This window comes from Vigna umbellata, chromosome 5, assembly GCF_029865625.1.
Source record: "Vigna umbellata cultivar VRB3 chromosome 5, Vumbellata_1.0, whole genome shotgun sequence".
NCBI lineage: Eukaryota > Viridiplantae > Streptophyta > Magnoliopsida > Fabales > Fabaceae > Vigna > Vigna umbellata.
Window position 1 is genome coordinate 63604294 of NC_142169.1, and position 60948 is coordinate 63665241.

The 60948-nt window shown below is 32.9% G+C and overlaps 5 protein-coding genes across 7 annotated transcripts; 2 read left to right on the forward strand and 3 right to left on the reverse strand.

Annotated features, from left to right (window-relative positions):
- Positions 1-14654: 14654 nt before the first annotated feature.
- LOC124848622 (vesicle-associated membrane protein 722-like) lies at positions 14655-26401 on the reverse strand. The gene is made up of 5 exons (XM_047326346.2): positions 25950-26401; positions 23362-23503; positions 23154-23274; positions 15342-15404; positions 14655-14988 (listed from the first exon to the last, which is right to left on the reverse strand). Exons 1-5 carry the CDS (start codon positions 26137-26139, stop codon positions 14839-14841), a joined length of 666 nt encoding a protein of 221 aa, XP_047182302.1. The 5' UTR covers positions 26140-26401; the 3' UTR covers positions 14655-14838.
- Positions 26402-29516: 3115 nt separating this feature from the next.
- Positions 29517-36131, forward strand: LOC124848620 (uncharacterized). Of its 3 annotated transcripts, XM_088116587.1 has the most exons (11): positions 29517-29892; positions 30125-30168; positions 30483-30609; positions 30734-30857; positions 31493-31626; positions 31708-32037; positions 32169-32445; positions 32532-32811; positions 34089-34250; positions 34812-35273; positions 35570-36131. In XM_088116587.1, exons 1-11 carry the CDS (start codon positions 29697-29699, stop codon positions 35873-35875), a joined length of 2442 nt encoding a protein of 813 aa, XP_087972713.1. In that variant the 5' UTR covers positions 29517-29696; the 3' UTR covers positions 35876-36131. The 3 variants fall into 3 exon arrangements, with proteins under 3 accessions (XP_087972713.1, XP_047182299.1, XP_047182300.1); XM_047326343.2 differs by having other exon boundaries at positions 31493-32037; XM_047326344.2 differs by having other exon boundaries at positions 31493-32037; positions 34092-34250.
- A 1332-nt stretch (positions 36132-37463) lies between these two features.
- Positions 37464-44395, forward strand: LOC124848638 (uncharacterized). The gene is made up of 8 exons (XM_047326364.2): positions 37464-37829; positions 38142-39006; positions 39884-40072; positions 40155-40246; positions 42304-42363; positions 42457-42526; positions 43265-43468; positions 43596-44395. The coding sequence occupies exons 2-8, from the start codon at positions 38308-38310 to the stop codon at positions 43980-43982; spliced, it is 1701 nt and encodes a 566-aa protein (XP_047182320.1). The 5' UTR covers positions 37464-37829; positions 38142-38307; the 3' UTR covers positions 43983-44395.
- Positions 44396-45041: 646 nt separating this feature from the next.
- Positions 45042-47623, reverse strand: LOC124848654 (coatomer subunit zeta-2-like). Its single transcript, XM_047326397.2, has 6 exons — positions 47535-47623; positions 46858-47017; positions 46620-46767; positions 46422-46499; positions 45382-45466; positions 45042-45291 (listed from the first exon to the last, which is right to left on the reverse strand). Exons 1-6 carry the CDS (start codon positions 47541-47543, stop codon positions 45232-45234), a joined length of 540 nt encoding a protein of 179 aa, XP_047182353.1. The 5' UTR covers positions 47544-47623; the 3' UTR covers positions 45042-45231.
- A 795-nt stretch (positions 47624-48418) lies between these two features.
- LOC124848632 (uncharacterized) lies at positions 48419-57802 on the reverse strand. Its single transcript, XM_088115918.1, has 7 exons — positions 57619-57802; positions 55254-57270; positions 54131-54416; positions 53456-53818; positions 52227-52330; positions 51573-51663; positions 48419-50523 (listed from the first exon to the last, which is right to left on the reverse strand). Exons 2-7 carry the CDS (start codon positions 57254-57256, stop codon positions 48469-48471), a joined length of 4902 nt encoding a protein of 1633 aa, XP_087972044.1. The 5' UTR covers positions 57257-57270; positions 57619-57802; the 3' UTR covers positions 48419-48468.
- Between the last annotated feature and the right edge of the window lie 3146 nt (positions 57803-60948).

A 60948-nucleotide genomic window follows, 5' to 3' on the forward strand; every position in this document is an offset into this window, starting at 1 on the left:
TAATTTTATTTAATTATTTAGTTGGACAAATAGTTGTCTATAAACTAGACATGCAAGATTTTGGAAAAATAAAAATACTGACACAGCCAAAAATTGTATGCTGGCAAAGAGATGAAGATAGAGATGGATCCAAACTTCAAAATCCCAGACTGAATCTTATCCCGAAATACCAATTAAAATTCCAAACAAAACTATATTCTATTATTATTTTTTAATTATGAGCTATATTCAATCAAAAGTACATTTTTTAGATCCTATCTTTTTATAACTCTGAGAAAAACTGTTTAAACAACATTATTTACCAAACCTGGATGAAAAAAATAAAATAAAAAGATGTTTTCTGACTTAGGATATTTGATCACGATCACTTCCCATATGTATGTATAATTGATTTTTGGTAACAATATGCATTTTCATGTCTCCACCTGTAATTTTTATATTAAATTTATTTATAATATTTTAAAATGTAAGACTATTAAAATATACAATATGAGAAGAAAAAATATAACAGATAGACTAGGCAATACAATTAAAACAGTTATCTTTAAATTAAATTTAAAATTAATTAAATCTCCAAATTACAAATATGGTCTGAACGCCTATTTTTTCATAAATATATAGAAAAATTAAAGTGTTTAGTATATAAGTTGATGGATAATGTGGTCAAAGGTGAATGATAGAGTGTGAGGAAGGTGCAGGACATGTAGGTGAGGGTTCAGGTACGGTCAATAATCAATACTGACTGCTGAATACCTCAATGAAACCGTTTCTGACTTTCTCTGTTTTCCTCCACCTAAGCTCAGTCAATAGTCAATGTTTCATCTTCAATAGACAATTTTTATTTTTCATTTCATTTATTTTTTTCAAATATTCTGCAAAATGATTATTTGAGTTGTTGTATAGATACGTTACAAAATTAAAAACATAAAAAATTGCAATAATATAAAATGTAACGCTTTTAATTGGAGTTACACATTATCAGATATCTTTTTTGCTTGCTGATTCTCTATCTTTATATATATATTTTAAATAAATTTTTGTTATAACGTTTAAAACATATGTCTCTTCTTCCTCACCTTATACCCATGTAAACAAGTCTTATTATGGTTAAATTTTTGTACTTGTTATATTTTCTATTTTTGTGTAATATATAATTATTACAATTGAAAATCAGACAAAATAAATATGATAAGCTAGCAAAATACAATATAAAGTTACAAGCTTGAACTTTGGAACATTTTATTTTTGCACCATCTTTTGCTTACCTACAAACTTATCTACTTAATTTAATTGTTACTCATTAAATAAACTTGGTTAAATAAAATAATGTGTTCAAATATAAAAAACATAGGATATACATACAACTTTAAAATGTAAATTTATGGAATAATATATGTTTATTTAATTTATATTTACCAATTAATTCAGTTATCAAATACATACACTAACATAAGAGCTCAAAATACAACCTGAAATATTTTTATGTTTTAAAAAGCATCATTGTTTTGTTCCTAAATTAAATATATAATATTTACGTAACCAAAATAAAAACAAGATAATATTTACTAATTAAAAAAGAAAAAAGTTATTTCTAAAATAAGTAAATTAGGCAGATGCATATAGAGGAGTGTATATATTACTACGTAAGCGCCTTGGTTTCCTTCACTGTCAATGTGGGACTATCATTGTGATTTTTGAGCAATGCCATACCATCCAGCAAGTCCTAATGCTCTTTTCTCCATTATTCCATTGCTTCATTCTCTCTTCAACCATCGAATCATTGTTCCCATTCTTTTCTTCACCTCAACCATGGCACATAATCAGAAGCAGAAAATGCATAAGCGCGTTTAAGCAATGTGAAAATGGCGTTCACATGTTCTACTTCCTCGGACCGAGATCCTCCATCCAACCTACCCTTTCCGAAATACCTCGCTTTGAAAATCATATTCCTCGTCACATTGCAACTATAATGTTGTGAAACATCTCTAACATTCACAAGGCCTCCACAGTTCACGTTGCTGCATTTGTTGTAGACATAAAACATAATGTTATCAGCTTCTTTGTTCTTTTTGTGTTGAAAATGGTGTCTGAGAGGGGAGAACAAGTCGTTGACAAATATTCTCCTCCCAAAGGTACAATAGCTATGATCACATAACCACTAGGTATGATGTCAATCACCATTGTTAGTACCTAAACTCTTGGTTAATCACGTGCTTATTTAAACATTGTTAAAACATTATAACACATTTTATCACATTGTTTTTTTTATATAGTTAGTTGCATATTTGTTTGTTATATATGTTATAATAGCCAATAGCATGTGATGTTGTTTTGAGGATAAATATGGTGACACAATTTAGGTATGTAACCTATTCTAAATAAAAGTATATTGTCCTCACAGAATTAATAAACTATGGTTTCTTTGTCTTCTTCGTCTTCGTTTATATTTACATATATTCGATAGATATAATTGTACCAAGTGAAAAATCACATCAAAGAAACGTGTGAAAACAAGAAAAAATCGATAAATAGTTATTATCAAAGAATAAATTTTCACAATATTCTCTTTTAAATAAAAAGAAAATTAAATATTGGAAGAAATATTTCCAATCTATTTTCGTAATTTTAGGGAATAATTTAACCAATTCTTACAAGTCTAAAGAACTAAGTTAGTTATTTACTATTTTAATTTAGATTTCAAGCATAGTAATTCTAAACAACAATTTAGAAACTCTTCAATTTTCCTTTTATGAGGTTAGCACAAGGGTTTAATGATGGGTTACAATTTGCCAATTAATAATAGATGCTCATGTTTGGCTTTACCTAGAAATGTGGTAGCATAACACAACCACTCAACTATGAATCAGAATCACTTAAGATGTTATAAAAAGAAAGCATAGAATAATTTCACTTTATATAAAGCTCAATTTTTTTTAATCAAAAGCACATAGTCTTACACATGTTTATTCTCTACCCCCACTTATATTTCTGTGTCATATGCTATTATATAGGTTAGGCCAGTTACCTCTAAAAACAGCCAATTAAGGAGGAAGTTAACTTCATCACTCATGGGTTTTCATATTTAAAGTAACTTAACCTAAAACGTACGTTCGAGATAAGGGACCACTATGAAAGTGACACAAATATTGCTATAGTGCAAACAAAAACCAACAAATTCATATTTCAACGTATACATTAAGGTTGAAAAACATAGAATTTAACCAACTTGTATGTGATAACTTTGGTCTACGATCTTCATTTCAACATGGTTGATGTTGAAAATTCTACTTGTATGTCCGGAATAAAAAAGACAACAACAATTTCTTGTCCTATGTAATTTAAAAAATATATATATTTATTTGCAATTTAGAATTAAAATTAATTTTCTCTTACTATTTCCTTACCCGCAAAAATGAAAACAATACTAAATAAAAAAAATTAATTTAATTAAAACCAGTGCGAAACTAATCTGAATTTATATGATTAGACACTTTGAAAATAATATTTTAGAGTCGTTGTAAGGTTGTATCCTTGGGGAATTTAGAAATTTTGGATTGATTGAAGGTGGCATTTTCAAACAACTAACATGCATTTATCCGAATATCGCATCGTCGTGTCTAACTAATCAATGTTTGAATTGTACATAGAGATTTCAAAGTATTCGTCTAAATGTATACGAGGAAATTTTCTAAAATATGCAAAACTACGTGATTGCACATGTCTTTGCATAATCTATTTTTTCTGCCAAGATGTGATTGTCTAATATAATTGTCAAAAGCAAGTAACCTTCATTTGCTCAATTGGTCAAAGAGAAATATATATCATAATGGCAAAGTTTTAGGCCACAAATTCTGATGAACTTACTTATCACCATCAAAGCAGCTTCATGGTTCCTGTTCGTCTTTGACAAAATTTCATTTTTCATCATTGCAAATATTGCGTTACATTTCAAAGATGGTGTAAAGGAAACTTGATTCATATCCAAGAGGGATAGTTGTTTGTTTTTAAATGCAAATTTTAAAGGGTATCATGTCATTTTTATATTGATGTTTTATAAATATCTTGATGGAAATATATTTAATCATTAATTAGATTTAGAAAATTAAGATTGAAATATCGTAAATATTTAATATATTTTTATTTTATATATAGAGAGAGAGATTACACGCATAAAATAAAATAACAAGTTCTTTTTTATATAATATATTTTTAATATCATTCATGTCTCTAGTATCTTGAAAAGCTCTAAAAATCTCAACACATATCCACCTTCTCTGTCTTTCCATTTTTTCAATTTTATTATTAGTTTTATATATCATTAAAAGGTTTTGAATTAAGAACCTAAAATATTAGTGGTTGGAATTTAACATTAGGTATTAAAATTTGAAAAATCTAAAAAATAATTGAAGCTAAAAGCATGAAATTAATAGTCATTTTTAACTATTATAATCCAATTAAAATTTTTGTATATATAATTAATGGTAAGATAGAGATGGGGTTAGGGTTAGGGTTAGATTTTGAAGCAAGATATTTGATTGGAAGGAGACCCTATTAGTGTTGTCCTTTTCATGGAAACAGAAACAAGGAACACCTCTCCCATCCCATGAATGGACTGACATCATCATACTTTCAAGTTTCAACTAACATGGAACCTACATATCATGTTCTGCCTGCAAAATTCATTGCTTTTGTAAGGCATCGCGATTTAATAATCTCCGATATCAAATATATAATATGGGTTGAATAAAAAGGAACACTCACCCACCTTGTCCGAACCCATCTAACATTTCCAATTCTTAAATTCCCCACAAGCACGCACAATGAATGAAAAGGTGTGTGGAGGATTAAAAAAAATTAAAAAAAAATAAATAAAGTTCCCAACAGCAAAAGGAAGAAGAAGAAGATAGAACATAAATGTAGACAGATGGATTCCCATGTCCTCTTTTATTGCTTTCGTCCATCATCAAACATAATGTATCATAGATCCTTTCAAAACTACTTACATTAACCTATTACCACCTTGGAAATAAACAAATACTACGTGGTAGTGTGTATATATTACACTATGCCCTATATGCTATACACTACCCACTGTATTTGATGAACAATGAAAGAATCTTGAAGGGTTATTTAATAGAAAAAGAAAGCGTAAAAGTTCATGTACTTGAGAAAAAGAGCACACAAATACATAAAGTATGTTTACAATACAACATATATATATATATAAATGATCCTTCTGAGAGCACCGATGTTTTTTTATTTTGGTATCTGGTTTATGCTACATACTTTGCTGAATTGATTCCCCCAAGGCATGCTTGCATCGTTCTCGTGGAGTTATTAAATTGCAGTAGAAAAATTGAATTTTGGTATGTGGGATATTGAAAATTGAAATAATATTGTAGATGGGGTGAGACGCTTTAATTTTGGTAGCTGAAGTAATCTTGTCCTTTGTTAATGACAGCTCCAAGACCTAATTGCAGGGACAAAGTTTGGTTGCAGTTGCTTCTTATGTGTGGGCTTGGAAACATAAATGTAGATGTGACATCAAATGTCAAGTGTGTCCAAACTAATATAATATTTTTTTATATTATGTTTTTTTCTGTGTCGATTTCATGGTGAGAAAAGAACATTTGTAACTTTTTCCCTGAAGTTTCCAGCAACACGAATTTCTAGAAACAATGTGAATTTTGGTTTGAATCTGTGATTTGATTTGGTGTGTTGTTACTGTTTGGCTGTTTCGTGAAACTGAGGTTGCATTTACATGGCAACCAACTTTGAAGATGGTGGAAGAGTTTTCAAAGATGTGAAGCGCGTATGAGAAAAGATGTGTCACTGTGATAGGTTGAAAAGATTATGAATGGAATTTTCATGTGTTTGAATATTGGTGTGGAGTTAGCTTTTGTACTCACTTCTTTGACTCTCTTTTTTGTTATAACCTTTTTTTTTTCCTTTTTATCTAATCAAGAAGTGAACTAAAAGAGAGAAATTATTTATTAAGTTTTACAAATTTATTTCAATAGAATAAAATGTCATACAAAATTTAGTCATTCGAGTACATTTACTATAGCCTACGTCCTTTAGGAGTTAAAATTGATGATAATTTAATTATACATTCATCTATGTTTTTCAAAAAAAAAATCACAGCTAAATTCCAGGTTAAAAAGATAATATTTAAAATATAATATGATTAATTCTAACAACATAACTGAAGTTTGAACATTAACGTTATTTATGAAAACAAAAACAAAATTATAAATACAAACTATCATTTTAAATTCAAAACAAATAATATTTGATACTATTCCTAAAAATTCTATATCAACATTTTCTTTCGAAGATTTTAAAAATATGCAATAAACTGTAGCATTACTTAATTTAAAAGATTGAAGTTAAAAATAGTTTATAAACTTATAATAAAACTATAATGTAATCATTAAACATCAAAATAAATCATATTTCAAATACGAAACTCTAATAATACTAGTTAATGAATTTGATGTTGGAGTTCATTTAAATATTAGTTGAAAAGTTAAAATAAAAGAAGCGAATGCACTTTTAATGATTTTTTTTATCTGGTATTCTCAGTACATTGATTAGTATTTGTCTTTTTAATACACTTAACCCTAATTAAATATTTGGTGAGCATGTGATCCTGACAGATTTGGGTGAACAGTATTAAAATTTTGAAGTGGGAAAAAGCAAACCCCATTAGAAAATAAAATGACATAAAACATTTACTATAGCAATTAATCAACAGCCTGCTATTGCAGGGATCTACATTGGATCTTGTGATCTAGCATGGACTGAACAAAATAGAAAAGAGGGTAGCTTGGACCACTTTATTTGTTGCAAAATTGAAGTAGATTTGAAGTTGGTATAGCTAAATCATAAATTAAACAGAATTAATTGATAAAGTTTCTATGCTTTTTTGTTGCACAAAAGTAAAAGGAGAGCATAGGGTCCCATAATAACCCTTTAGATTTTGGACTTTTTGATTAATTAATTGAATGATTATCAACCTAATAGAAAAATTGAAGTGATCAATTAACTGACTTGACCCTATTGTGTCTTATTTATTATTGATGCAACCTTAACCAACATGGTTGTTACTTTAATCAAAAGTTAAGACTATTATTTATCATTGCAAATCTTTGCTGTTTTATGTCCCTTTTGCTTTCAATTCTTATGACCGAACTTGCCTAAGTTAACTTCATCACATTTAATAATTATATCGTTCACGATAGGCTGTTGTTTTCAAACAAAATAACAAAACAAGTTAATGAATAAGAAAATCAAGAAACGCATCTCATTGAAAAAAGAAAAAAGGACACAATACATAATTAATGATTTGTTAGGTATTTTATTCTGTTGCCTCGGAAATAAGATCAGATCCCATTAATTAATTGTTCTCATATCATGCTTGGCCTTTTTCGATAGGTGTTAATAAAGGAACATGTGATCTAATTATTATTCATATAAAACACCCAAGTGTACTTGTGTTACGAATCTTTAAGATGTAGTAAAGAAGACTTTTCAATTCCAGATAATATTAATATAATTCTTAGGATTACCACTACAATTATCTGTCATCGGATGAGATTCATAGGTTAATTAAACATGATAAAACATGAATTCAACTAACATAACATTACTTTTAATATGTTTTTTTTTATAAGTTTAATGTCTAATTTTATATAGAATAAATATTATTGCATAGTTAATTGAGTGTATCCTTACTATATGCAGGAAAGAGGAAGACTTATTTAATAAGGACAGATTGTACAGGAAAAAGAAAATAGAGGACAATTGAATCTTGTGGCTTTTATTGTTGTGGACACTATCCATGAGTCATTATTAATAGTGAAGGACAAAGCAAAAGTCCAAAAAAGAAAAGCAAAAGAACAAAATGCCTAGTTTCTTGATATCAATAACTTATATATATATATATATATATATATATATATATATATATATATATATATATATATATATATATGCTGAGTCTCTTTGAACATGTTGATGAATTGCTTTAATGTGTCCACAACCCCATGTGATGAGTCCTTTCTTCTCCTAAAATCAACAAGAGATGGCAGCTAGCAACAATGGTGTGGGGTGCACAAATTAATTTCAGTTGCATTATACAATTATATATAGAGTTAAGATGTGAGAATTGTAGTTTTCTATGAATCAATTATTTGGAATCCATGATTGTTGTCCTTGTTTTAAAACATGATTTATAAATTTCTTAGGATTATGGTGTAGAGTTGTGATGATGAAAACCTCTTTTTCCTAGAAACTTCTTGGACATACCAACAAATCAATTCCCACTCAGTAGCACTACATATCAACAACAATCATTGCACCTTTGACAATCATCATACATAGACACATTCCTTTCACTGTTTCATATAACATTGCTCCTCCAAAGATAAACATGAAAAATACCAAGTTTTTTCTGAAGTACCAAGATTTTGTTTTACTTTCTAGTATATAATACTAAGTTTATAGATAATTTCATGTACAATTATGTCTAATCTAAAGGACTTTGACAAACATGTGTTGGTTCTATCAAGGAGGAGGTGCGACAGAGAGATACAGTCACTAATAAGATTTGGGTCTAATTACATAAAAGATTGACATCATTTTCTGTTTGCAATAAGTTAATGAGTTTTTCATCTTTATATAGTGTTCTGCTTTTTCATTTTTATTTAACTTCTACTCATACTTGGATTCCTAACAATATAAAGGTGACCGATGAATTGTGACAGATGAGTTTTGATGAGAAGAAAAATCAGTAACCATATACAAAAAGTATTGTGCATATTTAATAAAGCAGTGAATGTAAAAGAAGTATAAAAGAAGGGAAAATTCTGTACTTGTAAACATGAAATGTCTTGAAGAATAATGATGGATGGTGAAAAAGATAATTATGCAGTTAGCATGAGGGTTGGACCACATGTGCAGACCCAAAAAAACGTCCAGAATGTCTCCTGGTGTTTTCTATAAAAAAGAAAATTACTGATAGTGAAACATTGTATGTTATTATAACATATTTGATTGAACATTTTGTGAAATAAGTCAAATGATGAAAAATTCACAGGAAGAAGAGTGGTAAGTTTATCTGATATGTGTATGTGAATCTGATACGTAACTTCTGGACACCAATAAATATGGCAATGTCCATTGACAGAAGAGCAGATTGAAAAAGAAGCATTATTAGGTTTGGCAAGACAGACACTATCAGAAAAAGTTATAGCAAAAAATGAGAAACAAAGAGAGAGAGAGAGAGAGAGATAGGTTTGCATCACTTTCTCCAATTTCTCTTTTGGAGGCTGCTGCTTCACCACGACAGCCATCCATTTGTACGTATTATAAAGAAACAAAACATTATATTATATATAATTGATAGATAGTGTTGTCACGAGTCACGTACTTTAATCAAAGTTATGAATAGAATTAATATATAAAAAATGAAAGATAGAAGGCCTTAAGGGATAGGGTGTGGACCAGTATGAGCATGAAGCTCTTGTGGTGACATAGATGGATGATGGTTTTTTTGTTTCCTTTCAGAGTTTTAAATCAATTTATCAACTCATGTAAGAGTACTTGTTTGGCTTTATTCACCATGTTCATGATGTGATTCAATACAATATTTTTATATCTCTTTTCTTTTCAAGCACAAGTGGAAACCCATGAAAAATGCACCACCATGATTTTTGTAAGAACTGACGTAATTTCAACTATTGTAGGTAGGTCTCTTTCGTAGACCAAGCACAAGGGCTAATCAAGCCATTCAAACAAAAAAGGAAAAACAAAACATCATCCGTTTTTTATATTATTCTTCCTTTCAGTAATTCATTGTATATATAATCAGTTATACTGTCAGCATATGTGTTTAGGGCAACAACCCAAATGGCACGCAAGCATGCTTTAGAAGTTTATTACAACAATATGTAAAGAAATCAAATGGTAATGGAAGAAAATTTCTTTTATACTTTTTTTTTTTGTTTTGTTTTGCCAAAATGAAATTTTGATTTCGATTCAAAAGACTAGAAAAATGTTTAAAATTTTCTGGAAAGTTGACCTGAAGGTAACCTACATCATCACATGTCATGCCTTCCATAATTGTCTCATGTTAGTTATATATTAATTTACAAGAGGTGGCAATTCAAAGGAATGCAAATGTTAATCTAAGACTAAAAGGGTATATAAAAAATCAAAACTTTCCTTGTTTTGTAAGGCAAAAAATAATGATTTTAAATTCTAAAAACTGTAAGAAAAAAAAGTAATATACTAATCGAATCAAAATTTATCGTTTAAAATTTTATTTTTATTTGTCTTTAATTTAAGATTAAAAGGGTATATAAAAAATCAAAACTTTCTTTGTTTTGTAAGGCAAAAAAATAATGATTTTGAATTCTAAAAAATGTAAGAAAAAAAAAGTAATACACTAATCAAATCAAATTTATCATTTAAAAAAGAGTATATTTAAAATTTTATTTTTATTTGTCTCATAAAGACTGCCAAACAATGCTATAAAAATTAACCATTAGCCAAGAATGGTGGTTACGTGAAGTATTTTGTTTGAGGAGTAAGTATGTGTGAGTAAGACACATGAATGGCATCTTTTGATTTGAAAAAAAAAAGGATATTAATAATGAAGTGTGGGAAGTAAATAATTTTATTTATTTGTTGTGATGGCAAAAAACATGATCTCATGGTATCATATGGTTGTAACGAAGCAGAAGAAAGCTAATTATCCAGTTTCCTTAATTGCTTTTATTTGAAGACTCTTAAGATAATGATGGGTAACATAGTTATTAAAAGAAAAAGACAGTGTTGTATTGATGAGAAATGAGGTTGAAATGAAAGCAAAGAATTTGATGAGCAGAAAAGGACAGAGTAATTTGATATTTTGCAATATGTTGAATTCATGGCAATAAGATTTGGTCCTACAAAAAGCTTTAGCCACCCCAAATCCTTACTTTTCATCCATAATTAAAGACTATTTTAGTTTTGGCTTGTTTGTGTGTAACCTCCAAAATGAACCATATGTGCAAGGAAAGAAACACACTAATGGACCTGTCTTTTCATGAAAACGATGAAAAAGATGAAAACGGTTTTGGGGAAAGACATTTATGATATGCTGTGCAACCTTGCAATCATGTCATTTTCAATAACTACACCCATTTATTTAAAGCTGATTTAGACCATTTCATGTGCTTGACCCTTCTCACAAGTTGTGTTTTTTATGCTTTTATTTATTTATTGTGGTTCTCATCCACATCTGGGTCAGTCTAACTTAGAAGCAAGGAATCAAAAACCATTGTTAGGTGAAACGTTGAATGGGGGAGATAGTGACAATTAATATACTCTTTTTTCTAATGCACCTCCTCATATATAAAATTCCACCTAGTGTATTGGATAAATGTTCCTTCTTTTTAATTCTTATGTGTAATAACATGTTTGTTATCATAGGTTGTTGAAAATCTTATATTCACTATAGCTCAAGATGAGCCACAACATGAATTATAATATATTAATAAATATAAATATAATATTTTTGTAAGATAAAATTGGATTTAAAGTCTATATCTTATATTAAAATCATTTAAATTTATCCTAATACAATTAGTAGTTTATTACATCTATCACATTATTTTTATATGATTATTATTAGACCACTCATTAATATTTAATGTAGGAGAAGTGTGTATGAGATTCCACATCAACAAAATGTATGATAAATTTATAATGTAAATAGATGTAAATCTCATTTTTTATGCTTAAAATACACTTTTTAATATATATAAATTTAGTCCATTATATCATGCTAACTTCTCTAAAACGTCTAACTATTTTCTGATTTTTTTTCTTCTCCACCTGACCCTGTGAACCAGCCTCCATGATGAAACAAGATCTTGACTTTCTCAAAATAGTTCTATAGGAGATTTCTATTAAAGTACATAGATAATAGTATATACATGTTTTTGAAAAAAGGTTATATTTGATAAGCGAGAATTGAATTTATTATTTAAAATGAAAGTTAAGCATTTCAAGGCTTCTTCCTATTTTGAAAAACTGGTCTAATGGATTGCAAGAACGTGTTAAAAGTGAAGCTTCGTAAGTGACAATGTCAAATTCACAACGGTTTTGTGGCTAATTTTTCTTCTTGTAATGTGTGTTGTTGTAGATAAATAACAATGGTCATAGTTGTTGGATGAAGAATTGTCGTTGATTGAAAGGGGTGATTTTCTTGCGTCATTTGATTATAAATTTGGGAGAGTGGTATAAGAAATTTTTGACTGACGTATATAGTTTGACTTCTTGGGTGAACTATTTAATAACAGAGAGAAGAGATATTAAAATCATCCATGCATGTTTTCTGATCAAATTTCTACTGGAATATAGCATTTGGTGTCTTTTGTGTTAACATGTGTGAACTATTAACGAAGCACACATGTTTGTAAGAAGTTCTAACAAAGAAAAGTTTGAATGGTTTGGGCCATGTTGACTAAGATAAAAGAATTGGGCCATTTAACATAAGAATTTTTGTTGATTGTAAAGAAAGGGAACTTTTCAACACACAATGCACGAGTTTGAAAGTTTGCCTATTTGACCCCTCAGGCAACATGCAACAATAATATGCTTGTAAAGTGTATTTTACTTTTCCAATTTTCTTCTGGAGACTATTGAATCATAAAACTTTGCCCAAATTTGTGTATTTTTAGGAAGGCGATGGATGATAATTTTGTTTAGTTTGTTCTTTCTTATTTTTAAACTTATGGGTTTACCAATATTAAGTATGTTTTAATAAGAGAGAAAAAATAAATTATTTATTATGCATGAAATGTGAGTGCTTTTACTAATGAACATGTGATGTTTTTACAACTATAGGAGAGAGATTTGAAGCTAACACTTCATGTAAATTATGCAAACTTTTCTATCACTGGTCAATCTTAGTGGATATCAAGCATGTGGTTATGAAATTAAATGCATTTTCTAATTTGAGTAGGTGATGCAGAACACGTGTCTTTTGATAACAAAATTAGTTAAATGTTAATGTAAAAAGTAGAGAATATTAAACAAGTTAATTGTGATTTGGATGTTAATCTTCATTAGCTGTTACTTAAAAAACTGCTAATAAAGAACAAAATAATTTGAAAAACACCTTTGGAACATTTTATTAATTGGTTAGTAAAAGCTGCAAATTAAAATGTTTAAATATAATTTTACTTGTATATGAGAGAGTTGAATGATTTATTTTTACAATTAAAAGCCAAAACCACTTATTTGGATTTTCAAAATTGAGGTAAAAATTTAGAAAGTAAATTAAAATTTTATTCAAGTTCGTTTTAATCGAATACGTTCTGTTGAAATGAAATTTTTTTCAAAGTGATTTTTTGTAATGAAATGCAATGTTTGTAATTATGAGAAAATAAATTGTCAGATCACACGGCAGAAAAAAAATGAAGATGCTTTGATGGTGAGAAGTTTCATAAGATTTCCCCCCTAAAACTTTGCTTTTATGACAGACTATTCTTTTTGACCAATTGCGCAAATGAAGGTGACTTGTTTTTTACATTTACATTATAGTATGACATTTGCAGTCTGTATTGAATGCTTAAGACTTTTTTTGTCTTCCAACAGTTTAAATATGTTTCCATTAAAATAGTATAAACATTACTAAAATACATAATACTTCTTATATATAATCAAGTTATACAGATAAATACATGAAAACTTCTTCGGCATTTACCTAAGAACTACATTTATTATTTTATTATTAGATATATATTTAAAGATTTTAAGTTATTGAAATTTATATCATCCATTTTCTACACTGAAACTGATAAATGGGTTTTTTTATTAATAGTTCTTCAACAAAACTGCTTATAAAGGATTTTTAAATCTAAAGATTACAGAAAATATAATAGTTTACTCTCTTTTCCTCACCTTATAATAATAAAAATTATTAGCAAGTATGATGAGAAAGTAAAAAGAGTAAAAAAATTAATGTATCGTAATAAAAAAAACTGAAACGCGATTTTAATTGGAAGCTGCCAGTAAGGCGTTTTCGAGAAATGCCCTGTGAGAAACCCAGCCCCCTCCCACGGCATCTGAACCACCAACCAAGTTGAATGAACAGAAAAAAACAATAGTGTTTAAAAAAATGTTATTAACGTGCTAAATGTTAGCGTAAAGAAGATTTCCAGCACCAAAAAGATGACACGACTAGCAGTATTCCAAACATGTATGACTCATGGTAACTACCATGTGATAAAAAAACTCAGACTAACACCAAAACAAAAATAATCTACCATGACTCAAAGTAAAACATACATTTGAAGAAGTGAAAACTAATATGTAAGTTTTCAATGAAATAAAACAAGGTGAGAGACTTAAATATTAACCTAAAACTCTCGCTATTATATACTGAAATAGAATCATATATTTCTGCTGTCAGCAATTTTCTTTGGTGCTACCAACCGACACTCTCACTGAAAAGTTTACTTCCAAGGAAATAGTAACCTTGGAAGGCCACAGATTCACTAGATATAAAGGTTGATAATGCAAAATGGCGTAAATGGAATCATTAGAAAGAATAAGATCAAATAACACATTTACATGATTGATGACAATAAAATGGAAACTGAACTTCAAATCGACAACCCAATTTATAAGTAGAATAAAGCATTTATAAGTAAAACAAAGCGACCAACATAAGACCTTTATCTATATCTATAACTATATTACATACAAACTCATGCGATACATAATTAGGATCTTTCCTCATATAATCTCAAGCTCGAAATAACATGATAAAGAGAATGGTGCCTATTTCCCACAGTTGAACCCACGACACACGGATAGGACTATTACAAGGATCAGTGCTATCAAAATTCCCAGGACAATGAGCTTCATCTTCATGTTTTGTAGCCACATTTTTCGACGGATTCTGGTTCCAGAAGTCCTGAAATCTTGTGCCTGAAAAATGTATTTTTCTTCAAAATGGTAAAATATAAATTTGCACTACCACATCCGTATCAAAGCCAAAAAAAATGAAAGCATACGGAAATCAGGATCCGAGACTTTTCTTAGATTTTTTGGCATGTGGAGAGAGAAGAGAGCGGAAAGTGGAATATATACAAATCATTTTTTAAATATAAAAGAGGATGTAACTAGATAGTCTGAAACAATGAAGACACCAAAACTGAGGAATCTCCTCTCAATATTTAGAAATATGCTATAGTTAGCATTCGCTTAAGAAATTATTAGTCCCACCAAAAGAAATAAATCTCCTTTCACATACATACTTCATAAACACAGTACATACTAACCTGGTTATGAAGGTTCTCTGTCTTATCCACCAGAAGCTCTATTTTTTCACCCCTGTCCAGAACCTACATTAAATTATAAATGTCAGTATAATTTGATCAAATGCCCTTATCTTATACATCAGACTTGTTGATCCAATTATAGTCAAAGGCCTGCAATAATGTTGTCTTGACTTGTCTTGGCATACGTTGATAAAAACGAACATTGTAAACACAGGTTGATAAGGTGCAGTAGTTCTAGGAAAGATATAATTTTGAAAATCACAGTGCACAAGCATATCAAACAAAAATGAGATAGGCCGGCATCAAAACTTGCCAGTTAAACAACAAAAACAGAGAGAAAACTAAAATAGTTAATATATAAACATCAGAAATAAAGTGGTTTCTAGTATTACAATAAATAAATAAAATGACCACTGATGCATGTCAAACCCATTTTTATCTGTACATTTCTGCAGAAAGCTTCTGCTAAGGTTCAAAGAGAAGATACAACAAGGAACATGAAATGAACAAGCAACTACGACCAGTGAATTTATGATGATAAAGTCAGAGAATACAAGGGGAAAGTTGCGTACAATGACACCTCCCCCCAAACATTTGGGAAGGAGACTGGTGTACGTTAGCTTTAGCGTACATAAGGTAAATTTATCTTGGCTTTCTTTGAAATTTCGAACGCTTTTATTGCATATTCGTTGTGATAATCTTACTTCTGCAGTTGCAATAGTTATAATTAGTTTGAATTTCTGCATCGCATAGTATGAGTACCCAAAACTATTTTGCTAGTACTTCATACCCCCCGTATTTTTAGGTTTTCAATAAACCCCCAATCGGCAGTATCTCTTTTCTAATCACCAGGATCAGACCTTAAAGTTTCTTTCATCACAATATAATAGCAAAATGTAATATTGGGGTATGAGAAAAAAAAAATTAAAATTAATCCAACTGCCCAAGGAATAGAAGGAAATAACGCTTCCAATTGTCAAAGAATTCAAATATTGCGATCGGCCTGATCCCAAAATGAAATAAGCTAACGATTGCAATTAATACAAGGCAAATAATTGGAACTACACATGCACAATAATGCTCAAAACTCATTAGAAAAAAAAAACTTCAAAAACTAGATTATGGCTGCAGTAAACAGGGTGGAAATATACACAAAAGGTGCTGAATGCAATGCATATAATTTATATTATAATCAGAAAACAAATAAATTAAGACACCAATAAATGCAACAGGGAGCTGGACTAGACAACATTGTCGAAGCCTAGAAATAGTTAGAAATGAAATTAAAAGGTGTTATATGAAAATGCTGCATTTAGGCCAAGGCTAACGGTGAGCAATAGCTGCCGGACAAGTAATAGAGTAACATAGAACAAAGAAATCAGACAACTAGAGCTACTTTTGTCAAATAGGTGAAGAATTGAGTCAAGTAATAATACAATGAACAGAGCAGAGACACATACCACAAGGAACTGAACAGAAAAGTACTGGGCAGCTAGAATTGACTGAAAAAATGAGAGAAAGGCCCAGATTTGGCTGCCTGACAATTGCAAGGTTTCTGCCAGAATTTAAAAAACAGGTAGAATAGAAAGCAGAATTTTCTTTGAATGAACCAGGATTTCTAACTTCAAAATCATTAAATGGAAAAAAGATTGACAATGGAGCCAGAATAACCATATGTGTGCACAAAACAGGCTTTTCAGTCCAGCTTAGTGGGATGACCATGAAGGACACGATCCCTGCCACTACACACACTGCAAAAACATAATACGATGCAACTAATGCTGCAGCTAGGTGCCATTACATGCCGCTACAGTATTAACTATGAATTATTAGAGAAACAGGTATCACTATAACACCTATTATTAAGTAATTTAGCCTGCTAATGCAAAAGGTACTCTATGTATCTAGTTCACAGCTCAGTACTTCTGTTAGCAAATTCTGGCTTATTTACGAAAATGGAGCAGTTTTGGTTTGTTAACAAATTCTGTTAACAAACATAGACGTTATGATTTTTGCATGAAGTTGTGCCCGTGGGGCGATTTCTCTCTTCTTTTTTAAATATCTGATTACGTTTTAAAATATATTTAATGTGTATTTATGATTTGTATTAGAGATGATTTAATTTTTTAAATTTAATTGTGAATAAATTTAGTAAATAGTTTATTTTAATATTGTAATTATTATTTAAGATTTTAATTATTAATATTTTAAATTTTTGTCAACAGAAAGCAATTTTGGGAGATTAAAAATAATAATGATAACATAAAATGTATAATGTCATAGTAATAGAATATTTGAAATGAAAATACATTATAGATTAATAACCACAATATAAATATTTATACGTGTGAATCAATGACACAAGGTGGCCTTCTAAGTTGTCTACTAGGCCTTTTGTGTGCTCTATATTCAGTGAATGGGTCATATGGCAGTGCAACTGGCATGCGAAATTGTTGTTTAATATTATCGTCATTGTCACCATCTTGCTCTTCATCCTGTCCACTTTCATTATCAATCAATGTGAAGACATCGAAAATAATCTATAGGTGGTATTGGATTGTATGCAAGAAGTGTAGTTGTAGAGGTTGGGAAGATATTATGAGACGGACTTGAAAAAAAGTTGGGTTCAAATGGAAAGATATTGTATGTGGAAAGGGAACTTATTGAGATGAACATGGTGTGAAGATTACCCATGTATCTGAACATTGGTGGTGTTTGAAAATTAAATTGAGCAGCATATTACTACTGAAATTGTTGGGCAACAAAGGAATATCCAATATGTTCATATTGTGGAGGGGTTTATAGAGGCTCCCATGGCATGTCATATTGTTGAAAATGTAACGACTAGTTTAGTTTTATAAAGACTGCATTATAAAATGTATTAGAAAATGAACTTATATTGTCATCTCATATTTGATGTTTGTTGAGGTGTTATGTGAAAGATAGTTTGTAGAATGTAGCATTGCATATACTATGAAGTATCACACAAATGGCTATTTCTACTAAAATTATTTTCTTCAATTAGACCGTTATGCTAGTCATTCCACATTACTATCCATTTTTATGATATTGTGACCAATATCTATTTGTTCTTCCTCTCATGTCTTCTTTAGGAAGCTTATATGAGTTTAATGGGTTAGTAGGAATAGATTGGCCAAGCTCAAATTGTCACATGACTCGTCAACTTAATGAAACTCCACTATGACAACATGAGAAGAACAATTTTGCAGCTGACAAAGGGGATGTGAATAGTAATCAAAGTCCTGACGTTATTTCTACTATAAGGAATCCCCAAATCTTAAAACAAAAATGGTGTAAACATGATGAGTCTCGAAAAGGAAATAAAAAACTAAGTGGAGAAATATGTAGTTATTGTTTATTAATAACCTCTTTTGGTTTTATGTGATCAAATGTGTTACTAAGAGCTCAAGGGAATGAGTAAGTGTGTTTATCTTTTGTGATGGATGAGACCACCTATCACAGTAATAATTAGTTAGAAAAATAATAAAATTACGATACAAATTAAAACTTAAAACAATAGTGTATGACAAGAAACATAACCTTTCTGCCAAAGGAAAACGAATACTTGCAACAATTTCCTGAGCAGTTAAAGGTTCAAAGCTAGAGATATACATTTGGATTGTTACTATTGCAAATTAACACTAGGCTCAACCGTCCGCATGTATATTTCCAACTATTGAACCTTTAACTACTAAAGAAATTACTACCAATCTTGGTTTCCTTTTAGCTAATGGGTTATTTTTCATAGCATATACTATTGCTTTAAATTTTAACCAGCATCATAACTTTTTGATTTTTTATAGGATTAAATATGTTTTTTTATCCCAAAACTGTTTACTAAAATGGTATGTTGTTCCTGCTTCAAAGAATGTGTCAATTTCATCCTTAACTTTATAAAAATATATAAAATGTCCTCAACAGAAACTAATAGTTAGAGTCTCCCTCTCCTCCTTGCAACTCTATTGGGGTTCTTAGGTTTTGTGTTCAAGGGTGAGGGTGGAGGTCGTGTGGGCCCTATATGCAAGTTATGCATGGCGGTGAGCGAGGGTCTATTCGTGGAGACCATGATGGAGTTTGTGGAAAGGGTATGGAGTTGGACAGAGTGGGACAAGGTGTGATTCAGCTCAACGACGCTGCAAAGGGTGGGAAAGTGGTTGGGAGAAGACTTTTAATCTGACAGATCACTCTAACTGCAAATTCCTTTCATTTCAATGGCTTTTTGCACTTATAAAACAAACCCCTACCACTACCCTTCAAATTCATCATTCCATTTTTGCGACTCCGAAACCATATTCTTATTGTCCCTTCAAAATGTCACCCTCAACCCTCTCCCACAAATCCCACAGGGCAATAATATACTCCCCAATTTCCCTTTTCTGGTTTACCCAAAACCCATTTCAGAAAGTAGGTTTCGCTCCCTTGATGATGGGGTGGAAGAAGTTTCTAGAACCATGTGGGAACAGCATGAAGAAGAAGCAGAAGCAAAATATGAGAAGGATGGATGCACGGTAACAGACACCTCAAGAGCCTTGTGTAACTAGAGGTGAAAGGCGAGGTCGAATTCCATGGCCTCCACAATGCCAAGGAGAGAGAGGGAGTTGGAGTGAGGAGAAAGAGAAAGAGAGAGAGAGATAGTTGTGGGGAGGAGAGGGAGACTTTAATGTCGTTAGCTATTGTTTGCTATTGAGGACATTTTACATTCATTTATGAAATATAGGAACGAAATTGGTACATACTTTGAAGCAAAGACAAAATACATTTTAGTCAATACGAAAAACATATTTATCCCATTTTTATAACTAAGTATTATTGCTTATAGGTGGTCTTGTCCCAAACAGCAGACAAGCACACCTACTTATTCCCTTCAACTCTTACGTAGCACATTTGACCACATATAACCAAGAGGTTAATAATAAACAATAATCACATTTTTCTCCACTTTGATTTTTTTTAGACTAATGCATATATCATTTTTTTCAGTTTTTATGGACTTCTTATCGTAAAAATAACGTCAAGCCTTTGATAACTATTTATGTCCCTCTGTGAGCCACGCAGTTGTTCTTCTCATATGCTTTGCCAAAGTGAAGTTTTACCAGTTGACCGAGTCAAGCTAATTTGGGTTTTGCCAATATATTCCTATTGACCTATTAAACTTAGATAAGCTTCATAAAGAAGACATGAGAGGAAGAAAAAACAGATATTGACCACTACATTATAGTCGGAATGGTCATTTGCGTAATACTTCACAATATATGTAATGGCATATTCAACACACTATCTCATACATAACACCTCAACAAACATCAATATTAGGCGATGTTAATTCATTTTCTAATGCATTCCATAATACATTATTTATTCAAACTATATTAACCATTGTGTTTCCAACAATATGACACTTCAACAACCACAACCCCACCACGATATGAACATATTGGATCTTCTTCTAATTTCAACCGCCATATGGTGCTAATTTAATTTCCAAATACCACCAATGTTTAGATACCTAGGTAATCTTCACACCATAACTAGTTCATCTTCATCTCAACAAGTTCCTTCCACATACAACATCTTTTACTATGACAATATATATTTTAAGTTATCATTATTATTTTTAATTTTCCAAAATTCTTTCTATTGACATAAAATTTGAAATATTAATAATTACAATCTTAAAAATAATAATTACAACATTAAAATAGACTATTTACTAAAAAATTCAATATTAAATTAAATTTAAAAAATTACATCATCTCCAAATAAAACCACAAATACAAATTAAATATATTTTTAGACTGTAATAAAAAATAAAAATAAAAGAGAGAGAGAGAGAGAGAAATCGTCCAAATGCACAACTTCATCAAAATAAATAAATAAAAAATCACAAGTCGTGAAATGCAGCATGACTTCAAAAAATAAAAAAAGGAAACTAAAAACCTTTGCATCGACATAACTTCAACCCAAACATAAAAAGTGTAAAAACATTGAATTCCTCTTTCCCATCACAACTTCAGTTTGAAAAAAAAAAAATGTTCCAAGCCAAAGTCATGCTTTAAAGCATGACTTCAAAAAACAAATCAGATGCACTCAGTAGTCTTTCGTATCACAACTTTAGATATAACAAAAAGCAAATAATTTGTTATCACAAAAGTCATGCCAGGAAGCACCACTCGTTTTTTCAAGGTTAAAGTCATCCCTCGTCTCACGATTTACGCATTCTTGTATTTTTTTTAAAAGTACCCATTTACGTATAATCAAACAAAAACTACACCATTTTCATAAATAAGCAACTAAGTTTCCGATTGTTTTCTACAGCTACTATAGGTATGTCTACTGTCATGTTCTCTACAATCTGTGTTGGGAAACTAAAAACGCCTGAGTTAAAAGGACTTCAACCCAAACATAAAAATGTAAATACACTGAAGTCCTCTTTCCAAGCACAACTTCAGTTTGAAAAAAAAAAATCTTCCAAGCATGACTTCAAAAAGAAAAATCAGATGCACTGAAGTTATCTTTCGTATCACAACTTTAGATACGATAAAAACCAAATAATTTTAAAGTCGTCCCTAGTCTCACGACTTACTCATTCTTGTAATTTTTCTAAAAGTGCCCATTTACATATAATCAAACCAAAACTGCACCATTTTCGTAAATAAGCAACTAATTTTCCAATAGTTTTCTACAGCCACTATAGATATGTCTACTGTCATGTTCTGCTACAGTCTTGTTGGAATACAGTAAGTTTGAGAAAAGTTATCTGCCTAATTAGGTTTTGTACAGAACTACTCAGTAGTTACATGTTTCACATAAATATGAGTTCTCACCTTATTTTCTCTTAGTTTTCTCACAGTTCCTATCATTTTTCTTTAACAACTTTTGGTCCTTAAAATAAATAACTGGTGACCATTACCAAATTGAAAGACAACATTATCTTCTCTCAACCTACTCTAATACCCTTGATTCCTGTCAAGTATCAACAGCTGTTAAAAACTTATGCTTACTACTGAGGAAACAAGTAGGTGGAAAGGTCCCTTACCTAACCCCCCACAGCTCAATAGAAACAAACTTTTTTCATCTAAATGAAGAACCGGAACTCACTTGGCCATAAGCATTTTACACAATCCAACAATTATTATTCTCTATCAAAACAGAGCCTTATTTCAGTCTTCTTGCAATGACATGACAGCACTCAGTTTTATAAATGCTTTCTTGTAAACCTTATTTTACTGTAGCAGCGCTCAGCCTACTAAAACCATTACAGACTCTAAAACCTAGACAGTAGAGAGAAAACATGGGAAAGAGTTTCAACATAAAATGGAAATGGAGAACTTAGATTTCGGATTAATCTTCCAACTACCCTGTCTTGGCCTCTTTTTGCCAATTATGCAACCTAGCTACTTGAAGATTACAATAAATAATCTCATTGTCTTTCTAGTTGTATGTCACATATACAAACCACCACCCTTTAAGGGAGAAGAAGATTTGATAATCACTTTCAGATCCCAAATGTAATAAAGACAATATCTACATACAGGTATGTCAGATCACTATCCAATATGCCTAAGCTTGATCAGACCAAATACCAATGCGTCACAAGCACAATCCATGAACTTCATACAAGATAGACTCGTGTTCAGTTTTGCAGACATCCATTCAATGTTGTTGTCTTATTTATTCTGGGAATTTAGACATTCACAGTAATGTTTATTGATCGGAAAAAATGATTGTACCCATCGATCTCTTCAGTTTACTACCATCTTAAATTAGTGCAATTAAGTAGTTCATGTGTACCTTTTCAATATTCTCCATCATGACACCTTTAACTTCAGAAACCTGAGCTTTCACCTTCGCAAGCTTGTTGACCTCTTCGGGATGATCAACACAGTACTGCATATGTTCCTTTAACTTTGGCCTGGACACAAACCTTAACACATTAGCTAATACAGCAATATAAACCCACTGCCTTACACTTTAAAAGCTTAGAACAGAAACATAATACCCAAATTCCTTGTTAAAGCTGTTCGCAGGAGCTGTGGCGGCCCTTCCTCCACCATATTTTGACACAAAATCATCTTTGACACGCTCTAAAAAAGCCATGGGCACTTGCCTTCCAATTGATTCATCAGCAACAATACAATATGCTACAAAATTCCAAAAGTAGGACATTTCAGAACTACCAAACTTCAAAATTTTAAGCTTCACTTATGCAAAGCAATATCAGTTGATAAAACTAGAAAAAAGAAATCCCAAAAATCAGAAACACTGCATGGTTATCAATCTTAGATAACATAGATTTGTGGCCAGAACCTCCAAAGACAATAGTAAGATAATGGATAATTGGATGACTGCCATTCTGAATCTTTTATACAAATTAAATAATTTTACTTCAGATAGAGATGATTGAAACAAAAATTTAAGATAAATTAAAGTCTTGAGCTAAATAACAATTCAAAAATTATATTGTTATTTTTAATTTCGAATAATCCTTACAGTTCTATAAGACAGAAGTAGAGAACACTTCTTACAAAATAATTACCTGAAGAATGGAATTAAAAATCTACTTTGTTAATGTGGGATTGTTTTCACTGCTTCATGTCTTGTGTATTCCTAGACTTATGGAAACACGCCAGCTTGTCACAGCATGTGTTAACAATATATTAAACCATTTTGTATGCATCTTAATAGAATTTGGATACTCCCCTGAATTATTGTTAACCGGAGAGGTCCTGTTTAATAAATTTTAACAATTTATTATGGTTACTACTTAATATATATGTTGAAATAAAAATTAGAATTAAATATGTTTTTGATCTCTTAACTTTTAATGAAAATTGAAATTAATCATTTTTTAAACTTTGGTCCAATTTATTCCTCTAACTTTATAAATGCATGAATTTAGTCTTTTTAACCAAATTTTCTTAAGTTTATTTGACGTTTCAAATGTGTTTTATAATAGCATTTGAGTTATTTACACCTTTTGGCACATTTTCGCTTCAATATTAGTTTAGAAATGTGTTTGAAACATTAAATAAACTAAACAAAATTAAGTTAAAATTACTAAATCCACGCATTTATAAAGTTAAGAGACTAAATTGGATCAAAGTTTTGAAGATAGACTAATTCTAATTTTCACTAAAAGTTAAAGGATCAAAAACATATTTATCCCTAAAAACTAACAAACTCACTAGACCAGGCATGCATGCTACCCAATTTACTTTCATAGTTTTAACTGGTTTTTATTTCAACAGTGGATTAAGTGAAAATTAATAAACATAGTAAATGGCTAGGGTTTCTTAAACAAGACCTCTCAATAACATAAAGTACAAGAGTATCCAAAAATATAATACATTATATACCAAAAAACTATATTATATTATACCAAAAATATAATACATTATATACTCAGGTATTCTTATTATAAATTATAATAACTAGAAGATGTGTTTCCTGTCAATATCTTGGTTGGCTTCTTAATGGCCGATATAAACTCTTTTGATATGTATGCAATGGAGAACAAAATTCAGGAGTTAACTGATATAAAACACTTGATGATAATTTACACCAAATTATAACAATTTATAAAGACAAATACTACGAAAAATTATTAGTAATGTACTTATGATATTTATCTTATTTTTATGTTTATGCATTGTATTAATAAATTAGCATCTTTTACATATTATAATTTTAACATACATTCCCAAGAAAATATATTATGAAGCAAACACATTTTAGTTATTCCGAAGAATATAAAAATATATCCCCCACGTAACTTTAGTTATTAACCAAACACGTTTATTTAAAAATAAGCAGACATGTTGGCCCAAAGGAATGTAATCCTAGGAAGAAATTAGATAACTCAAAGTAAACTCAAAAAATTTAAAAAAAAAAAGGGGTGACCGACGCTACAACAGAAAAACGGAAGACCGTAGACAACACTTGCGTGAGACCGTGAGGAAAAAAATACCAGCATGGAAACTGGATCGCGTTACGGATAACAAGCACAACAGAGGAATGGCGTGCAGAACTTCGATCGGTTGACTGCAACTATGTCGACTAGCATTGCATCAAAAGGATTGTGTAAAAACAGATAAGAATGTGAGAGATAACAGAAAAGAGTTTTGAACGAGGGATTTCGAACTCAACACACTACTGATGAAAAAGAATGATTTCACACAATAATCCTCCAAAAACAAACACAAGAATAGGAAATCCACAAATATTCACAATTCTAGGCATGACATCTGCAAAACCAGAGCGCTCCCCGATTCAACTAAATTTGATACCACCACAACGGTTATGTGTCGCGAACCATAAACAACTTCGCACAGGAATAATACCAAAGCTGAATAACCATTTCATTCCCCCAATAACTACAAAACACATTCCTAAACCACGTAACGAATACAATCCACGTGTCTCTCGGTCTGTTCGCAAGTTTTACGCACACGAACAACGCAAACTAGTTTCACCAACAAAAGGAAACTTAAAATAAACGATCTAGAATCAAATTCAGCACAAGCAACAAGCACGAAGAACATCATCACAAAAACTGAAAGAAAAACAAAACACAGAAAAAATACATACTGTAGCCATTGTCGACGAGGTAATTGAAGGTGTGAGCGTCGCAATTGTAGGTGAACTTGTTGTTAGTGGTAGGAAGCTTCTGAAGGCACTGGAAGGCGATGGAGTTGAAGTTTCCGCTGAATTCGGTGTACTCCGCGAGAATTACCGTTCCACGAGACACGAACGCGTAGATCAGAGACTTCTGCCCCATCGATGAGAATCTGAATTGAGTGTTTGGTAGGGTTTTGGAGTTCGGTTGTTGCAAGAGAGATCTGGAAACAGTACCGCAGTGGTGACGGTGTCACGCTTTTGCTCAATCCAACATCCAAATCGAAATTCTTCTTTCACACACGCTTTGTTTGGGATTTGTTGAGAGAGAAAGAGGAAGAGGCAAAGGAGAACAGGGAAGGGGGTTTACGAAAGCGGTGAGAGAGAGGGAGAGAGTGGTCATAGGGAGGTTTTAACTTTCTGTGAACCTGTTATTACAACGCATGTCAGAATTCTCTGTTGTAACTTTTTCTATTTTCCAATGGTTAATATGGTTTCGTTTCGTATTTATCAAATTGGCATCATTTGACAAATTTTATTATTTAGCTTCTTTTTCATATTTTTTTCGTTATGATTTTTCAATTATAATTCATCTTATGCTATAACCTTGTCATTTAATTATTAATTGCAGTGACATTAGCATGACATTTGATGAGTATAACATAAAATGAATAATAAAATGTACGAACATTCGAAACTGTAGTATTGAATTATGTGGAATTTTAAAATTAAAAAGGCTAAAGAAACTAATAATCAAATATTTAAATATATGATACAAATTTTATTCTTGTATATACACGGATATATTGTTAAATATATAATACATTCTTTTTGTTTATAATAGCGCCTGAAATGGTTTTACGTGTTTTGGTGTGTCTTTAAATTATTCTAATCTTACAAAAAGTTGTGGATAAGCTTGTTCTCTATAAGTAAGTAGAAATAATGTAACATTCTAAATTAATAAAGATCATCTATTAATTTAAAACATTTATAATTTCATATTAAATATAAAACTATACAAGTAATGGATAAATATTGTAATACATGGAGTCTTTAGTTATTTAAAAGTGAAATTAAGCCTGTAATTATTTATTAAAACGAAATAAACTAGTTAAAATGATACTTAATACCCAATTTCCTTTGAAACTCATAAAAACTAATAATAATTTAAATGGTTATTTAATCAGTGAGATGAAACGTGTCATTGACCTTATCTAAAGTACATAATTGTCATATAGATATAAGCATCTTTGGAAATGAAAAAACGGTAAAGTTATGTCACCTAATTGAATATGTAGAGTGTACATCCATCAACACGATATTTGGTGTCACTAATTAACATTGCTAATAACATTTAATTTGCTTTTTAGCTAACAATACAACGATGTATGAAGCTCGTTTGATTATTATATGATGAATGAATAATTTGGCTTTTAAACAAAAGCCTAATATAATACTCATCATATTATTATTATAAATCGACGTATGATCAAGATTAAGTTGATTTGGTACAAAGAAAAAAATGAGTCAATTTAAACAAAATGTCGAGCAGATTCAACCTAAGTCATATATTGAATTGGTTTAGTGTATGCTAAAGGTCGTGTTGATTCGATCGGGATCAAAGGTCGAGATAAATAAGTCAAAATTAATGATTTAACCGAGTCAATGCAGGTGGAAGGTCGAGATAATTCAATCAAAGTTAAGGGTTGAGACAACTCTACACAAGTCCAAGGTCAAGTTGAGTAAGTCTGGATCGAAGGTTGGGATAAATGAGTTTGAGTTGAAGGAAGGTTGAAACAAGTTAATCTAGACCAAATGTCTGGTCAATTTAGTTTAAGACAAATGTTAAGACAAGTTGACATGATTAACACTTTGTTCACTTTGATGGATTTAGGAAGAGTGATTGAATGAATTTGAAGGTAAATTTTTTGTTGTTTATTTGAGTGAATTTGGAGGTAAGTGAGAGTCAATTTGGAAGTTTTTTTTTTTAATTTGTCACATCAATCAAATCCTGCGCTAATTATTACAAACTTTACTTCCAAATTCACTCTCATTTACCCCTCCAAATCCACTCAAATAAACAATAAAAAATTTACCTTTAGATCCTCTCAAATTCATTTAATCACTCTCTCCCAAATTCATTCAAGTGAACAAAGCCTAAAAGTCAAAATGAGTCAGCCTAGTTCAAATATTGTGTTGAGTTAGTTGAGGTCGAAGTTCGATTTGAGTCGGTCTATGTCAAAGGTTGAGAAAGGTCGATATAGACCAAATGTCGAGATGATTCAATCAAGTTAAATGTCAATACGAGTTAGTTATATTATGTCAAAATCAAATAGCTTAATCTTAAGATCAGAATTATCTGACAATAGTTAAATGTTGGGACAAGTCAATTAAAGCAAAAGTCGAGATGTGTCAATTCGAGCTAATAATAGAAACAAGTCGTCTTAAATCAAAATTCGACTAAAGTCAACTCAAACCAAAGCCCAATTATCTTTAAAATATAATGTTGTCTTAAAAAAACTATTTTGCTTTATTAAAAAAATATAATTAAAATCTAAGATATTTTAATCACTTAATTTAAACAAGAAATACAAAAAATCTAACTATAAATAATTAAAATGTAATGCACTTCTATTCAATTTCATTGAACAATTAACACCTTAATCCTAACACAAGCTAAAATTTATTTGAGAAGAAAGTTTATTTGAAACAAAATTGTTTTTGTTAATCATCGGTTTTAAACTTAGCAAGTTAAAAAGTTGACAGAAATGTCATGAATTACTTTTGTAATTTCAAATAAGTTTTTTTTTACCGAAATAAATAATTGTATGCACACTCGTTTAAACATTGTTTACTTAATTATAAAACTCAATCTATGTTTAAAAAACTAATCAATAATAATTTCTTAAAATGAAAATAGAGAACCCAATAAATATTACATATGACATGTAATTTTAAATTTTACATGAAAACTTCTGAAACTATACATTATTATTATTATTATTATTATAATAATAACATTATATTATTATTATTATTATTATTATTATTATCGGAAATCAAACAAATTTAGATCTGCGTGAAATATCTGATCTATTGGTATGCAAGCCAAATTTTATAAACTTTGGATTTTATTATTATGATATTGTTATAATAAAATATCATGTTAGAAATAATATTAAAAAACTTGAGTGCTGCGTCATGTGTGTGTGTGTGTGTATATATATATATATATATATATATATATATATATATATATATATATATATAATGTTAATAATTCTCAGTAAAACTACATATTGCATATTTTTTTTTACTATTGATGGTTTTAAAAAATATATTGATTTTATTCATATTTAAAATTATATATTTTAATTATTTGAAAATATTGTACTGTATTTTTTTAATTTTTGTACACTTAAAAGAAAAAACAAACTACACGACCGAATAATATTTTTTATGAATTAATATTTTGTTCCATTTTTAAAAAAAGTTAAAAACAAAAAAGAGAAGTGTTTTAAAAAAATAATAATAAAAAGACGCAGAGAGAAAAGGAGTGGGGGGAGAGCGAGAAGGGGTTTTCGCTTTTTGGTTGCAAACTGTGAAGCGAGGAGCGTACGTGCGTTTGTGCGAGAGGTTTCTTCTTTCCCGTTGTTGTCGCGGCGGAACCCTAGCTAGTCCGGTGGTTGTGAAACCTAGAGAGACAAAGAGAGTGAGAGGATGAGCGGGAAGGGCGGTGGCAGCCACAACAATGGCGGCGGCAAGGCGTTGTCGGCAACGATTCCGGCGTCATCGCGGAAGATGGTTCAGAGCTTGAAGGAGATTGTCTCCAATTTCCCCGACCACGAGATCTACGCCACACTCAAAGACTGTAACATGGACCCTAACGAAGCTGTTAGTCGCCTCCTTTCACAAGGTTCCTTTCTCTCTCTTTCTATCTCTCTGTGTTTTTCGTTTCGAGGTTCTTGATATTTCTTTCACTTGGAGCGAAACGTGCGAACACCTTCGTTCAAGGTTTCGAGATTATTGCTTTGCTCGCTCGCGCATTGCTGGAAAATGAGAAATAACAGAACGAATTAATCCACGTGTTAGAGATGCTATCAGATATGGGTGCGATTTTTCTAATCTTAGGTTTGTTAATTGTGTAGATCCTTTTCATGAGGTGAAGAGCAAGCGGGAAAAGAAAAAAGAGGTGGACGATTTTTTTTGTTGGTTTCAGCTGTTCAGGATTGATTCCATGATATCTTAAAAACAAGAAGAAAGAATCTGTCTTTGATAATCAGATAATCAAATTATCAATTCGGTTTCTTCTTTCATGACTGTGTTCTACTGCTGTGTGACAGTAGGTGAATCTGTGTGCTAAGTTTGTACGTGGATACGAAGAGTTTGTTTGACTTGAGCATTTTGTTTCTGCTAGCTGTCTCTACTTTTGTTTTTAATATTTTGATATTTTGTTCGAGTTTGTCTATGTTTTTTGTTTACCTGTTTTTGTCCTTGCTGGTTCAGATTAAGGACCCAATAGATTCCAGGTCTCGTGGGAGTGGGACAAGCAATACATCTAGTCGTGGTGGCGGTAGGGCTGGGACAGATCGTCATGGTGGACGTGGTAGTGCCAACCAATTCGGAAGCAGCGGTATGCAGCTGATGGGTGTTTGAACTTGAAATATTGCTCTGAACTTAATGAAACTTGTATTATCTGTCACGTTTATTGTCACTATTATTATTATTTAGATTTCTGCCCTGTTTTGGGAGGCCAGATTCTGGTCTGCAGGGGAAGCCTGCATACAAGAAGGAGAATGGAGCACCTACTTATGGAGGGTCTACATCTTCAACATCTAGTGTGTTGGGAAATAATTCGAACAGGAGACCGATATCCTTCAGGTTTATTTTCCTTCGTATCATATATATACTCACTGAAAATTGACATGATTGAAATGGTAAAATGTATCATGATGGCTATAAGGATTCCTGGGGATTTGATACATCTGCAAATTTGGACTAGTTATTATAAGACGAAATTGCAAACCAAGCCTGACATACTGAGGTTAATAGATAAAGTAACAATCCTTCAATTTATGTTAAAAAGTAGATTCTCTTCATCCTACTCTATAACAATCTATTTTGTGTATCGATTTTTATATTTTCTTCCCAAACAGTTGGTGATGTGTCAATTATCCTCTGGATTTGTTTTAAGGTTCTACATTGATCCTGCTGTATGTATTATGAACATTGAATATTTTGGATTTAGAATGAGTTCGGTTGGAAATGAAGTGCTAGTTTTTGTTTTGTTTTATGTTTTGTTTTATGTTTTGTGCAACATCTATTTGTAACATTTTAACTGTACAGAAAATCTATCTAATGCTTATGTGGTCATTCCTCTTTTCTCTCTCTGTTGTAGCATAAAATTGTCCTTTTTTCTATATATTGCCTTCATGTACTTGGATACAAATTTCATTAGTATTGGGTTGCTAACGTGCAGTTCCCACTTCTCATGTCTCATTTTAAAATTGTTGCAGTGATTCTGTGGCTACTGAAAAAACACATGCATTAGGCATCAGTGATGGACCATCATCATCACAACGTACTGGAGTGCAATCTGCATGGATGGGGAATGCAGGTCAAGTATCCATGGCTGACATTGTCAAGATGGGTAAGCCCCAGACCAGACCTTCCATGCATCACTCTTCCATCCAGAGTGGTAATAATCAGAACATCTTGTTGCCTCCAGCAGCTTCGGATAACAATTTGCATTCATTGCAAGGATATGCTTCTAAGGTTTCAGAAACAAATACTAATCAAGGTCATGCCCTTAGCGACAATGTTCCACAGATTGATGAATGGTCTTGTATTGAAAACCAACATGATGTTAGAGGATATGAAGATGCTGATACCCATGCAAATTCTGAGTACTATGCAAACTCATCGAGCTTTGTTGAAACTGATTGGCCGCAGAAAACTCCCTTGGATGAATATGATGCCGAAGATGGTTCCATTGAGAATGCAGACAATAATGAATATGCTTCAATATCCGCTAAAAGTACATCAGAAGATAACACGGGAGGTACATCTATTTTTTGTGGTTTACATGGAAATAAATTTCTACCATTCTGGCTGACATCTTTTTGGTGTATGTGTCGTACATCAATGTAACACACATTGCCTGTGTATTAATTATTGGTTTCTTCATTTCAGCTGAGGATGATGTTTCATCAGTGGCTGCAAACATAGAGCAGCTCAATATACAGAGAGATGATCATGGGACAGAACAAGAGGATGACAATCCTTCTGTAGTAATTCCAAATCACCTACAACTCCATACACCAGAATGCATGAATCTGAGCTTTGGAAGTTTTGGATCCGGTAACCCCCTATCTGGACCAGGGTCATTTACATCTAGGCCTTTGAAAAGTAAGCTAGAGGATACATCTGGTGCTGCAGATGTTTCTACAATTGAAAACTCAGACACTAGGTACGTTGGCTATATTATAGGATATTTTATTCAAACTTTCAATACTATGATTATTCCTAGTTTCCTTAAAGATGTTTTTCTTATAGAAATTCTGACTATTATGGGGATGAGCATCTTGCTACTACTACATCAGATGGAAATTTAGTTCAAGCAACTGGTGTGAGTGCTGGGACATTTGAGCATACTTCAATTTCACAAGAGGCTTTAAAACCTGAAGCTCCTGAAATTGCTCAGGAAAATCAGTATTCATTTCCTTCACAATCTCATGGGTTTGCATATGAAAATGCCCACCAACCGGAGGTCACATTTCCTCCTTCACAGACTAGCTCACAGATGCAGAATCTTGCTTCCTTCTCTGGTGTAATGGTAATGCATGTTCTATGGCTTTGTCATATTTTAGATTGTAATGGTGATGCATGTTTTAATGGTAAACTTGTTTTAATGATAATGCACATTTCCTTCAGTGAATTAGTTTTGAATGATTTGTGGCATGTTTAAGTTAGATTGTCATTTCTGGAAATGTGAAAATCTTATGCTCTGAAGCATTTTGAAAGTAGAGATTTGTTCCTTCAGCAAAATAGTTGTTAGGTCCGTGCATCATTAAGCAAACAAATCCTAATTGGATGTATTTTAGTGTGGAACCTTGGGGATTTGTGGTGCTGTGGATTGATTTTGTACCTAATGGATGAATTAACCTTGTATTCTCTCAAACCTTGGGTTGGGAATCTTGGGAGTAGAATAGTGATAATAAATTATTGTTAAACACATAGTCTCACTGAACAAGCAAAGACTAATTGGACGTATTCTAGTGTAAAATTGTGGTGCTGTGGATCGATCTGTTCCTTATGGATAAATCAACCTTGTATTCTTTCAAACTTTAGGTTGGGAATCTTGGGAGTATAGTAGTAATGTATTTTTGTTGAACCCATAGTCATCAGTCCCATAGTAAAACTGCTGTAGTGGGATAGCGAGATGATCATGGTTACTATTTATGAAATTTTATTCATATTACATTACACATAAATACCCAAAAGTAAAAAAATCCTTAATAAAGAAATCTTAATTTAAACTCATAATTTTTAGCAAAGTACAGAAATTAATAACAGAAGTGCATAATGGCCAAGTTACTATGGGACACGGGCCCTTGTAGTGTTTGCCAACCGAAGTGGGTGCTATAGTTGTGCCGTGTGTTGATTCCTAGACATCCCTTTGAACAGAGACATTAAGGCATTATTATTGGGCTATTTTGGGGGTTTAAATTTCCAAAATTGAAATCTATGGATGGAACTGTAGTGTAAATTTCCAAAATTTCCAAAGACTTTTCTTTAGAAAATGATAATTGATGATTCCTTCTTAGGAAACTTATATTTGACTTTTGTTTGTATTTACATGTATGTTTTGTTTAAGACACCAATGACCTTTTGTTGTTACTTAAGAGTTTTATTAATTTTGAGTAACTTTTATCATTTTTTCGAATTTATATGTACATAGCAATATAGTCTTTGCTGTCCTGATTGTGAAATTGATTGCCTAGCTTTGCTGTCCAGATATAAAACATTGGTTGCTGTCTTAGATCTTGTAATTTTATTTAGCAACCCTGCTATGTGGATATAAATTTTACTGCCTTGCTGTCGATGTTTCAGCAGGCACATTCAAATTCTTTGCCCAATGCTCTGCTGGCTTCAACAGTTCAAACAGCAAGAGAAGATATCCCATACTTACCCTTCCCTTCAACACAATCAATGCCTACAAAATATAGTAATATTGCTTCTTCAATTGGTGGTTCCAGCATAACCATGTCAGAGGTGCACTTCTGCTCTTGAGCGTATTTAAGCTTCTCTATTGGCTTTTGAGAGATTTTTGTTTGTTAAAACGAAATGTTATTGATGGCAGTGTTTTGAATTTTCTTTTCTATGCTGTTAGCCTAAAAGGTAAATACTGGAGTTAGAATTGTGGTTTATATTATATTGAAATACTTCGGTAGTATTCCAATATTTTTTAGTTTAATTTTCATTAAGCTGCATCACGAATTTCACCCTGGCTATTATGTCAATAGTTATAAATTACAATTATATACCAACTATGGAATTGACTACTATGTACATTAGTTAAAGCTGGCTTACATCCCCAGTTACTCAACTCAAATAGATGGGGTTGGTATGCCAGTTCTGCTGGTCAAATCTATTTGTTTCACATCAAGAAAAATGCTCATCGAGCTGCTCTTGGGTTTATTCTGGATTTTATTATTTGTTAATGATTAAATTTGCATGTTTAATTGTTGCATCTCTCTTTTGAAGTTTTGAATAAAATAGGAAGATAAAAAATTTGGGAATTCAGTTATTTGATACTCTCTTGTCAATGTGCAGGCTCTAAGAGCAAGCGCCATGTCTACACCTCAACCTAATGCCCAAAACTTGTCTGGTGCAAGTGTTGCCACTGGACCCGCACTTGCTCAGCACCTTCCTGTGCATCCCTACTCCCAACCTACTCTTCCTCTGGGTCACTTCGCTAATATGATTAGCTATCCATTCTTGCCTCAGAGCTACACATATATGCCATCAGCTTTTCAGCAGACTTTTCCTGGAAACAGCACATATCACCAATCTCTGGCAGCAGTGCTTCCACAGTATAAGAATAATGTTTCTGTCAGCAGTTTGCCTCAGTCTGCTGCTATTCCACCTGGATACGGCTTTGGCAGTTCAACAAGCATTCCTGGAGGGAATTTTTCTCTGAGTCCGCCTGCTGCTCCTACTGGGACAACCATTGGATACGAGGATTTGATAAACTCCCAATTTAAGGACAGCAACCATATGATTTCACTACAGCAGGTAGAAAGATCTAGCCTTAAAATTACTTACATTTAAGTTTAACTCTATTTTTTCCTGTTATGATTCTTCTGACAAGTTTTGTAAATTTCGTAAGGATTCAATGTAAAATTATATGTTGACTTTTATTTATGCTTGATAACAACTTGATCCTTTTGAAGGCTTATATATAACTGAATTGCTCTTTTTGGGAGTGGTGGTGGGGGTGAGGAAATTAATATGAAATGGAGCCTTGTTTACTTCTTTCTATGATATTTATACTCAAAGCTGAGATGGGTTTAATTCTTGTTTTCTGGTAGAACGATAATTCTCCCATGTGGGTTCAGGGGGCCGGCCCTCGAACAATGTCAGCCGTTCCTCCCAGCAACTACTATAGCATGCAGGGACAGAATCAACAACAGCCAGGTGGATTTCGTCAAAGGCAGCAACAGCAACAGCAACAACCTTCACAACATTTTGGATCCCTTGGGTATCCTAATTTCTACCAATCTCAGAGTGGCATTTCTCTGGAACATCAGCCACAAAATCCTCGGGAAGCCTCCTTGGGTGGTCCGCAAAGCCAACCATCCAAGCAGTCCCAACAACTATGGCAAAACAGCTACTAATCCTACTCACCTCCCGGTTTTTCAGGGTATTGATGTTTGGAAGTGGTTAATCAGAGGCATTAACGGTCTAGTAACTTAATGTATCATTGTTTGGTCTCTAGAGACCACGAGCCCATTGCCACGAGGTTGTATTCTACATAATTATGTTCGTCATGTTTAACGTAGGTACTAAGTGTGCTAATTTGGTTTACTCAATACGTTTTTTGTTTTGTTTTAATATTGTCATCTGATCATAGTGGAAAGTCACTTTTGGATAGTTTTCTCACTTGTTAACTTTTTACGTTCACTGCTGTAACTAATCAGGTTAAGTTGCATCGGCTGGGTGTATAGTTCAGTTTTTGAAGTCCATCGTCGGTTATAAAGGAGTTTGACAATCTTTTCAACTTCAACATCAATGTCGTTTTATCATCAGGGGCAACATTGATAATGGCTTATATGGTAGTTGAAAATGATTTTTAAAGATATAAAGTGATTTTATAAATTGATTTACGGTTATTTTTAAAACGAAGCTCTATTTTTTTGCTTCTATTGCAGGCTTCAGTTTCGGTGGTTATATAGGTCCCCCTTTCAGAAACTATAACAACTTTTCTATTGTTTTATTTCAAAGCCGATGTTTGTTGCCTTTTATTTCTAAATACTTGAATTTTTAAATTGATAAAATACGTAAAATTGGACACCTTTAAAGTAGAGATACTAGTAAAGCTAGAAACAAAAATCTCATCTGTCATTGATTTAAATTAGATATTTCATAAACATTATTCATTTAAAAAATTGGTAGGTACTGAATTATTTCACAATTTTAATCAGGTCTACGGACAATTTCCCCTTTTTTAACTGTTACCGTTATTATAAAAAATTAAACGAAGAGATTTACTTAGTCTATAAATCCAGTATTGACTCTTATATAGGTTGACATGGAGCATTTTCACATTTACAGGTTAACATTCTCTTTTGACTTGAATAATATTCTCACTTTTTATACTCATCTCATATTTTCCTTCAACAAATATTCCATATCTATGAGTTCATTCAATCTAATATTCTTTTATGAGAGTTTACTTGAAAAAACTTAATATAGACAATTAATTCTCGAATAAGGATAATTAGATGGATAGATTTAGTTAAAAAATACAAGTGCATACATTGTGTTTCCGCTATTTGACTTCTAAGCCTTAATTCGGATTTTGCATACATTGTGTTCCGCGTTCTCTTAAATTTTTTGAAGACTTTCTAATCATGGAAACTATGCCTCTCTAGCCTTACAATAAATCAAGGATGAAAAAAAGGACTGCGAATGAGAAATGTTAGCTTTTAAAATTTGGAAGCCCTCACTATTAAAGATCTTGTACAAAGAATTTACTTGATCTAAATGAAACTAATTATGTTATTAAATAAATTTTATTTGAAATATTTTTACGAGTACAATCGATTGTGCTATACTTGTAATAATCTATTTTCTTTTCTCTTTTTATTTTATATATATATATATATATATATATATATATATATATATATATATATATATATATATATATATTATGCCTCTTCCTTTATATACTGTTGGAACACCGGAGTATCTCTGTTCTGCTAATCAAACTAACAAAATGAAGATTAGGTTCCCTCATAGACATACCAAATCCGAATAAATGCAGAATTTTGGTTAATCTGAGAGTTGAGAGTTGAGAGTAACGTTAGACATCTTAAGAGATAAAGAAAAGAAGAAGAATAGATGCTTGAAAGCGTAACAACTTAAATTACAGTAAAATAAAGTAGTATAAGTTATTCGATTTTTTTTTTTTATAACGTGAAAAACGTGTGCCCAGTTGCAGCAACTATGATTGTTAGCGAGGAGTGGTAGAGTTTCGTGTGCTGCGTGTTCTTTTTTCATTAATTTATAATTAATTTTATAAATATTCTTTTGGGGATTGAGAGAGTCCACTCTCCTCTGTCTCTGGTAATTTCCTTTCGTTCTTCAAATCAAATAAAATGTTATTACTGTCTTCATTATTTGCAGTTTCCTTTGTTTACCTTCTGTGGCTGATAGATAGATACAGTTTCGAGTTATTTGTTGTTTGGGTATCAATTTGAATTTTGTTTTTCTCCCATGTTTGTGTAAACCACGATTTTACAATGCCATACCCTAACCTGTTCCTTCTTTTAATCAAGAAAATAGATTGCATGACAGATTAATAATTGATTTGCTAAATTTAGTAAGAATATCTCTGATGTATTTTTCTACAAAATACGTTTTCCGTGCAAATTGCAGCATTGATTTGTGATGAGTCAGGGAAGCAGGGAGCATGTTGATTGTCAAATTCTGGCTTGAAATCTGAAGTTTTTCAAAAGCCACGCCATTGTAACTTTCCTCATATAAGAGTGGTTTTGAAGGGATGACTTAAAAGCTCTATGCCGGGTTCATTACGAGCAGAAAAATGAGTGATGCAGAAGTTCAATTTTATTCCGCAGGAACAACGAAGAAATCAGATAGCCAAAAAATTTCTCATGGTAGAGATCCCAATCATGGAAGTAACTTTTGGATTGATGGGCTTATTTGTGCTTTTGAATATGTTCGAGGACAAAACAGATCAGCTAAATGGAGGTCCTCATCAAATACCGCAGACAGACTACAGGTTAATGGGCAACAACATTCAAAGATGCATGCCCCTTCTGATGGTTTAAAGGAGGCTTCTTCCTTGAGACCGGATAAAAACAAGTTGTCAGATCTTTCGTCTGTAAATGTCTCACGGGACAGTGTGTTTGGTGCCTCTGATGACGACAAGGAGAGCCAGGTTCGTCAGGCTGGCCAGTCTAGAAAGTATGATGGTGGGCATTGGGTACCCATTGGATGGGCAAGAATTTCTGAACTTGTCCAAACAGTTCAGGTTGATGCTGTATGGTCTTCTCATCAATTTGAGTTTGAGGATTCTGAAGATGATTTTACTGTAGCAGATTTGGCGGCTCCCTACTGGGAGCGTCCGGCTGGGCCTATTTGGTGGTGCCATGTTTCTGCTGGTCACCCCAATGTTGAGGCTTGGCTCAACAATGCTCAATGGCTACATCCTGCTGTTAGTCTAGCTTTGAGAGACGAAAATAGACTTATAAGTGACCGGATGAAACACCTCTTCTATGAGGTACTTAGCATTTTCAACATTGGCAATTGTTAGTTTTAAAAAATGCTATTATTTGGCAATCTACATTGGGATCTTTGTTTGCTAAACGCATTTACACGCAACAAATCAAGCATACATATAACTGTTGGAAATTTGGATCTTTAGTTATGTGTTTTAGTACTAAGTAGAACGAAGACCAGTAGCAGCCTAGCAGAGACCAATAAATCCCATGCTATTGTCTTTAGTTTTTCGAGAAAATGATAAAGAAGTCATTTTGGGAAAAGCCAGCATCGAGAGCTTGAATCCTTGTACTAACTTGATAGTTTTAGTATAAGTATATATTATAGCAACAAAACTTTAGGGATGTGATATGGTGCATTTTTTAGAAGTTTGCCAAGAAAAATAAGATCTGAGACTTTGTAAATCAAGAAATCACAAAAAAAAACTAGAAGAATAAAAAAGTAAACCTTGGGTTCCTTAGGCATTAAACCTCAGTCTGGATTGTGTCACACAACCAGCAGGTAGCTGTTTTTTCTGAAAGAAATCCATATAGGAACATTTGCTGTGTTGTCGACTGTGGTATTGGTACACATTATTCATGGTCCCCCAAAAGGACCTTCAGCACACATGGTGGGTCTTCCAATCGTAATAGGGTTGGTTGATTGTATATCAAACGTGACCTTACTAAAATTAGATTCTTGGATCACTTACTTAAGAGAGACAAGTTACTTCTATTTGTGCCAACCATTGATGGTAAAACAAATATGACTGTTTAAGTAGACATTCAATGACTGGGACTGCCCCCCACCCCAAAGAAAGCCTCCAATGAGTGACCCCATTGCGACTTTTCCTTGAAAACGGGTCTAAATTATTGATTGGAATTATCTCTTATTTGTAGGTCCCAGTTAGAGTTGCGGGAGGGCTGTTATTTGAGCTCTTGGGACAATCAGCTGGTGATCCTCTTGTTGAAGAAGATGACATTCCTATTGTTCTTAGGTCTTGGCAAGCACAGAACTTCCTTGTAACTGTAATGCATGTAAAAGGATCTGTATCAAGGATAAATGCTTTAGGTATAACAGAAGTTCAGGTTGTTCTTTCTCTCTGGCCTCTATTTACACATTAATATTATTTTTGAAAGCTGTAATTCATTCAGTGACCCACTATGGCAGGAGCTTCTCTCAGCTGGAGGGTATAATGTGCCGAGAACAGTGCATGAAGTTATAGCACATCTTGCTTGCCGCCTCTCTCGATGGGATGATAGGTAATGACAGCATTGTTATTTGTATTTTTTTTTTACTAGTGAAAAACGGGTTTTCCTTCGTATTTGAAGCTGGTAAAGCTCGCATGAAACAATATGTTAGAAACAAATAAAAAGAAAATGGCAATCTGTATTAAGAAAGAAGAGAAATGTATTACAGACGTGTATTCTGCAATACCTTGCAGGCTCTGCTTCTATTTCCGGTCAGGGTTTGATCAACTAACTCTTGAAGCTTTACATATACATGCCAGTCTCATGTCTCAATATTTTTTTCTACTTTCTATTCTTAAGTATAAACTTTGTTAAATAAGTTTTTCTGTTTGTATTTTAAAGGAGATTAGAAAGATCTTTTGTTCTTGTTAGTTTGCAAATATTTTCTTACCACATACCGCACTTGAGAAAAAAATGAAGTGGTTCATATTTGCCATCATGTCATGCACTCATGTTTTGCCTTTCTCCTTTGTAAATAGTTTCTAGCTCATATATGCCATCATTGCATGCGTTCATGTTTCCCTTTCTCCTCTATAAACAATTTGTAGCATGTAGGCTTGTGCATTGTGATGACGTTTTTTTTTTCTGAATTTAATATAATGGTTTCCTTGCATTTTGGATGGTCCAAATTTGATTTGATGTGTATCAATAGGAAAAGAAAATGCACTAAAGAGGAAAAAAACAAAATAGGAAATAGAGAAATAGGTATGAAATGAATAGGAAAATGGACAATTGAAAATACTCACCAGCTTAGATGAATTTCTAGAGGGCCCAAGATTCCGTGGTAAGAAATTTTCAAATTAATTGCTTGTAGTGAATTTCAATCAATACAACGGTCAGAAGAGGATACAATACTAAGGACAAGCTTTCAATCCAAAAAATCGGAGAGTTTTGATATGGTTCTCATGCTGAAAACCACCTGTACTTTAACTCAACATGACTCCTAAACTTATTAGTACTGATACTCGTCCCACTTATATTTTACACTCGGTATCCACCCGACATACATAATTAATTACATATGATTAAGATAATGAATGTAATTATAAACAATCTTTTATATGTGGTTAAAAGTTTCATGAGGTTATTTGAAATATCTGATAGTGATTAACTTTGCCTCAGAAGTTGGTTAATAGTATCGTGCGGTTCTTGACTCTCACCTGCCGTTACCCACTTGTGTAAAAATGATAGTTTCATCGGATAAGTGGCTATGATTTAAGAGGGAAGGAATGTGATTATATGCAATTATGAATATGGTTATTATTGTCATGAATCTATTGAAATATCTAATCATGGCTATCTTTGTCTCGCAAATGATTAATAGAGTCATAAAATGTTTAATAGTGGTTAATTTTTCCTCACTAATGGTTGATATCAACCATATATCATAATTATATAGTCATATGTATTTACTTTTAACCATTTATAAGATTAATAATCATATTTATGCATTTAGTTAATCTTGTTTTCGGTTGGGAACTGGGTGGACAAAATCTGGAAGTACGCTGATCTTTATTCTGGAACTCACCTAACTCTCCATGTTATTGATTCTTTATTTTTTAAGTTACCTGGAACTATGGATGCGTCTAAAAGTATTTCCTAATTCTGGAAAACAAGAAAAAAATGAAAAATCAGTCAGAAGTAGGTTAGGTCTTGCTTCTAGTAACATAACTTCAGATGTTTGAGGGTGACTTAAGTTTGTAAATATTATTACATATTCTAAAAGAGAAGCAATCAAGGATATGAAAAAAGAGAGTTACTGTTTATGGAACATAAAAAAGGAATATACTGTGTTGTCTATTAGTTCTGACTGTTATCCACAAAAGATAGTAAAATGTGGATTGCCAGGTTAGGTTTTGTTGCATTTCGCTATTAAATTTTGTACTTTAGATTTGTTGACTTTTACCACCTCCTACTTTATTGTACCGGGCATATTGTTCCTTAGGAATGTCCTAAAGATGGACAATGTACCTCATGCTTGCATTGATGTTCCAGCACACTCTTTTTTCCAACTTTATGTAAACTTGAAGTCATGTTACTTTGGTTTGACATTTGTTTTAGTTTTTCAGGTTATTCCGTAAATCTATATTTGGGGCGGCAGATGAGATTGAATTGAAGTTTATGAACAGGTTTTTAAATGTGCAATGTGTGTGAATTCAAGTCATTTCATTCTTGTCCTATAAACTGTCTTGCACTAAGTTGTTAGTTTTGTCTTTTACTAGGAGAAACCATGAAGATTTGAATCTTTTCATCTTAATCTTAAATCAAGAAATCAGAAAGTTATCAACACAGGTATGTCCTAAAGATACATCCATAGACAAGGTGCTGATTTCATGATTAGGATGGAAATGCATATTTGTTTAATTATTATTTCACTCAGTAATAGGAGACTAAACGATGGTTAAGATTTTCAATCGGTTGTAGTTCAAAGGTTGATGTTGCCGTTGCAGGTTTAGTAGTTCACTTAACCAATAAAATAGTACTTAATGTTAGATTATACAGGAACTGTATGCTTAAACTAGACAACGCTAGGGTTTATTTATATTTCTCAATATTGATTACGAGTAATATACTTCATCATATACATTATTTCCTAGGTCTTTCTATTTTTCTAACTACGGAATTAAAAGTGGTAAGTTTTCATGGGAAAATGTTTGACAAATACCCCCTCCCCCATTGATGATTTCAATACAATCTTACGGTGATTTCTTAAAAAAAAATAAAATTCTACTTACTGATTTCTTTATCTGTGCCCTTTGGGCACTCATTAGCAGAACCATTAACAATTGTTTTGGAAGAGATTCAAATTCTGAGGGATAATTTGAATCAAACATGCTTGAAAGTAAGTAGTTTGATTTAGTGTTGGCTTGTTAATTAACCAGATGTACTTAATCCAGAAATCAATTAAGCTCAACATTGGCCTAATGCTGCTGGACTCTTTTAATTATATTGATTTATTTTCCTAGAAGCAATTCATAATGGTCAAATCATTACACAGAAACTTTTTACAACATTTGTGTTTCATTGCAGGTTATCAGAGTGAAGTGGTCCCTCCATGCAAGAGAAGAGATTGTCTTTGAGCTTCTCCAACATCTAAAAGGAAATGGAGCAAGAAACCTGCTAGAGGGAATAAAAAAGAGCACAAGAGAAATGATCGAGGAGCAAGAAGCAGTTCGCGGCCGTCTGTTTACCATTCAAGATGTCATGCAGAGCACTGTTCGAGCTTGGTTACAGGTATCAATGCTTCAGAACCTTCATTTAGAACACTTTCCTTACTTTCAGACAGTAGCTAGAACAACTTTATTTTGCTCACCCTAGATTTACATGACAATTATCTTGCATCTGCTGAATACCTATCCAGGATAAAAGCCTTCGGGTAACCCATAATTTAGCTGTATTTGGTGGTGTTGGTGTTGTACTCACCATCGTTACTGGGTTATTTGGGATCAACGTTGATGGGATACCTGGGGCAGAAAATACACCATATGCATTTGGTGTTTTTACGGCCATCCTTGTCTTCCTTGGAGTAGTGCTGATTGCAGTTGGCATGGTTTACCTTGGGCTGAAAACCCCCGTTGCTGAAGAACAGGTTGAAGTTAGGAAGCTCGAGCTGCAAGAATTGGTGAAGATGTTTCAGCATGAAGCAGAGACTCACGCCCAAGTCAGGAAAAACATTTCTCCCAAAAACTTACCCCCTACAGCTGGTGATGCTTTCCGTAGTGGTGCGGATTATCTTGTCATACAATAGAGATACTAATACTATAATTGTCCAAAAGATTGCTCAACATCAATCACTTTTAGTGTTAAGGCTGTTTCAAGTTTGAAGTTAAAGCATGAATTTGCTTATTCTCATGCTTTGGTGTGTGTGAAGGAATCCTCAACCGTTGCCTGCCATTGGTAGGTCTCAAAGTCTCAACAAAGCCAAAATTCTTGTAGCCTTTGATCTGAGTTCTTCAATTAGTGTATTAGAAGTTTATATGAATTGAATATTTGTACACCTCGCACGTCATCTTTAGTTTACCTGAATTTGCAGACGGGTGTCAATTTAATGTACATATAGAGGAATTTCTCTATAAATATCAAAGTGAAAGATGTGATTCTAGCGAGACTATAAAATTTATAGTTTTACTACGTTGAAGTGGAATTTGTAACTTTTTACTACCTATATTTCTTCAAGTAGAATTACGTTGAAGGAACAATTGGTAGTTGTTACCTCAATCAGGCTCTATACAGACTCGTTTGTATTTCGAAGTGTAATACTAATAAGACAGGAGATAGAATTTTTGGATTATATATCGCCCGGTTTGAATTGGTTTCTAACTTAAAGAGAGCTTTTATAATACTACTAAGTATTTTTTTTTCTGTAACATAATTCATTTTTTTTTGTAACATAATTCATTTTTTTTGTAACATAATTCATTGACAAGTTATATAAAAAATTTCCTGAGAAATTTAAGATCATTAAATTATTTTTATCTCTCAAAAACGGTTTTATTTATAGAACTTATCCTTTTTACACTTATTCCACTATAAACATTTAGAGAAGTTTAGTCAACCTGACTCGTGTTCTAACCTTTTCCGTTCATTAATTTCAACTCTCGTTAATTTTGTGGGTGAGCATCAGGTGTTTGTATTTCTCTTTTTCCCGAAAATTATTTAACATGGCAAGTGACGTTTGCAATATGAACTTAATATAAACAATCAATTTCTGACGCAAAGTTGTAAGCTTTTGTGCTAAAGTAAGAAATTTAGAATAAATATGTACTAAAATAATTTTTTGTGAAACTTAAAAGATACGCAGCACGCCTTTATCCTTAAATTTTAATGGGAACTATATAAACAAATCGACACAAGAATAGTGCCAAAATATCCTGTATTCTCATGTCAAGTAACATTATCTTCAAGGTTCGATTGTTGGATAATGGAATGATGTTCTTATAAATGTTTGTAGGAAAAGTCAAAAAGACAAATTCCTCCTTTGTAAAATGCCATATGAATCATTTAAGAAGGGACCTTGCAAGATGTTCCCTGGCTGTGGCCAATGCTTGACTTAGTGTCTGCAATGCAAAGAAATACACACATTCCTCAGATTAGTGAATTTAATGTCAATTTTCATTTTTGGTATTAAAGTGAAGGATGTAACGTACCTGTTCAGACAAAGGAGCACCAGAATCTATACTATTGCTAGCAACTTTCCCAGCTATAACATTGGGATCAGTTTCAAGAATGATACTGCACAAAATGTGACGACATGAAATTTATGTGACACACGGGTGGAGCCAAGAAAAAGGTAGAGCAGATATAATAAGGAGAGAAGTGCAGAGGTGAAAATGAGGCGGAAGCTTAGAGGGGTGTGCCATTTTCAAGATAAATGTGATTTAAGATCTGATACCATTAGTATTCCAAAACAGTACCAAGGGACCTCCGAAATCACAAAGGCAGCTAAAGCATCAAGGTACTACAACTATACGTGTACTGTACATTTTCCCACGGAAAACCAGGGGGTAAAACATTTAAGGAGTAGCAACACAATTAACTTATAACCAAGTCAAGTGAAGTCTTTTAAGGTTAAGTCATGATCTCTGAAAATGCATGGCTTGCTGGAACTTTTATCCAAAACATCCAAAGAACCTACCACTTCATTCAAAATGTGTCATCTTTTTGTTTAGCAGGGGAAAAAACATATATCTTACCGAGGGCATGTGGTTGGCTTAAAAATGAAAAGAACTTAAAAATAGATGTCATCCTGAGAACAACTCAGCGGAAATGTCATATGTATACAAATTCCACCCTTGCTGTTGAACTGTATAGATCTTGTCAAAGTGACATTTATTGTCTCATTGATCACGCTCCTGAGCTATCGAAAATTGATGCAAGCCAGTTTACTACTTGAACATTTGAATGTTTAGAAATTTGAATTCAAGAGTATCATGATGAACTTAGAAAGCCCCAACTCTGGTATTCAAGTTCCTTCCTAGCAGAATAACAGTTCAAAGAAGTTTCTTTTGCTTTCATGGTGAAAATTTACAATTCTAATAATTTAACCGCATTAAAAGAATCTCTGATGTATCAAATAGCTGCTACAGTTTGCATGTTGGAAGAAGTGGGAAGAGCAAGAGAAGTCATGGAGAAGCTAACAAACAAACAACTAAAGAATGTAATGTTATATGAATAGTATATAGCATACCCGCCATCAGCAATTTCATCAATGCACAACAGAATGAGATCCAAGTTCTCAAGTGCTTCCTTCTTGTCCACATTGCCTCTGGAGGGAGAAAGGCAGAATAAAATCATCAAAGGACTACCGTGCTAATACTTAATAGTGATAGATAGAAAACACCCTTGACTACGACGCATAGATAAATAGTTCACTTAAGACAACAACCTGAGCAGGAGCCCCACAGAATCGAAAAAAGCCTGAAGAACTGTAGCTAAGATAAGCTCGTTTTCATAATCACCACCGGTGACAAAGAAGTGAAGATCTTGGACAAACTTGTAAACAACGATGTTGTTCTCAAACATTGCTATTTCCGCTGCCAAATAAACCAAACACAGACAAAGTTTCATCGATAAATCATGGCAGGGTCATTCATCATGTTCTTATATCACAGAAAATTATGGACCTTCCGTGCGAGCATTGGTCTTCTGAGTCTTGGTAAACACAACTTTCTCAAAATTTTCCTTGGCACTATTCGTTGGCCAGTCTTCAGAGAAGTATTTGACAGCAACACGTTTCCCATCAGAATCCAACAAAAGGATGTTCTTCACAGAAGGGCATGTCTCCTAAGAAAAACACAGGGAAGAGGATCAGAAAATTCCTCAAAGGGACCTTCTGAAAACGTTTCAAAATCTCAGCATTTCATCTAGCTTAAAATTATTTCAATTTTCATAGAACTAAGTGAATTAAAATCAGGTTCCATCAATCCCAGAATAATCAATACCTAAAACACACAAAAGTCATCACAGTTCAATTGCAGCCTAGTGTTTGGTCAAATCAGAGTAGTGTGATCCGCAAATAAGCCAAGAGTGATTTCATTTTCGTAACCAAATTCAGATGACAAAACTACCACATACATAAATAGTTACACGAATTAGATGACATAATTCAATTATGACTGTAATGCAATGAAGGGAAGACATGCATGCATGTAAAATCGTAAATTAGGTATAATATATGAATCTGATCCGAGTAACAGCCACAGAGAAATGGGGCAAAACAGATCTGGATTGGTGCGAAGTGGATGACGGCAAAAGAATGAAATTGAAATGTCGAAAAGAAGAGAGAAAGACAGAAACTTACATGAGACATGGTCGGTTCGGGAACAACGAGAGAAGACTTTCACTGAATCAAAATTTTCAATCTCTGTCAACTCTAGTACTTGAGCTCCCTTTCGTTATTTATTTATTTAATAATAATAATAATAATAATATTATTATTATTATTATTATTGACTCAAGAGGAGAGAGTATGTGATTTAAAATGTAAATTAATTAAAAATACTGAATATATATATATATATATATATATATATATGTATAATTTATTTATTTACTTAATATATATAAAAAGTAAAATCAAATTAAACACTTAGTAGCAGTAAACATGATCATAAAAATATCAAATCAGTAAAAGTATAAGAAAAATTAAAAAAAATCTAAAATTAAAAAATAATTGATTGAGAAAATAATATAAATTAATCAAATGAATATGAACTAGATTAATTTATTTGAGTAATGTAAAGAAAATATAGTTCATACAGTGGAACAGGACTTCTTGTAAACTTTTTTTTTATATGTAATTCTATGAAAAAGGAAAATTATGTGAGTTGTCATATGCATCAAATCACTCTAAAATAATTAAAACTCCCATAAAAAAGAGTAAGTCACTACTTTTTTTAATTTTTTTATTGTCTCTGAATCCAACCATTTTAAGAGAACCATTATAAACTTCCGATGACGATGACAAGAAAATATTTGAACTTTACGGGTATCAAATTAATGGCTGTGTTATTTGTAGGTTTTTGTGAACGTTCATTAGTGTTTGACCCAATGAAACAAATAAACTTGACTTAAGGAAAAAAGAACACCATGGAATGACAAATTCTTCCCCTTTGCATGACAAAAAGTTGAAACAAACGATCTGCTTGGCAGAAAAAGAATGCATTCTGTGCTTTCAGGAAGAAATGAATAATAAATTATGCACAACATATTATTAGCATTATTCTTTGATTTGTTTATTCAATCTTGTCTGCTACAAGGCGAATCTTATTCAGAGATTCTTTAAATGCTTGCCAAGAAACCATATAATGATCTTGGGACATCATCCCCTCTTCAACAACTCGCATGGCACGTTTGTACAAATGATCAAAACACTGAACTGGGTTGCTAATATCAACATTATCAGCACTAAGATGAGGTACATACAAACGCTTAAAATCTTTCCTCCATCTTGACAAAATGTATTGACATGGAATTTCCTCCACACCATTGTAATTAAGGATATACAAGGCATGTCTGCAGAGGTAGCCCTTGAAATTAAAGCAACTACAAATGCAGCGCACTTCTGTTCCAGCTTTATCATACATGACTTCAAAATGCCTAGCATCTGTTGCAGGGTCTTCCACTTCTCGTTCTTTTACCATGTACGTCACCATAGAGCCACTAGTTTGAGTCTGCGTGATGCTGAAACAAGAGGGTATCATCACCACCTCATCTTGAAACTTCCTAAATACAGCATTTGTGTACAATTTAGAGATTTGCAACTCGTAGTAGCATCTTGTCTTCAGTATTGAGCTCAAATCGCATGACTCAAGATCATCAAGAACTTCGGTTTTATGTTTTTTCTGCTGAACTAATTCATAAATCTCAAAAAATTCTTTCAAAGAAGTTTGTTGATGCACATGACCTTTGAAAAAGGGAACCACAGACTCACCCTTTTCATAATCAGATATTCCAGCAAAAAATGTGTCTTTGGAGTACACTGGAGCCCAATGCTCTCGTTCCTCATGCAAGGTTAGGATCTTTTCGTGATTTCTTATTCCAAAATGCTGGGTTAGATCATCCCAAGCCCTTTCAAACTCGTCTACTGTTTTAGAGTCATATATGACTTTAGTAAGTTCAATTTGAAATGCCTCGTACTCCTGAAACTGCACAAAACACCCAAGAATGCTCTGCATGACTTGCGATAGACAAATTCTATGGTGAGCTCGCGGGAAAACCTCAGCAATTGCACTTTGCAAGGCCTTACACTGGTTTGTGATCATAGTTTGTGGAGGGCGACCAGTCATACATGTGAGCCATGCCCTAAATAACCAAATATATGTTTCAAATGTCTCATCTGCAAGCAGACCACATCCTAGCAAAATAGATTTGCCATGGTGATTAACACCAACAAATGCAACAAGAGGAATCTCATAATTGTTTGACAAACACGTTGAGTCAAATGCAACCACATCACCAAAATAACTATAAGCAGCCCTAGATCTAGAGTCAATCCAAAATACATTCCTCAGTTGTCCATCATCATTCAGATCCATGACATAGAAAAAGTTAGGATTAGTCAATTGAATGCGGCAGAAGTAATTTGAAATCAGCTCCGGATCACCTTTTTTAAGTTTCAAACGCTTGGAACAATTAATGTGGTTGTTAGTTGCACCTTCAGTGGAATTTGAGCTTCCATAACCTGATGCATCTGCAACAGGCATTCGATATAACTTGATTGTTCTTACTTCAACGTCTAGAGTTGGCTCAACTTTTCTTTTTGCCCTACTGTCCATCCTCTTATGTGATTTAGAGTTTTGTGCTCTTTCAGGATCAAATGAATGGTTATGCTCAAGCTTGACTTCATCGACTCTCCACCTGTTAGATTCCACTAATCTCAATCTAATCATTGCTAGACAGCCCGTTCTTGTTTCTTTCCTGTGACTATTTGCTTCTTTGGTTGTTTTGAAACCCTCACAGTTGCAGCACAGAACCGCACCACGCTTCTCTTTGCTGTTACGTTTCGTCCAAGAAGATTTAACTCGAGTAGCAAATCCAATTTCCTTGGCATAGGTATTGTAATAGTTGTAGGCATCATCATAGGTGTCAAACTCCATTCCCACAACTGGTGGGGGGCAGTCTTTCCCATGAGATTCTCCACTGTGACTATCAACTACTGTGGTTTCATCCCTCCCATTTTCACTTCCATTTCCATCAATCTCAAACAATTGTCCACATTCATTGTCAAGCTCGTTGCCCTCATCAACTATGTCAAGAAGTTGTTCACTGTTCGGAGAGCCATCATCTATCTGGAAAAGGTGAAAAAATATTTCAAAATCAAAATAAGAAATTTGAGCAAGCAGTAAAGTTTTACAGGGAAGTTGAAATATATTTGACCACCAAATGATCTTGTTAGTTTCCTAACTTGAAGTTTTTATATTGATAACTGATATGAGGTTTCTTTTATTTGTTCAGACAAAATCATTATCCTTTATTTATCTACCCCTCTCACCATACATTGTAATTATATACTTGAAGCAATAACTCTACCAGTTCTTCCACAAAAATTCATCGCCCAGACCTTAAGCAATATAAAAAAATGCATTAGATATCTATCTTAGTTTCAATGATTTATAATCCACTAAGAGGAAAACTAAAGTCTCTCCATCATTATCTTGTATTTGAAGAGGACCACCAATAATTTATTATGCAACAGGTATAGGGCTATGAATGATATTTGTGATGAGATATTAATAATTTCTTGTTGACATACATGCACAATATTTATAACGAGACTTGCTGTATTTTATATTCAAAAACAGTTGTTTTAATTAAAAAAAGGCATTGCATTTTATAGTATAACTAGCTACGGCAAGTAATGGTCATAAAAACTACAAAGGAAAAGAGGAGAGTCCTCACTAGGTAAGTATCTAGGCAGATTATATGCATATGAAATATGGGTCATATATTGGTGGCATCAGATATGAATAGAACACCAATACTTCACAAATTAAGAAGTATTTAAGCTTCACCAATGAGACAATCGATACACTTCTTCCCTCATTTAACTCACAAGAAATTCATATGAATGCAGAATTGCCAAAAAATCACCAGTCCAATGACATTGTTCCTTTTTCTCAAAACTGGGACAACCCCTTTGAACGCATTTAACAAGCATTAACAGGAGTATCAATACAAGAATGATCAAGAGCCTAAGGTTCTTCAAGACCTACCGCAGTATGATAGTTAGAAACCAAAAAAGTCACCAATTGAGCCGAACACACTTGCTCTTAAAAGTTTTAGATTTCACAGAAAGCACAACAGAAGACAGAGCATGAAGTCAAAGACAAAACTTTACCGTGATATCAAGATTAGGACTCAGCGACAAGTCCTTGTCGCTTGGAGAACACATGGTATCGTCAGTCATAGCCAGAGAGTTTACATGAGTTCTGTCAAGTATGAGATGTCAGTTAGCCTTGCCATGCCCATAAGCTCAAATTTCAAGTAATTCCATTTAATCCAAACTTATTCACAACATTATGAGTCTCAGTTTTATAAAAAAAAAAAAACTAGAAATAAAAATTCCCGAGTTAGTCAAAAAGTTAAAAACAAAAACGGTTAAACGAACACTTGATCATCACATTTACATATGAATTTGGAATGCAGAAAAACAAGTGTGGATACGAAAAAACAAATCCCTCACAGAAATTGATTGTCTACATATTCATTAATTCCATCATTGCTAGAAGAAAGACTTTTAGCAATAGACACAGACAATTTACGGTATGTGAAATTTGGATTTTTCGCATAATCAAGTAATTGACCAAATGGGATTCCGATTAGGTTTGCGAAAATGCGGTTTGTGCACACGAATCAACAAAATTGAATGAAACAAAAGCTATAGCGGCGGAAATCAGATAAAGATTGAAAGTATGGTGAAAAAAAAAAGATGGTTGCAGCGGAGAAAGAGAATCGTAAAAGTTAGGTTGCGATGAAAGTGATAGAAACTCACAGTAACAGAGAAGATAAGAGAAGAAAAGAGAGAGTGGCAGTGAACGAAATGCTGTTTCTCTGCTCTCTTCTCTTCACTGCCAACTGCGTTCTTCCTTCTGTTATCTATTTTCTTTTTCTCATTTTTACTAACATAGATTATTATTTTTTGCAAATTCTATAAGCATCTATTGCAAAAAAAAAATGTTATTTTTCTTATTTTTATGAAATATTCATTGCAACTCACTACTGCATGAAATCATTGATGTTTGGATTTCTCTTATTTTAATTTAAGAAATGATTCCTTGAGATTCCATTAACCACTTAACAACCTTTATTTTTAGGATAATTTAATTATTAAAAAGTGATTTTTTCTATTTATTAAAAGCAGAAAATACAAAATGAAATAATAAATGTTTAATTTTTTCTTCTTCATAAAGTTATGTTCATTTTTATATTTGTCATTTTGTTACAAAAATATTTAGATCACTCTACCAAATAACACATGACAAAAAAAAAACACTTGGCAACACAAAATAAAAAGTGTGCATATTCTACATACTACGTGGACTGATAGTAAGAAAAAATTATTTTACGCTTTTCACAAATAATTTATACTATTTTGTTGCCTTCTGTTTGAACAAGTGAAGATATAATAGAAGAAAATAAAATAAAAATATTACATTTTTACTCGAAAAGAAAAAGGTGAAAGGAAATCTACTTCAGATATGAAAACTGAAATAAACTCCCCCATTGGGATTAAATTGAAAAGAGGAGAATCTTTCATTGTTTTAATTTTTTTAAATAATAAATGTTTTCTTACAACAAAAATAAAAATAATAAATTAATGTGTTAAAATAGGTGATATGATAAAAGTTATTCTGATTTTAATTTAACATCTTAATTAATATAAAAACATTTCAATTCCAGGTTGATGCAATATATACACAAATATATGTTGAGAGTTGCAACCCAACATAATAAAATTAAGGCTTAATTACCTACTTAGTCTCCATGTTCGGAGGTAATTTGCTGTTTAGTACCCGGTTTTAAAAATGTAGGCATTTGATACCTATGTTTTGAAATTTGTATCAATTGAATCCTACCCACTTAACACCGTTATAATTGATAACGTTTTTCTGACTGTGTATGTGATTTGTGCAATCAATTGCGTCGTGGCAATGACGTGGCAGGCTGAATTGGGAATTTGAAATGGGGTTACATTTTTTTAAATTAACCCTAACTACCCACCACCCACGTCCCAGCCGCCGGCGACGCTAAGCACCACCAGGACCACTGCCGGCGATGTCGTTCACGCCCGTCGGAGCAGTTCTGGTCGCCGCCTCCTCCAAGCAGACCGCCGCAAGTTGCTTCTGGTCTCTCTCCTTCTCTTTTCACCGTCGACCCAGCCACCCGTGCCACCACCTCTTGCGTCGTCGGCAAACCCCAAATACCACCGGATCCGTTCCCAACCTTCGTTCCTTTCCCCCGCCAGTCGCTATCATCCGTTTGGATTCTCCACACTGTGCTCACCCGTAACAGCCTCAACAAACATAACCCTCCACTACACCTATCATCCCTCAAAATCACCATTGATGCCCCATTCGCATGCCCCTTTCACTATCCAGATTTTGACACTCACGGCTACTTCCAATCACCTTTTTCCCCACTTCCAATCCTCATATCCTATTCGCCTTCCCCATGAATCCGTTTCTCAACTCTAATCATCATTTTCTCATAATCTAATCAGCACCCAGAAACCTTCAAAATCGTTAACAGAAGCATCCAAGTAAACAGAAGCATCCAGGTAGGAAAACAGAGAATGAATAAACCAAATCCTAAACCAATCAGTAATTAAAAAAGAAAAAAGAAGAATATCGGAAGGAGGAGAGTGATGTCGTGGCGGCTTGCGGTGGTTGGCCTCACTGGGGGTGGTGTCGGCATGGCACGGAGGGGTGAGAGTCCCTCTCTCGCACGCGAAGAGGTGGAGAAGAGAAGGAGCTGATTGGAGCTTGGGCCGACACGGGCTCTGGCGGTGCGCGACGCCACGGAGGAGGAAGCAGTGGTGTGGACTGGAACAGAGGCTGGGTCGCGGCGGCCAATTAGACAGACGCGGCGGTGAGCCTGCGGAGAGAGTAAGAGACCTTGGGTCTCCGGAGAAAGGGTGAGCTGAGGGAGTGAGCTTACGGGAGAGTTCAGTCTTGGAGGAAGCCTGCCACGTCAAGTCACTTAAGCCACCTCATTGCCACGATTGCACAAATCACATACACAGTCAGAAAAACGTTATCAATTATAACGGCGTTAAGTGGGTAGGATTCAATTGATACAAATTTCAAAACATAGGTATCAAATGCCTACATTTTTAAAACCGGGTACTAAACAGCAAATTACCTCCGAACATGGGGACTAAGTAGGTAATTAAGCCTAAAATTAACATTGACAAGTATATATGTTGTAGAAACTAAGAAAGAGCAGAACTTAATAAAAGATCCCATAAATATGAAGAAAAGGAAAAAGGTGACTATCGAGCGAAAATAAATAAAACAGGGATTCTCCAAAGGTTTCTCTTTCTACAAGAGCAAATGTTCATAATTCCCAATTGCTAACAAGTTTGAATAGTTAAGGTTTTTCGAATTCAGTCTTTAACAGAAATAATCTTCTGTTAGATTTTACTGGGTTTCGGTCGAACCAAATTTAAAACACAACTTTGTAACATTGGTAAACCATAACTATGAAAAAAAAAACTACTTTGTAATTTCCTAAGTCCATCAAGTTCTAATTAATGTATTGAACATATTTAACTTACAGCAAATTAGAAGAAAAAGGACTTAGGAAACAGAATGTCAATTATTCAATCAACTACCGAAGCAAGCAGTACCACTACCACGTAAATAAATAACATGAGAGAAACTACCTATGGTTTAACTCAAAAACATCTTTAGCTATACAAGTTATGGACATTGTAAAAATATCACAGTTAAACAGCGCTAAGCAGTTATACAAAGTAACAACACTAACAGTAATTTTTTTAGCGTACATGAAAGCCGGTCACTCTTGTCTCTGCTCTACATCATGAACCTTACTCAATGATTCTTCTAAAGATTGTAACGCTACATTGTAATGATCTAGAGAAAGTATACCCTCCTCAACAACTTGCAAGGCACTTCTAAATAACCGATTAGACCATTGAATGCGGTCAGTATCATCAGCGGTACCAGAGCTGTGATCAGGAACATAAAGACGCTTGTAATCTTTCTTCCATCGCGAAAGAATGTATCTGTGAGGTATCTCTTCAACCCCATTAAAATTGAGCACACACAGTGCATGCCGACAAAGATATCCATAAAAATTAAAGCAACTACAGATGCAACGAACTTCACCTACGGTCCTACTGTACAAAACTTCAAAATCCCGTATCTCCCGTCGGTTTCCCTCAATCAAAACACGCTCCTTGACCAAGAAAATTATGATGGGACCATCCACATGTAACTGTGTTGTACCAAAACAAGAATATACTTCTTCCACTTCTAACTGGAATTTCATGAACATTTCTCTAGTGTACAATCTGGAGAGCTGCAATTCAAAGGAACATCTAGTTTTCAGCAAGGGGCTTGAGCTCCTTGATTGAATATCTGCAAAAGACTCTTCTTTGTACTTCTTGTGAAGAGCTAATTCATACTTATCAAGAAACTCCTTCAGCGGAGTCTGTTTGTGCACGTATCTATCAAAAAAAGGAGTAATGTTCTCACCAGGGCGAGCTGCAGACATTCCAGCAAAAAAAGTGTCCTTCAAAAATACTGGAGCCCAATGAACTCGATCTTCATACAGAGAACGAAGCCACTCATGATCACTAACTCCAAAATGTTGAATCATAAATCCCCATGCTGCTTCAAACTCAATCACTTTCAATGTTTCATAAACTGCTTTAATCAGTGCTTTCCTGAGTGCATCATAGTTGTGCAAACCTCCCAATTTTTCTGGTATCTTTTTCATAATTAATGACAAGCCAAAACAATGACGACATCTAGGAAAAACTTCTACAATTGCTCTCTGCAAAGCCTTGCACCTGTCAGTAATAATAGTTTGGGGAGAACATCCCGCCATACATTTAACCCATGTCCTAAACAACCATATATAAGACTCTGTTGTTTCACTTGCAAGGAGACCACATCCTAATAACACCGAATGACCATGGTGATTTATTCCAACAAAAGTCACCAACTGGATTTCATATTTGTTTGACAAGTAACTGTTGTCAAAATAAATAACATCGGCAAAATAACCACACGCAGCCCTGGACCTAGCATCAACCCAAAATGCATTCCTCAAGTGCCCTTCGTCATTGAAATCCATCAAGTAAAAGAAATTTGGATTAGTCAATTGCATTCGGCAGAGGAAATTATAAATGGCCTGTGAGTCACCTTTTCTAAGGTTCATCTTATTAGAAAACTCACAGAAACTTCTGTCTTCTCTAGCAATGGAGTTTGAAATTCCATCACCTCCCGCGTCAATCACAAGTGCACGATATAACTTAATCGTCTGCCCCTCGGCATCAGAGCTAGGCAACGACTTCCTCTTCAACCCAGTTCCTATCTTCTTAACCAACCTCTGTATCTTAGCACCCAACATGTGGTTATGTTCAAGCATAACTTCAAGCACCCGCCATCTCTGTGACTCCACCAATCTCATCCTTATCATTGCAGGACAACCAGTTCTCGTCTCCTTCCTCAAATGATTCACATCCTTTATTCTCTTGAAACCCTGGCTGCTACAGCAAAGCACTGCACCATACTTCTCTCTGCTATTCCGCTTGAACCACGAATTCTTCACCCGTACACGAAACCCCACCTCCTTGGCATAGCAAATATAATAATTGTAAGCATCATCGTATGACTCAAACTCCATTCCAACAGCAGGTGCAACAAATTCCTTTCTCCCCTCAGGAAAACCATTCTGACAATCCAATTCAATCAGCGCGCCATCTTCGTCTTTCTGAACCTCAATGCATTCCCCATCCGGCAATTGTTCACAGCAGAGAGAGGTGTCTTCCATCTAACATAGGCCTCCTATACCAAGTGATTGCACCTCTTAATCAACCAAAAAATTAAAATAAAACATAAATTAACTACAATCAGTGATAGGGCTTTTCATTTCAACCTAATCTTGATACGAATTTAAGGCCCTAAATTCTAAACCTAACATTTTGTAAATGCTCAACTGCAATATCTCGCTCAATTACTAACCTCTAGATATATGCTTTTTTATTTGAAGGAACATAAAAGGTTCCGAATCTGTGAAACCCTCGAAATAAGCATTGGTAAAAGATGAAACAAGAGAACATAATAGGATCGAGTGAAAAATTGAAGACACGGAGAATGGAAGAAAATTAGTGAAAACTGAACAGAGTTACCAACCGTGAATTCGCTAATCTCAGTCCGAAAGATAGAAGCAGAAGCACAGCATGCTGACGCTTCTTCTTCGTTCTCTTCAAACGCGCTTTTTAGCTCTCTAAAATACACAATCTCGTGTTTTTTTCGAAGAATACAGATTCCAAAATTTTCTGCACTTTTCAAGTTTAGCAAAATGTGCCGATTTAAATATTTTAACAAACGAGTAAACAATATATCCATCAGCAGGGCAGAGGTTATTTATAATCAATTTCTTTTAAGAATCTTTTGAATATTTTAATATTTTCGAAAGTCTCTCTCGCCTTTATTATAATATAATATAATATAAGTACGTAAAAATAAGTTAAGCTTAAAGTTAAGAGATAATTTAAAAAATAGTTAGAGTTAATGATATTTATTATTTGTTGTATATAGCTTAATTTTAAGCATATAAGTGAATGTAAATATTACTTTATAAATAAATTGTATGAGAGTTCGAAATATATATACTTAGGAAGATGTTAAAGTTTATTTTTTAACATATATAATCATCACATTACCAAACTAATTATTATACTTACTTGAATAAATCGAGTTGTGAAGTTTAAATATTTTTTTCAAAGAAAAAAGAAAAACTCAAAAATACTTATAAATGTGAAGAGACAAAATTAATCCCGTAACATATGTCATTTAGGTTGAGGTATCAATGAGTTCAGTGATTGGAGTTTGATTTGTTAATTATTTTTTTAAACTTGTTTATTAAGTTAAAGTTTAATAGCATATTTTGTCCTCAGTTTTGTTGAATGATATCAATTTAGTCCCATGTTTTAAAAGTGTTTGAAATGTATTCTCACTTACTAAATTTTGTGTCAAATTCGTCCCTTTCGTTAAATATAACCAAACAAAGTTAATAGGGTGATGATCTGGCACCAATTAATGGTAACTTGTCATTATTTAGTTGTGTGCATGCTAACGCGTTAGATCAGCTTTGACTCAAATGAATAGTGGAGGATTCTTGCGGTGGTGGTCATGGAAGCGCGACATGGATATTGTGAGGCATGGATGAGAAGACGCTCACGCAGCGGAGGCTTGCGGTTACTTAAGGGTTTATGCGTTCTCTGAATTTCCAGATTCGTGATGAAGAAGATGAATGCTGGAGCGAATCTTGTGGAGTTGCTATTGGGGTTTTTTCCGCGATTGGGGCTGGTTGGCAGAGGGATGGTTGAGAAGTTGCCATGGTTGCGCGATGGCTTCTAGGTTTTTTTTTTCTGTTTTCAGGTATCGGGATTGGTTAGAAAGAAGGTGGAGGCTTGCGACTTTGATGGTGATTGCGGAGCATCGCGATTTGGGGTTGAAGATGAAGCTTGGTGTTGTTTCGTGGTTTAGTATTGCAGGGTTAGGTTGCTGCAAGGGAGGCGCGTTTGAGTTTTCCATGGAGGTTTCTGGCATGGTGGAAGGTTGCACGAGAAGATGAACCTGTGGTGGCGGCTAGGGTGAAGACGAACAGGGTTGGTGGTGGCGTTGATGGTGTCCTCACGACAGCTTCACGGTTGCGATGCAGAGGTAAGGTTGGTTGGGCAGCGGCAGCGACTAGGGTTCACGTGACATCACAAGGGTTTGTGTCTAGGTGAAAATTAGGGTTTCTGTGGAGAAGGCAAAGCTGACATGGCAAAAGGAATTAAATAACACGTCAGCACACACACAACTAAATAATGACACGTTAGCACTAATTGTTGCCAGATCATCATCCATTAACTCCGTTTGGTTATATTTAACGGAAGGGACGAATTTGATGCAAAATTTAATAAGTCAGGACACATTTCAAACACTTTTAAAATATGAGACTGAATTAACATTATTCAACTGGGTCATGTCATATATGATACAAGATCTTTGATTCTTTAAGAGAATTTGTACCAAAAAAAAGTAACTTTAAAAGAAAATTATTGGATAAATTCAAACTTAATGTGCTTCCTTGCAATTTTTATTTTTTAAGCACTTTGCTGTATTATTTATGGGCAATAATACGTTAGCATGAATTTTTTTATATATTTTAACACACCACACATAATTTTCTTATTAAATTTAGAATACATCACTATAATAATAAATAAATAATAAAAAATAAATAATAAATCCGTGATAATATTATATGATATGGTTAGAACATATATAATTTTCTTATTAAATTTAGTAATAACATTATACCATCTATAAGACTCGTTTGCATAATCTAAAATGGACTTAAATGTTGTATGGTGTAAAAAGAATTATTAAAATTAAGAAATACAGTTGAAAAGTTATTCCTTAATACACTTAAAATTACGAGATACAGTTGAAAAGTTGTTAGTAAATTAACTTTGAAACTTATTGAATGTTAGTTTCAAATGTTTGATTAGTTTTTTGAAAAAACATTTATCAATTAACACAAAAATCGAATAAGTTAAAACATTTTTTATGATATTTTTCAAAATAAAGATTTCAATTTGAAAAACTTGTTACTTGTTTATTTCAAAGCTTTTCGAATTTCGAGTAAGTTCACCATAAAAATAAAAAGATCAATAATATTGAAACTCAATTATATAAGAAATTGACATTACTTTCTATCAATAAGGCAATAGATTAATAAGTTTTTTTACCTTTATATAGTGTTTTAGTTTCTTGTTTCTATCCAATATAAAACTAATTCACACTTGAATTTCTAACATTTTTTATATTATAGACTCTAAATAAAAAGTCTTATATCACACTAGTATAGTTGAAATATAACTTAAATAATACACAAATCCATTTAAATTAAAATAGAGACAAATGTTAAATTAACTATGTTATCATTTGTATAATACGGTATTTTGTAACTATTTCTTAATACTCAATTATTCCTTCTAACTTAACAAATATTCTCAAATTCCCATGTTTTTCTTAAATCAAATGAATTTGCTCAAAAAAGACAAGTACAACTCTTCCATGTTTTTCTAAAAATAAAAGCATGAGACGATATAAAATGAATGAAGACACAAACTCTACTATTTTTCCCAAATAAAACACTGAATGAATTTTTGTTTCCAAAAGCTTTTTTTTTCTCCCATTTTATTTTACTTAAGTTCCAATTGATTTGGAGAAAAACACATAATAAACAAATATTCCTTATCAAAATCGACTGGAGTTTGATATTCATTAATATGGGTTATTTGCCATTACAAGCTGAAATACTTCATATCATCAACTAAAAAAAACTGAATTGTGTTTAACAATTATTTAAAGATTAATACTAATTTTGGTCTCAAATTTTGTCAGCTTTATTCAAAATGGTCCTATTTTTTTTCTCTGTTCAATATTGTCCTAAAGAATGTAATT

Excerpts from the sequence above, each read along its gene's own strand:
- LOC124848638 (XM_047326364.2), top strand. The coding sequence starts at position 38,308 with ATGAGTGATGCAGAAGTTCAATTTTATTCCGCAGGAACAACGAAGAAA. Across the intron at positions 39,007-39,883 it reads TGAAACACCTCTTCTATGAG|GTCCCAGTTAGAGTTGCGGG; the intron begins GTACTTAGCATT and ends TCTTATTTGTAG. Across the intron at positions 42,527-43,264 it reads TCAGAAAGTTATCAACACAG|GTTATCAGAGTGAAGTGGTC; the intron begins GTATGTCCTAAA and ends GTTTCATTGCAG.
- LOC124848620 (XM_047326343.2), top strand. The coding sequence starts at position 29,697 with ATGAGCGGGAAGGGCGGTGGCAGCCACAACAATGGCGGCGGCAAGGCG. Across the intron at positions 32,038-32,168 it reads ATCAGAAGATAACACGGGAG|CTGAGGATGATGTTTCATCA; the intron begins GTACATCTATTT and ends TCTTCATTTCAG. Across the intron at positions 32,812-34,088 it reads CTTCCTTCTCTGGTGTAATG|CAGGCACATTCAAATTCTTT; the intron begins GTAATGCATGTT and ends TCGATGTTTCAG.
- LOC124848632 (XM_088115918.1), bottom strand. The coding sequence starts at position 57,256 with ATGGAAGACACCTCTCTCTGCTGTGAACAATTGCCGGATGGGGAATGC. Across the intron at positions 53,819-54,130 it reads CCATGCCGACACCACCCCCA|GGGCATGCGAATGGGGCATC; the intron begins GTGAGGCCAACC and ends GGATAGTGAAAG. Across the intron at positions 50,524-51,572 it reads GTCCTAATCTTGATATCACG|ATAGATGATGGCTCTCCGAA; the intron begins GTAAAGTTTTGT and ends CACCTTTTCCAG.
- LOC124848654 (XM_047326397.2), bottom strand. Across the intron at positions 46,768-46,857 it reads GACCAATGCTCGCACGGAAG|CGGAAATAGCAATGTTTGAG; the intron begins GTCCATAATTTT and ends TTTATTTGGCAG. Across the intron at positions 45,467-46,421 it reads GATGAAATTGCTGATGGCGG|TATCATTCTTGAAACTGATC; the intron begins GTATGCTATATA and ends CATTTTGTGCAG.
- LOC124848622 (XM_047326346.2), bottom strand. The coding sequence starts at position 26,139 with ATGGGGCAGAAGTCTCTGATCTACGCGTTCGTGTCTCGTGGAACGGTA. Across the intron at positions 23,504-25,949 it reads CCTCGTCGACAATGGCTACA|CATATTGTATTGTTGCTGAT; the intron begins GTATGTATTTTT and ends GGAATTTTGTAG. Across the intron at positions 23,275-23,361 it reads AGCTTTAACAAGGAATTTGG|GCCAAAGTTAAAGGAACATA; the intron begins GTATTATGTTTC and ends GTTTGTGTCCAG.